Source organism: Dipteris shenzhenensis, chromosome 29 (genome assembly GCF_047967505.1).
Source record: "Dipteris shenzhenensis isolate YYH24624 ecotype China chromosome 29, Dip_SZ_1.0, whole genome shotgun sequence".
Taxonomy (NCBI): domain Eukaryota; kingdom Viridiplantae; phylum Streptophyta; class Polypodiopsida; order Gleicheniales; family Dipteridaceae; genus Dipteris; species Dipteris shenzhenensis.
This window is the reverse complement of record NC_141624.1, coordinates 8,322,070-8,394,158: the sequence shown is the minus strand read 5'-3', so window position 1 is coordinate 8,394,158 and position 72,089 is coordinate 8,322,070. Positions and strand designations below refer to the sequence as shown.

Here is a 72,089-nt window from a genome sequence, read left to right as displayed (position 1 = left end):
CAGGGAGTGGCAAAACTTGGCTGAAGGCATCCAAGTGCCTTTGCAAGCCACTTCCTCTCTTGTAAATAAAACCAAGTCATCCACTTACACTAGCAAAGTAGGCAGTATACATTCCATTCTCATGTGTAAAAAAATTCTTTGTAGATAAAGAGCATACTCACCCTTATTGAGCATGCATCTTCTTTGCATAGTGACATCCAATCTTGCACTCTCCTTGGTATGTTGCTAATACAAAAGCCTTCAGGTGGGGTTCTCCACCTTGATCCCTCAACCTTGTGTCATGTAATTCCTTTTGCATTGTAAGTGAAAAACAAATCAAGTATCCTAAAATCCCTAAGAAATCTTTAAGCTGATTCACAACAAGACAAAGCATCTATAGATGCGCACACAGATGCGCTTTCTTAACTAAAAAAACTTACGAGTGTGTCTATTTGCACGTCTATCGGCGCATCTATAGACCCGTGTCTATATAATAGACAGACGCGCCTATAGACGTGCAAATAGATGCTCTGCTAGAAATTTTAAAGAAACAGATAGACGCGTATATAGACGCATCTATAGACATGCAAATAGATATTGTGCTAGAAATTTTAGAGATGCGTATATAAACGCATTTATAGACGCGCTTATAGATGCTCTATAGAATTTTTAAAAAAAATAAAGCACAATTTTGTGTGGTTGAATAGGATGTTGTGTATGTTGTGTATGCTATGTAGTTACAAGAATCCCATTTCCACATTGTGCAATTCAATTCTTACAGCCAACCACATTTTAACTAGCACGATTGTAAGCACGTCTATAGTTGACTATTACAATTCCGAATAAAACATTACAGCTCTAAAATATTTAGTTCACAAGCATTCATTGATAGAATGTTGCACAAGGAAATTGAAAGCCAAAAAAATAAAAGGAGTGAATATTAATTCATAGCTTAAAAAGTGCTTATATGTATATATGGCACGAAGCTAAGCCACGTCCTATGGCTTCAAGTACAAAAATTAAGACGAGTGTATATACAAGAGAGGCACGAAGCCAATCTAGTGGCTTCAAGTACAAAAAAGAGTAGCTAGCACTACTATGACTAACCTAAGTTCTCCGCGTCCTCGCTCCCTTCTTCACCCCCTTCTTCACTCCCTTCTTCCTCATCTTCTCTCTCCTGATCAGCTGCAAGGTCCTGTAAACGAGGAACAACATGTATCAATGTATGAAAAATCAAATCTTTACTTACAATATTGACATTATTTAATTACTTTCAAATACTTGGGAGGGTGCTCCAATAGCTCAGATATACTGCTCCTCAGTAATCAACCTGTCATCATAGAAGTGCCTCCATGTATCTCCTCTGTGATGGTGGCAGTGGTAGGTTATCTCGACAGGAGTAGGGTACCTGCCCACGATATCAAGCTACAAGATGACACAATTTGCGGCGGGGGCATTAGTACAAAGAAACAACCTCCTAATAAACTACATAGACAATATATTTTGAGATCGATACTTACAAATTGAGCCTCCCATGATTCAACACCCCCTGCTCCAAAATGCACGCTTCCATATTGCTCCATTTGGATTCTTCATGCTTCCACGTGCTGCAGACTAGGGTCTGCCTTTGCTACCTTCATTGCTTTCTCCCACTTGCGCTTGTGAGTGGTGTGGGGCTGGCCTCTTGGTGGTTGACCTCCCTCGATCTTGGCAATCTTGGCTAGTGCCTGCCTCTTAAGCGAAAATCTTTTATTGCTAAGTATCGTAACACTTGGCCCATTTATCTGTGAACTGAACATTAGGGGGGTTGGGATACCTAGAGTAAACAGCAACGAGGGTCTCATCAGCCAACTTTTTTGGATGGTCTTCGTAGTGAATAAATCAATCTCTGTAGTTGTTAGCAATTACAGAGCGCATGAAGGCCATGATGTCCTTCCCCCGTGCATCCATCAAGATGCCTCCTATCTGAGTGATGTCATAGTAAATCGTACCATCACACTCTGGCACGTCTACTACATTTGAATCATCCCCATACCCACTGCTACTCCCCCAAAGTAGCTGCCATGCATCCCCCACTGCTCTCCCTACTACTACGCCTGCTACCCTGTTGTGTCGAGCTAGTATGATGGCTGCTCATAGCTGGAGAAGCGACTCTCGACTACACGAGAGTACCCTAGCCACTCATAGTTGGAGAAGCGACTCTCGATGGCACGAGAGTACGCCGATGGCTCTGCGAGGTAGAAGGACCTTCTGACCACAGGGGGGGAGAAGGCTCGACTCTATAGCCAGCTGGGTTGTCTCGACTCTGTTGGGGTAATCTCAGCTGGTGTGGGATTGGGGTGGTTTGGAGTCTGTACTGTCGACTCATAGGGGTGTTTGCAGTACCCGTCATGTATGTGTATAACTCCGTGGGAGTGGGAGGGTGCCCCAAATTGTTATATAACTCCCCAAAGATGGCATCGCGAAGATCAAGTAAGGCTGAAGATCCTGGCCACATGATGAACTAAAGAAAAGAAAAGAAGAAGATTACCATCGAGCATGCCTTTGTCATGAGATGCAAAAGAAAAAATAGAGTGACAACCTGACATTGAGCAAGCATTTATAAACTCCTACATTCTTTGAATTAGAGTGACAGAATTCTATATTTGCTTGCTCAATGTCAGGCTATTGAAGCTTCACATGAGAAAAGAGAGGAAAAGAGAGGAAGGAAAGAGGAAAAGAGAGGAAAAGAGAGGAGAAAAAAGAAAGGAGATAACAGAGAAAAGAGAGGAGGGACAGAGAGAAAAAGAGAGAGGAAAGAGATGAGAAAAGAGACGAAAAGAGAGAGATAAGAGAGGAAAATTACCATGAAAAGAGAAGGAAAGAGAGGATAAAAGAGAGAAGGAAAAAGAGAGACAAGGTGAAGGAAAGAGGGGATAAAAGAGAGGAAAATAGAGAGAAGGAAAGAGAGGAGAAAAGAGAGGAAAAGAGAGGAAAAGAGAGGAGAAAAAAAGAGAGCAAAAGAGAGGAGATAAGAGAGGAAAATTACCACAAAAAGAGAAGGAAAGAGAGGATAAAAGAGAGAAGGAAAAAGAGAGACAAGGTGAAGGAAAGAGGGGATAAAAGAGAGGAAAATAGAGAGAAGGAAAGAGAGGAGAAAAGAGAGAAAAATAGAGGTTTCCATCATTCAATATGCAATCCTTTTCTTGGAAGTGGAAGTGGAGGGGGAAGGGGAAAGGGAAGGAAAAGAGAAGGAAAAGAAAGGGGAAAAAGAAGGAAAGCACAACAAAGACTGTCGGAGCGCGTCTATAGGTGCGTCTAACAGTGCATCTATAGGCGCATCTGTAGACGCGGCTATCTATTTTTCCAAAAGATAGACGCATCTATAGACACGCTGTTAGATGCGCTCTGACATACGCCTTTTTCTAAGAACTTGAAAAGGACATGTGCTTGACCACACTAGTACAAAAAACATCCGTTCAACTTGCATATGATAAAGGATGAATCCAAAGAGAGCAACTTCCTAAAAAGATCAACCGTCAAGAGACTTACCTTGGATAGAGGTATGGAAGCTTCTTGTCCTTCTTCAAAGTTGCTTCTCTTTCTTCTCTTCCTTGTTCATCCTCTGCTTCTCTTTCTTCTTCCCATTGTTCACCCTCTTCCCTTGTGTACTTGGGGATGATTGTGTAATCCTAGAGATGAGTGTGGGTGCTTGGAAATAAGTGTGCATGCTTGGAGCTGTGTCTATTTTTAATAGGAAAGCAAGCCACGCGACATTAAAAGTGTGTGAAGAAAAGCAAGCACGCCAAAAGTAGGTTCAAAAATCAGCTCACAGTTTGCATGTCTAAAAGCGCATTTATCTACGTGTCTATTTGTGCATCTAAAAGCGCATCTAACTGTGCATATAAAGTACGTTTTAGGCACACCTATAGATGTGCTCCACAGTATAGATGTGCTTTTAGATGCTCCACAATGTTTTGACATTTACAACTCATCCAAGAACAAATTTTTTGGATTGTTTATATGTAGGATGTCTTCATCTTCAAAAGTAGCTCCAGTGAGGATGAATCCCTCTGTATCCACCATTGCAAAATGTGGTTGGAGCAAAAAATCAAATGTATGTGTGATCGATGTCAAGGAAACATGTATCATGCATGCAAAATTACACTCAATCACATCTCAAAGTATGGAGAATGGAATGCAACTGTAAACATGGTAAGTGTTCAACAGTTAAGGTTGATTGAGATACATATGGGTGTTCATGTGTTTGAGTTATGATACTGCTTTAATTTGATATAGGATGCAGTGCCACACCCGCATATGTTGCCCTATGCTTGTCGTGAGGAGGCGAAGCATCGCAAGGAGGAGGTGTTTGATGATATGGTGCGGGATTTATATGTCCATCAATCCTCAGGTAGGGATGATAGCATGGAGCAGGATGATCTTTTTACTGCCGTAGCATTGACTCCACTATTTGAGGGGTGCACATTCTTTGTTCTACGTGCCTCCCTTGAGTTACTAAATACATTTTTTACTTAGTCTTATAGTTATGATTATCTAACGTTCTAGCTGGCATACTATTTTTTTGATATAGTCTCTCTTTATAGACTAGGTTGACTTACGCATTAGCTGTTTATTGCGGCAAAAGCGTAGTCCACACCCTCCCATATGCTCCTTCTTACTTGCATGTACCTTCTTCTGCCATGTGACACCCACAAACTCCTCCGGTCACCTCGTCTACCTGCCCATGTCATGTACATGCACAGAGGCTAGCTGCACTACTCTTGGTGATCAGTGTCCCAAATGTGGGACCATCAAGCTTTCTCTTGTCTCTATCCTTCTCAAACATGGGCACCTTACCTACCGTGTGTAGTCTTGAAAGTTTTTGATGGTAGCTTCGCATTCGTGCATGATGCCTCCTGCCTGCTCAACGGAGGTTTTGGACCTTGGTCCTCTGAATTCCTTTGACCCCGCCTACACAGTTGCTTGTGCAAATTTATGCACATGCTCCTCTCTCCCTTCGCTATGTATTATACTACGTCTTATCTTTTATATGGTGTTACATATATTGTTATATTTTTTACTTTGTCTTATAGTTATGATTATCCAACATTCTAGGTAGCGTACGGTTTTTTTGTTATAGTCTTTCTTTATAGACTAGGTTGACTTACACATTAGCCTGTTTATTGTGGCAAGAGCTTAGTAATTAAGTCAATTAGTTAATAACACCATCTTATTTCCTTCGTGGTAATTAATTGCTCATGCCCCCCAAATTTCAATTAATTTATGATATTTTGCAATTAAGTCTAACTTTTTTTCACCCATAAGTTATGTATGTATTGGGTCGATTAGAGACGTATTATGTCCTTAATTGGTTAACTAGAGATGTCTTTGTATGCATTTTTCAAGACATCCTTGTGATAATTTAGTTACATGTGTTTAGAGCTTGTAGTCCTATGATTATGTGTACTTACAAACCTTCTTTTGTTGGTTACCACTTTTTCACATACTTTTGCTTAAACACTATAACTTTTTACAATGCTACAGTGGCAAGTTTTCCCTATATAGATAATGGATAGCTTTTTGTGGGGTTATAATTTTCCGAATAGTGGTATAATGGACACTTTATAGATAATGGTGTTGAGATATGGTGCCATGAGCAAATATTAGAGGCTAAGGTATTGTATAGGAAAGAATTAAAGTAGCCACCCAAGGATGTGGACTGCATGATGTGGAAATGTGGATCAAGGATATCCATAAGGAGAAATGTGGATGAGAGGATCCCACATGTGTTGACTATTCTAAAGGCTCTCTCTATATAAGAAGCCTATCATGTATTGTTGATTACACATTGCAAGAGATATCTCCTCTCATGTCTTATTCAGTGTGCTTTCAGCCTCCATAGTTCTTATGCTCATCTAGTCACACTAGGCTTAGTCATCAATTTGCTTTGCTCTCAACTCGACACATGTGTCTCTAGGGGTTCTCTCAACCTAGCTTCGATGACCACTGAGGAGCTCCAAGGGTCTAGCAAAGGCTCCACCTCAGCGTTTCTCCAAAGAACCTGCTCCTCTAACCAGCAGCTCACAACGTGTAGCGCCTAAGCAACCTGCCACACAACTCTAGTAATAGAAGCAAGCAATAAACAATGACCTCTAGTCCCCTCCATGACCTCTGCGCAATAAAATCTCATAGGAAAAACAAATTGCACGCACATGACACGAAATGGAAGCATCGCCATAGCAAAACCTCATTTGTAAGGTTTCCTACGATTGACACATGGCAACCGATGGCAAAGACATGTGGTAAGATAAGGTTTAGTTAGGTGAAGAGTTGACCATAGGTTGGTCCACCTGGTCAGGTTTGCCATGTGGCAGATAAGATTTGCTGACTCTAGTAAGGTCAAACATAGCCATGGTTAGGTTATGGGGTTAGTTAAAAGTGCCACATCACCAAGTGCCACCTAAGCACATAGCTTCTTGTTGCTAAGCATAGAGTGTCAGTGCATAATCCCTTTGCCACATCATCAAAGGCTTCGACAAGCCGTAACTTCCAATCCAGGAAGAATTTGCACGTGCTCCAAAAAGGAAAATTAATTGTCTTTTCAAGATCTACGCATCTGTCAAGTTAAAAAAACATTGTTAGCAATTAGAAACTACCATTGAAGCAAAAATATCATGGTAAGACCTTTGCAACAAATGGAAAAGCAGGTATGAATGCAAAAAGCATGCCAAAAGCACAAATGTATGAGATGACCATAGCACAAAGCATGGCATCCACACATAAAGCATTAAGGCACAAAGCATCATGCATCAAGCTACATCAAGCAAAGAAGAGAATGCCATTGACATGAAGCAACAACCTTTCCACCTTTAGCCTATATTCTTGTAAATAAAACTTGACCACCTACAAGTAGCCATGCAAGCACGTAGGGGAGGTATTGACATATAAAAACTACACTTGACCACCTTAAGTAGCAATGTATGCACTAAGGGGAGGTGATGGATTTGTAACTCACATCTGACCACCTTGTGGTAGCCAAAGGATCATGGCACCAAGGGGAGGTGTTGAGATATGGTGCCATGAGCATATATTAGAGGCTAAGGTATGGTATAGGAAAGAATTAAAGTAGCCACCCTAGGATGTGGACTACATAATGTGGAGATGTGGATAAAGGATACCCATAAGGAGAAACGTGGATGAGAGGATCCCACATGTGCTGACTATTCTAAAGGCTCTCTATGTAAGAAGCCTATCATGTATTGTTGATTACACATTGCAAGAGAATCAAGATATAGATTTGCTATCTCCCTCTCATGTCTTATTCAATGTGCTTTGAGCCTCCATAGTTCTTATGCTCATATAGTCACATTAGGCTTAGTGGCGATCACATGTCTCTCTTTTACAAATGGATAGTTTTTTAATGCTTACTTACCCTATATACTAACGAATGCATGTCTCCTTTTTAGGACACATCTGGTACTTGTGCCCCTCGCAAGATGGCCCATATGTCCGTTAAAACGGCGGATCCTGCCTTTATTGCCTTCGTCAATTAAAAAATGAAGAAAGCTAGAAAATAAGGATTGATATTGCATCATGCTTACACAATTACTAAAGCACGACCCCATCTTACTCGAAAAACCAAGAAAATGTTAAACTGAGATTCCACTAGTCGTGACCTAACTTGAGGTTGTCTTTCCCATGATCTATTGGCCTACCTTGTTTGAAGCATCCCTTGTTGCAACATGCACTTGCCATAAACATTTTTTTCACTCTAATTTATTCCCCACTTCGTATGGGTCGAGTCACAAGTGTTTCCAGCTACTTGTTATTTGATACTTTATTATGAATTCCTAATGCAATGACAGAGATAATCTTTTCATGCCTCCTCTTTGGAAGGCTAGATGATTTTGTTTCAATATAATTGTCCCTTCTATTGCAAACCTAATTATGCCTCCTCTATGGAAGGCTAGGAATTTTTTTTCAATACAATTGTCCCTCCTATTTGCAAACCTAATTATGCCTCCTCTATGGAAGGCTAGGTCATTGCCTTCTTTTACGTTCTAATGCCTCCTACATGGAAGGCTTAAAAATTTATCATGCCTCCTCTATGGAAGGCTAGGAAATACTTTTCAAAATAATTATCCTTATTCATGCCTCCTACATGGAAGGTGAGCACATCCTATGCCTAAACAATTCATTATAGCCACTAAGCTATGACAATGTAATGGCACTTGTATGTTTGGATGGGTCTCTTACCTTTTACTTTTGGAAAGCTGACCTTTTTTATGCCTCTTCCATGAAATACTAGGTAGTTGTCTAGTGTTACAAATGTCCTTTCTAGTGCCGCTCTTTGCCTCCTATATGGAAGGCTAGGTAATTGAGTTTCAAATTTATTGTCCTTCCTAATGCCTTCTATATGGTAGGCTAGCACTTCTGTCTCCAACATTTCATGATGTCCCCCTAGCCTTTTTACTATGTAATATGCAATTATGAATCTGGATGGGTCTCTTTCTCCTAACGTCCAATAGTGGACCCCAACAGTGGAGTATTGGACACCTGAAAGATTCAACCTTGATTTATTTATGTACTTGCAAGTTATATGTACTATTGGAATATAATACAATGATTACTTGTTATAATCTTTTAAGAGCTTTGAGTGCCATGTTCTTGGGGTATTTTTGTCTACACACACACACACACGTGTGTGCGTGCATGCATGCACGTGCTTGCGCTCTCTCTCTCTCTCTCTCTCTCTCTCTCTCTCTCTCTCTCTCTCTCCTCCCCTCTCTCTCTCTTTGTCTCTTCAAATGCCATTATTTGAACCCTCTAGATCATAAATATGTGTGGTCAAGATTGCTATTCTTTTTAAAATTGAGACCTTACCAAGCATCTCAAAACTATCTGTAAGACAAAAAAAATAACTCACTTAATAAGATAGAGTAAATTCACACAGTCAACTTTTATTCATTGTCATGCAAATATGTTTCGTAAAAATGCTCAAATTTGGAATAAATGAACAATTATTAGGATAACCCAAAGATAGATTCTTGTCCTACAAGAAATTAAGGACATTAATAGATAGATTTCAATGGGAGAAAGAGTAAAACAATGTGCAAGGGTGTGGTATGCAGAGTGTCTCTAAGAAGACTCATGGCAGATGTTTTAAACATACGCCTATGCATATATCATACCATTCCCTAGCCATATCAAGAGAGATAATAGAGACACAAAGACCAAATTCTAATAGTAAAAGCAAGGCAACAAGTCACTACTATCCCTACAACTTGAGTAGGTGGATTGTAGCACATCACTAAAGCACTTGGAATAATGAAACATCACCAAAGTGCATTTATTAAATGCTTTGAACATAGAATGTTACAAGGAACTCCATAAGAGCTCTTCTAGAACTTCACAAGAGTCCTTCTAAGAAATTCAGAAGAGTAGAGAACATCAACATTTAAAAAACATCTACTTTTGGAAAGAAATTTGATGAGAGCATGTTTGAGTCTCATCATTTGCATTTAAGTTGGCACTATGTGAGAAAATCTTGCTGAGCTTCATTCTTTTGGTTTCAAACGTCAAAGGAAGGGTATTGTGTTTTGGTACTTGCGTGAAGTCTCATCATCTTGAGTTCCTTAAGTCTCTCTTCTAGGAATTCATGTTGTCTCTCCACTTTTGAATGCAAAATCATGTTTTCTTTATTCTTTCTTTGAGTATGCATTCACTTGGAGAGCCAACAAGTCAGAGCACTAGAACTTCATTGTGAAGTCACAATACTACCTTAAAAATGTAATGGTAGAATTGGGTGATAAGAGTTTCCAGTGACTAATGTTGAACCATTTCATAATTGAGGAAGATAGATAACATACTAATGTTGCGGATGATTTGATTGTTGAAAGCTGTGAAGACCAATTGCACACCAAATTCAAGAACTTGGACACATCAAATCAATAGCCTAAAAAGACAAGCATCATCCCCATTGCTCCTATATCCTGTTTCATGCAACCCATATTTCTACATAGGTATCATCTACCTTGTATAGCAAAACATGCCCCAACCTATAGACCATAGTCTCTAATGTGATGACTTAGGGAACATGACTAGTGTGTAGCAAGATTAATCTTACGTCTCTTCTTTCACGATTGGTTTCTCTAAGTTTTTATCATTCCCTAGCATTTTGTTAGTGGTCTCTTGATCTATCAATAGTATGTTTGGCTATGCATTCTTCATGCATTTTATTAATTAGATGAATCATTGCTTTTTGTGGATTTTTTTTTTGAGAAAAAGAAGATTTATATTATAAATAGCTCATATGATATACATTGATGGTTCACAACAAAACTGCATTTCTACGTACCTCATAACAACTAAGAAGAAAGCATGAAGCTACTTCAGTCTGTTCAATCTCATAGTAAATAGAACCCTTGAAGTGGCACTCTTGATTAAAATTTTGGCGATGCTCTAGCTCGTGTTCTTGATTTCAACAAAGAACTACGCAAGGTCGTTGTCATACATCTTCAAGGCCTACTAATCATTCAGCAAAGAGAAATTATGCGTCAATAATCTTATCATTAAATTGAAAATCATTCCTGGCAATCCACACAAACCATAATGCATGCGCTCGCACTAAAGCCCAGCATGAGTGTTTGACTTTAGATGCATCTCCCAGCAAAATTGCTTTCCAGTTGACTGGCTCTCTTAGTTGCATTTGGACTCTCTTCTAGAATTTCCTAGCTGAAGGGCAGGCTACAAAAAGGTGGAATACGTCTTCCTGTGTGTCCTGGCATCATTGGCATTTTTCGTCCCCTTTTTCGATCCTCAAGCCTCTTGCATTTGTCCAGACAGCTTTCAGCATCACCAACCAAAGTAGTGTCGACATCTTCTCCGAGATTGCCTTGGCCCAAATATAGTGAAATCTTTGCTTCCAGTACAACGTAGAATTAGAGGTGTTCCAACGGGAATTTAGAACTGGAATCATCTCTTCAATAGAGTCAAATGGAGTGGGAACAAGGAGAAGATGTGGGACGAGGATCCAACTAAATTCTAATGCATAAATCAGGACTAAGCCACCCTTCGACTGAGTGTCTCCTTCCCAAAGTGCTATTCTATTGGTGACAAAGATAGTGTCTTGGTTCGTCAGCCTGAATTCTCTCCAAATTTCAAGCAGGGTCTTCCATCTGATCTGATCCCTATGCCACAGCTGCCCCCAAGATTGAATGCCCTTGTTGGACAAGATGTAGGCTCTAGTAAAGTCAGTGTTGTTGAGTAGAGCTTTTCTATAAATCATAGATGCCCAAATAGAGTCAAGCTTCATGAAAGAACCTTTGCCCGAGAAGAGTAGTTGCATTTTACTAGATTCAAGTGCTCTCCATAACGACCTCCATTAATCGCTGCCTTTAGTGGAGTTCGGTTCAGAAGATAGTAGAAAGAACTAGGTAGTTCTTCCATCGATTCGACTTGACAGGACAAATGTCTTTGAAGTTACGAGCGAGGAGCTTGGCCCAATCCATTTTCGGGTTCAGAAGGACCTTGAGAATCTAGGTCGCTGCTGCTAATTTTGCTGCCACTTGCTTTATGTTGATCACTCCCAGCCCCCCTTCACTCTCTGGACACATGCATAGATCGGACATAAATCCCATCTTACCTTGGATATTCGGTTGTAGCCTCCCCACAGAAAAGACCTGCATTTAGCAAACGATGAGATTATCAAGACCCGCTTGACTAGGATGCCAGCAGGACAAGTAGAAGATGGTTATGGGGTAAAGGCAATGATTGAGTACCATCCTTCTTCCTGCTAGGTTGGATTGAAATCCTCTCTAGTTATCCATTTTTTAGCTAAACCTGTTAAGTACCCATTCCCATCTCTCCTTCATTGACAGATCAAAACCCATGGGTATGCCTAATAGTATGAAAATAGTACCTTTTTGAATCAACTGACAACCCAGATGCTCCAACTCATCTTGAGTTTTCTTGCTACCCGTGCAATACCCTATTTTACTATGGTTGATGAGTGAGCTAGAGGATATACAATAGATGTTCAGGCATTCCATGACTTCGCTCACGTCATGAATAGTGTTCCTAGGCATTAGGTTGGTGTCATCTACAAACTGCTGTATCACCATCTGTTTACCATTGGGCAACTCAATTCCTTTTAAGGATCCCTCATCAGTCTTTTCTATCAGTAGCCAACCCAACGAGTCAGCAGCAATAGCGTACAGTAGTGGGGCAATGGGACAACATTGCCTAATTGATCGTCTCAGCTGAAAGGTTGAGGAGATCTTGCCATTAATGCAGACCCTGGCCGTTCCGTTGGACAGCAATAGCTTAATCGTAGTGGCAATGAAATTAGGTCCTAGACCCATGCCTGTCAAGGATTGCAGAAGGAAGGTCCAATCAAGCCTATCATATGCTTTATCAAAGTCTCTTTTAATGAAGAAGAAGTCTTGTTTTGATTTATTGGCGTGCTCACATGCTTCCCAAACATTGACAATAGCCTCAAGGAGGTGACTTCAATTTATGAATCCCTTCTATTCTTGAAGGATCGATCTGTCCATCTTGTTTTGAATCCTGATTGCTAAAGCCTTGGTAAAAAGCTACAATTAAGCATTGTCAGAGGTCTCCAGTTCTTTATAAGATCTTTTCTTCCATCTTTTGGGATAAGTTTAACTATCTCACTGTTTAAGTGTTCAGGGAGAGAGGAAGTGGAGATACTTTCCTGCCAAACTTCAAGTAGTTTGGGGCCTATCCAATCCCAAAGACCTTGTAGAATTCTATAGGTAAGCTATCCTCTCTGGGGGTTTTGCCATCTTTCATTGATAGCATTGTGAATTCTTCCAAGGTAAGAGGCGCTTCCAAGCTCTGATGATCGAGCCCAGTGAGGCTTGGCATCTAGCTCTTGCCTGCATAACACTATTATCTACCTACATCATTTGTGAAAGAATATTCTTAAAGTGATAAGAAATGTACTCTCTGTTCTCGGTCTCCGATTGAGCCTAAACGTTTTCTCTGATTTCTAGGAGTGGGATTTCCTCTGCCATTCTCTTCCTGCGTATAATCTTGAAAGTCTCCTTTGTTGGCCTATCCAGCTTGCCAGCCCACCACCTTCTGGTGTATAATTTGGCTGATGAGTATCTTAAGCTTTCAAATCTGGCTAGATCACTCTGCGCGAGATAGGGTTTGACCTACGCTTGTGTGTCATAGTCACATGCCTTGGCTTCAAAAGCATCAAACCTTTTCTAAAAATTGAGGATCCTCTGACGCCGGACTTTATTTCTGAGCTTTCTCGCCTGATTAAGTTTTGATGATATTCTTGATCCAAAAGTTAGCCGCAGACTCACCAATGAGTCTAGGAGCATTCCATAGCTCCTTCACTTTATTTTGAATAGTCCCTAGCTGGAATAGTCTAGGATCCGCCTTAAACCAAGAAGGAGCACTTTTTTCTGACCCAAAACCACACTGAAGGAGGAGTGGTTTGTGATCAGAAAATGCAAAAGTGGAGAAAACTATGCATTTCAGATTAGAAGTGTCTTGGAGGAGCCCTTGGGAGAGAGAAACTCTATCTAAGCGAGCCTCTCTTCTTGTGTCCCCAATTTGCCAGTTGGACCACGTGAATTCGCCTGATCCTATAGTGTCCACCAAATGAAGAGAATCCTTGAGATCACTCCAAGAGCACCATTCATATCCTCTTAAAGTGTTCCCTTTCCCCAGCCATTGCTTGATTCAACCATATTGAAGTCTCCTAAGAGCATCCTCATTCACTGACTCCTCTTTGGGTTCCTTCTTGGGAGCCAGCAGGATAGGTCCAGGTATCTCTGTATCCATCTCTGACATTCGTCTGGGAGAGCATAGTCAAGTTGTCTACTAGCAGCAGAAATGCAACAAGGTCTATGAAGTCAGGGTCGAAGTAGTCTCTTCCAAAAGAGGGAATAAGGGGCATAGCCACTGTCACATCTTGCATTCAGAACGAGGGATTCTCAATGAGTGTCATATTTGGCAAAGTGTGAGTTGAGTGAGACAAGAATGACGCAGGGAAGGCACCATACACAGGTTTGAGAGGGAGTGGAGGGAGCCTAGATTGCGAGGGACATCGCCGTCATCGTCACCGTCCTCCATCCAACTTTGATTGTTCTTTTTTTTTGTGTGGGATTATTGATACCGATGAAATATGCATGGCTATGATGTGTATATCTTGTTAGATAATAGATGACTTCCAAGGGGAAAAGTGAGGAGTTTGGGAAAATATACTTTGTGAGAGCTTTTGATTCAACATGGCATGCCATGCATGGCACATCCTCTTTATCCCCAGTCTATTCCTATTTTATGACATGTTTTGTCCCCCCATTCACATGATACTTCAATTTTAGATCTTACTAAGGTATTCATGACTTTGGTTGAAGTTGATGATTTGAAGACCAAAGTTACTAGAGATATGTAAGATTTTAAAAAAGGGCATCGCCGCGCAAAGTGCCCTAATTGCCCACATGTGCAACTCTTGGAGAAATCTAACGCTAAGATGGAAGGATCAGATGTTGAGATGTTATTATTAAAGACTCCTCACTTGGGAAAGAATGTTAGAAGATATGGCTGTCCTCACTTAAAAGAATCAAATGTTGAGATGTAATTATTAACAACTCCTCACTTGGAAAAGCTAGAAGAAAGAATGTTGAAAGATATGGCTGTCCTCCCCCTATACAACCCGATATATCTTCAAACTAAAGGGAGTCATTTGATGACTTTTATGGTCCATCACTACCCTACACAAATAAGGTTGTCTAGGTGCCCTTTCGTCTGCTTTGAAAAGTGTAGATGCATATGCTTTGAAAGAGTTGATTTTTACTAAAGAAAGTGTTGATGGAATGGAAGTTTTGATGGCTTATCTCTTAATTATGTGGGTGATACTTTTTATTTTGAAGTCGATAGTGATACCGCCTACCCGCAGATTGATGTAGGAGATGATGCAATAATGCATGGTGATGATGATCTTCACAATATGCTTGTTGCTTGATGTGTTTGTAAAAGATACATGTTCAAGTGACTAGAAAAGAAGAAGCTAGCTGCGACATAGCAAGTTGCAAAGGGTAAGATGAAACGGTTGATGAGCTTGTCAAGAAGCGTGAGGCAATCGATAACATAGAAAAGGCAGTAGGCAACACTGTAGCAACGAGCGGTAGGGAGAAACATCTTGCAAAAAGACAAAATGCAAGTCACGACATTGAAAATAACTAACCTAACTCAAGGAAGCCCTAACATGACATTAGACCTAAACCCAACCAAGCCTAAAACGACATCCCCTTTCCTAAGATGCGCATCCCATTTCCTAAGACTCGATCAAAAAGTTGGCAAAAGGGGATAATCAACTAACTAAAACCGTTCAACAATGCTAATCTATACTATACATAATTGATGTTGTTCTCTCTTTAGAACTTGACTCTCTCCCTATACATGCGTTACATTCAGAAAGCTCCTAGAAAATGAGGTTTTTAAAAAATCGAAGAAATTGCAAGTTGCTTGGCAAGTGGGCAGAGATGCGTGATTGCCATGTGGCAATTTAGTTGTGCACAAGGACCAGAGTAGAGAAGTTGGTCGTGCGCACTGCTACATGACTGCATGCCGTCCACCAAAATTTGAATCGTTGCGAGCCCTTTCACGAATCATCACACTCAAGAGCCTTGACCACTAGGCTAACAAGCCAAGGCTGTTCGAATCTAAGACTATTCCTTCATTTTGTACAACCATTCACCACTTGGGAGGAACTCCACTTGCCTGATACAATGAGAGAATTGGCTGAAATTTTGAACCCGTTTCGAAAAAAATAAAGTCAACCTCCCCCCCCCCCCATACTCACCTACGCGTGGTCTTAACGAGCCCTAGACCGGTGGGCACAGGGTGCAGAGCCGTGGTCGTTGGATGGACTCCACGTGGAATAATTTGAAAGTAGCAATGGTCGGTCTGCTTTTAAATATAATTATTCGAAAAAGACGATGTTCAGTTTGAACCAAAGAGGTCGTGGAAACGAAGAGCTTCAAAGCTGAAGACGAGAATTTGTCCATGGAGTTGGAGTACAAGTTCTCTTTCCCAATCTGGATAGCTTTCAGACGCAAGCTCCCTCCTGATAGCCCTTTCTTTACCCCTGGCAACGTGGAGCGAGAGCTGCTTGCTAAACAGGTCCACGTTTGTATTGGGTTTTTCCTATGCTGCTCAGACGTGCATCACAGCTTCTTCATATATGCGTGTTCATGTCTGATTGTCGGAGCTGCTGACGAAGTTTGAAGGGTGCTTTGTTGATTGTAGGTTGCTTTGGAGATAAGCGAGGAGGAAAAGCTTGAGATCAGTCGTCTGGAGGAGGAGCAGTCCTGGTAATGCACTGCTGTGGGACAGGCGACGATCACTTGATGATTGTTGGTTGGACACAGACAAAAAACAAGCATACACTGCCATGTTTTCATTTGTTAAATCAAAGTGATAATTATTGCAGAAAAAGGCTAACATATTGCAAACAAGCTCCAAAGTAATATCTTCAATAATGCCTACTGTGAAATATCACACTCGCCTCAAGTAAACGTCCTGCCCATTGCCTTTCTTTTGGATAGGCAACATCAAAAGCATGTTGGAGCTAGGTTGGTGATAACGTGTGCCTTGTTGAGAGTCGGAAGTTTCTTTTTGACATTCGTTGTTAATGAAAACAGTTATAGCGGACATGTATATTGCAGCTAGTCTTTTTTGATAGAATTAGAGGCATCGAACAGCATTTGTCATGGAGCAAGACTCTGCATGGCGTCTCAAATAGTTAAGCCAGCAAGATTTTATGCTTATCAGATTACCAAGTCAGTACATGACAAGGGATGGCTGCTACATAAAAGTTTGTCACAGTACAAACGAGCTAGTGGTCTGGTGTGATGCAATAGATGTGGTTTTATGTGACGCTACAATTCTCCTTGAACCTCAGGTACATTGTTTCTATTTTGCTCCCTATGTACAGAGGCTTTTGTAAACTGTCTGCAGCTTTTGATCTTGCCATCAAATGCTTGCTTTGTATCACTTCTACTTGGATGGCTTGCATCTCCATCTGCCAAATGCTTGCTTTGTATCACTTATATCCATATATTGGATTGCTTTCCTCTCCCATGCCATTACTGCTCTCTCTTTTTAAATCTGATTTTTTCCCTATATTCTCTATTTTAAAATCTGATTTTCTTCTTACATTCGGATATATCCCTTATCTTGTTTGCTAGGTTAGTTGCACTTGCTACTGGCCTAGCATTTTATCAGTGGTAGAGTAAAATTTCCCTGGATCTGAGTGTTTCTAGGAGATCTTGGCAACCTTAAACTTTTATTTCAGCTTTCTTTTGCGGCAAAGTCCTTGATCTGCAAGCCCAGATGGAAAAGAGACAGTTAAAGCAGTATATGGCCCTGATGACAGTCATAAGAAGCAGGACAGAGGTCAAGATGGACGCTTCAAGCTTTGAGATGCTTAAACACCTTTGTGGACTTTCATTTTTTATTATTCATAATAACATATTTCTAGTACGATGTTTGAAATTCGAGACTTCTCAGTTTTACAATCCAGCATGTTTCATTGTAGAGCAAGACAGTTTGGCTCTTGAGGAGGCAACATGTGAAGATGACACCCACCATCTAGTGTTGAGGACGTCTGTAGGGATGTTACTTTTTTTTTTTGCCGAAAAAACAGTGCTAGTTATATTACTTCGAGAACAAGATACAAGAGGTCAGCATTGTAGCTGACGGGCTGTGTTCACAAATCGGACGCAGCCCAAAAAGGTAACAAAAAGTAAAGCTCTCTCTCACGGAGGGATAAGGCGAGTGTGAATGAACAGCCATAGAGGTGGTGAGTAGCACCACCGAAGGCCCTGCGAAGTCTGCTCGAAGAAGAGGCCCTGTGTGTCCCAAACCCGGAGGAAGCGTCTCCGCTTCTCCCGACCGGCCCGGGAGTCCCCCTGTATCTGGTCCCACTGGCCTCTGAGGGTATGAATAATCTCGCTCCAAATATCAGTCATGATCTGGGCAGTCGATAAGGATGTGCCACCGAGGATCTGCGCGCAGCGCGAGATTCAAATGTGCCATCCTGCGATGCTGCTAATAATCTCCCAGACTGGCTGCCTCTCCTGAGCTCCTGTATCAGCCTCTGCTAGGTGCTGCGGGATACTCTCGAGCGGCCCCCATGTCCCCTGTGTGATAAGGAATGTGGGGTCTTGCTGACATGCCTCGAATAAGTGATGAAAACCAGGTGCGGTGCTGCACCAACAGAACGCGCCCCAAGTGATCAATCCTAGCTCCGGTGCTGCGCGAGTAAGAATCCCGAAAGTCCACCTCCACACTTCCTGGGCGCGAGTGCAACTCCACAGGCAGTGTTTTGGTGACTCCTCCTCCTCATGACAGATCTGACAACGTCCGTCCTGGCCTATTTGCCGCAACTAGCTCCCCACTGGAAGACCTTTGTGGGCAAGAAGCCACAGGAAGTAGGAGATCTTCCGCGGCCGCCAACTCTCCCACAAGGCCTTCCAGAAGGCCTGCAAAAAGAACCTGGAAATACCCTGTGCATACTAGCTGGGCCGCTGGGTGGGGGGCGGCTCTGCATCCTCCCAAGAACTCGCCTGCCCAATGTCGTGCTGTAGGCAAAGAAAGAGGTCGGCCCCTGACCTGTCACAATCTCTGGCCATCTCCACTCTCCTGGGTCCCAATCAAGCTCTGACAAGGCCCGCCCCTCCCAGAGCCAGAGCCGCCAAAGCTGCAGCTGATCCTGCTCTATGCTAGGATCGGTCCGCCAGACCTTCCCCATGAGGCCTACGACCCGAACCCTCTGCCATGGGAGTAGGGGGTCGATGAGCGCATCCTCTCTCCTGAGTCGTCCATCCCCCATAACCGCGAAGAAGGAAACAGAGGAGTCGTCCATCCGTCCTGCGACCACCAGTGGGATGCCACGGGGGTGAACTGCCCCAGCCAACGGTCATCACCATGCATAAGGATCTGAAGCTCAGGTGGAACCAACCAATCAGCTGGGATCGCGCCGTCGATCTCCGTACGTCTCGCCTGGGCTCCACGGGCACCTCCAGCTGCGTCTGCAAGATCAGCCGTCTCCAAATGTCTGTACGTGTCCCTCCAGACTCGAAGGGACCGGGCTGGCCCCCGCATCCAGCCATCCCACCTGATGTGTGATCTCTCCCCCAACTGAAGGCCCTCGGCATCTCTGACCTGATCATTCCAGATAAGCGGCTGGCGATCGATCTCCTCCTGACAGCTAGGAGGGGACTGAATGAGACTGAGGCGGAGCCGCCTCCAAACCATGAGGAGGCTATGAACGAGTGGGGAGCGGGGCTGAGTGAGCGGGACGGAAGTGAAGATCCGCCTGAGGGACCGAAGCCACTCTCCACCTCGGCGCGGGACACAAGAACCGACCCCCTGCTGAAGTAGCATCTTCCACGTCTGCCCCCCCGGGGTCAAACCGCGGATGACTAGCTTGCCTAACAGGGCCTGACTCTGAAGCTCTGGATCGATGACCCCCAGGCCACCCTCAGCCTGTGGAAGAATGACTGTCTGCCAAGCAACCTTGGCTCTGGTATCTCTGAGGCCATCCTCCCCGGACCAAAGGAAGTTCCGAACCAACCTCCTAAGCTGTGCCACGCTGGATCTCGAGAAACACCAACAGGAAGCCACATACCAAGCCGTGGCTAGGAGAACCTGGTTGACTACCAGGGCACGACCTGCAAGGGAGAGCTTAGCAGTGCTCCAGAAAGCCAGCTTCCGTCGGATGGAATCTAGCACCGGGAGAAACTGCTGAGCTGGCGTGATATCCAGGCCGACCTGAAAACCAAGATATCTAGCTGTCTGTCCTCGCGGAATCCACCTGAAACCCAAAAACCTCCCCCACTGAGAGCTCGCCCCGGGGTCAGTGAGAAAACCAACTGATTTGTTCCAGTTGATTTTCGCACCGGCAGCCGAACAGAAGATCTCTAGGGCCAACCTCACCCTCTCCAGCATCATCTCATCATCCTGGACATACAGTGCTGTGTCATCTGCATACTCCGAGTCCAGGAGCTCCGTGTCCTCCCGGAGAGGGAGGCGAACACCCCTGAGCCCAGTAGATCTCGCCCGAAGGTAGTAAGTCATAGCCTCAGCGAAGAAGAGAAACAGGTAAGGAGCCAGGGGGCAGCCCTGACGCACTGATCTCTCCAGACGAAAACGCTCACCCATCCTGCCGCCAATGATGACCCTGCTAGAAGTTGTCCTGTACAACGCTGAAATACCCTGAATCCATCCTGCTGGGAAACCTAGTCGCTCCAGAGTCCCCTCCAGAAAGGACCAGTCCACTCGATCGTAGGCCTTCTCAAAGTCGAGAAGTAGGATGGCTAGGTGTGACCCACTGTGCTGAGCCCACTCCGCTCTGCCTTTGAGAAGGTGAAGACATTATCCAGGATACTGCGATCCTGGACAAAGCCTGCCTGAGTGTCATGAATGAGGTCTGGAAGTAGAGGCCGAACTCTGGCGCTGATCATCTTGGCAAGGATTTTGTAAGCAGTGGTAAGTAGGGTGATCGGGCGCCACTGACGGATCTCCTGTCTATCTCCTCCCTTCGGGATGAGGCAAATTAGTCCCGAGGAGAGGCTCTCTGGCATATGACCGCTGCTGAAAATCCTCTGAAGAGCTGCTAGGAGGGGCTGATGGATCTGATCCCAGAAGGAGGTGAAGAATGCCCGGGATAGCCCATCCTCGCCCGAGCATTTCTGCCCGTCGATGGCCATCAAGGCCTCCAACATCTCGTCCGTAGTGAACGGTGCCAACAACGTCGCTTGCATGCTGGGCTGGACCAGGGATGGAATGTGCCTCCACACCTCCTCCCGGGAGCGTCGAGTGCGAGGGGCAAGCGGCTCTTGCTGGAAAAGAGTCCTATAGAAGTCGGTAGCCAACCCCAAGACCTCACCTGGATCCGTAACAATGTGCCCCTCTGCTGTCCTGAGACTCCGGAGCTGATCACTTGCTGCTCTCTGGCCATGCGTCCTGAAGAACTCCCTGCTCATCCGGTCACCCTTCCGAGCCTAGAAGGAGAGGGAGGTGTGATAGGAAAACTCTGACCGGTGCTGGAGGGTCTCCTCAAGAAGGGCTCTGGCTCGAAGGGCCTGGATCCGAAGCTCCTCCGAGCTCGGGGCTGCCTGCTGGAGTCGCTGAATGGAGGCGAGGTCCCTCCGAAGAGCTCTCTCTGTGCCCCACCACTCCTGTCGAACGTGTAGGGCTGCGAGCTGGCAAATCTGGCTGGACTCCTGCAAAGCCTGCGCCACCGAATCAACCAGGGCCACGCACTCGCCCCAATCTCTATCCCATAGACTGTAGATACTGCTGCGCACGTCCACCCTCGAGAAAATGGAGTCGGGAATCCGGCAGGAACGGGGGGGAAGGGCCTGGGCTGCCGAGTCTAATGATAGGAGCACAGGCGCATGGTCGGAAAGTGTCGTCCCTGGAACTATACCCGCCTGACCGCCTCTGCTAATGGCCCAATCACTAACATAAAATCTATCCAGCCTCTCCAGGAGTCTGCCTCCTTCCCTGCGGAAGCCCCACGAGAAGTCCAGGCTCCCGTGCCAATGCCGGAAGGACGGGTCTCTCCAACTGTCCCTACCTCCTGTCGCGAAGATGAAAGAGTCCCAAGCAGACTGCTCTGCCTGAGCCATACCTGTAAACTCCGGACCTCTGCCCTGCTGGTCCTCCAAGGTCTCCAGATTGTTGAAGTCGCCTCCAACAATCCAGGAATCCATGTCTGGAAGAATCCCTGTAAGTGTCCTCCAGAAGGTGGCTCTGCACCGGAGGTCTGTGGGAGCATAAATGTTGAGGATTCCTATTTTGGAACCCTCCAGTTCCAGGCCTATCCAAAGGGCCCGGCCTGGGATCAACGTGCCATGACCGAAAACTCCTTGGGCTAACTGCTCGCACACGGAAGTACAGACACCTCCACTCCTCCCCTGTGCGCCGATCGAGGGCTCCCAATAAGTGTGGGAACGTCCAGGGAGAACCTTCCCGCAGCTACGAGAATGAGCCGCAGAAAGCTTGTGCTCCTGGAGCAGAAGTACATCCAAACGACCAATCACTGCTGGCTGAAGTTCCTGTCGCAAAATGAGCTTCCTGGGACCACAGGTGCCAGAAGAGTGAAACCTGTTCACATTCCAGGAGACGAGGTGTAGGCTCATGGTGAGGAATGGGAGGCCGCGAACAACGCGGTCGAAGTCGATGAAGAAGCTGACATTTCGGAGTGGAGGCGCTGTCGCTTATGAGAAGGTTTGGAGGGGGAGGCGGGGTCGTCCTGCCCGTTCTTCAATACCTTCAACAAAGGCGAGAGGCCTTTGGTGCCATGAGCAAATGCTTTCTCGAGCCAACTCGAGATCTCTGAAGTAGTCATCCCGTAGAAGGCTCGGAGTTTCTGAGGGGACCAGGCTCTGACATCCTGGGGGAGGGGCCATGACAGGGGAGGCCTGAGGATCACAATCAGTCGGAAGCGTTTGGCGGCGCAACGCCACCGCAGGCGTACATCGCCCTCGGACCACTGAGTCTCGAGAAGCTGCCCATCGGACGGGCCTATCCAAGAGCAAACCTGAGCGTGCGTTTGCTCTCTGAGAGCCTCCCAGACCGAGTCGTCTGTCCAGGTCTCGGTGCCGTCGCTGAGGAACGTGAAAGCAAAGCTAGGAGCATCCCTAGGGGCCAAGGCGGCAATCTTCCCATCCGCCCCTTTGCGGAGCAGGAAGATACTGATGTCGAGACAAGCCGTAAGGTCCCGAGGTCGGCCACATCCAAGTAGTCCCAGGGGCCAGATCTGTAAAAGTCTCGAGGAAGCTCTCTCTCCTGAAGCTGAGACCCATCAGAGTCTGCCACTGAGGGGCTAGCAGACAGGGAAGCCTGCTCCAGTGGTGGTGTAGACTCAGGGTGTCCTGCCAGTGGAGGGGGGGGGGGAGGAGGCTAGGGGGTAGGCGACTCAGACTCCACGGAGGCGACTAGCGGAGGAGGTGGAGGGGAAACGGGGGCTGCCCTCGGCTGGGAAGCCGTCGGTGCAGCTAACTCTGCAGGAGAGTGGAGAGAGACGGGGGGAGGGGGATGGGGATGCATCTGGAACTGGGGCTGAGGAGGAGGAGGAGACTGAGGAGGAAGAGGCGGGGGCTGAAGCTGCGGGTCGGGAGAAGGGGGGTGAAACTGGGGACGGGGTTGGGACTGAGTGGAAAGGGGCGGGGGAGCGGAAGAGAGGGGGATCTGAGGCTGTGAAGGGCGGGCTACCGTCGAAGAAGAAGCTCTCCCAGGTCCCTGGGGCGGCTGCCTGTCAGGTCTCTGAGGTGTTGCTACAGGAAGGGTAGCCTCTGCCTCCTTGCCTTTATCCGAAATCTTCTTGTTCTTTCCTCTTTTCCTTCTAACCTCAGTCCAACCGCCCACTAACTCTTGGCCGGACTCCGGCTGCCTCGGCTCCTCCTGACGTGGCTGTCCGGAGGGGGGGGCGGGGGCGGAGGGGGCGGGGGCGGGGGAGGCCGAGAAGAGCTGGCGAAACGTGGACAAACAGCCGCCAAGTGCCCAAAGCCGTGGCACCTCAGGCACTGGCCTGGTTGTCTGGTGACTACCATGCTTTGGGTGATGCTGCCGGCATCTGTCACGATCTCGATCACTGCAGGGAGAGTCGCAGGATCCGCCACAGCCACACGGACTCGGGGGGCTCCTGCCGTAGTCACCGCGTCAGCGAAAGTGTCATGCATAACCCAGCCAAAATGGGAGCCCAGGTCCCTGACAATCGGCTGCAGCTCAGCAGCAAGACTTGGAAAAACTAGCGTCACTAGATGGCGAGGTATACGGAACCGAACATCAAAATCCGCTGCGCTGAATCCACGGTACCACGAGACTATCATGATAATCTTTCCATCTACCGACGTGGGGGAACCAGCAATCAGGTTGCTCGCAGCTTTCTCATTGGAGAGTTTGAGCCAGAAGATGCCCCTTCCCATAAGGGCCACCTCCTCAATATGGCCATCCTCTAGCATGAGAGTGGACTGGAGCCAGTCCCTAATGGTTGATCTGGAGGGAGAGTGTCCAATGACTCTGCCGTAAACAGAGGTATGGGCAAAGTCATTGGCAACCTCCTGAACCCGAGATGATTGTTGCTCTGTCAAGATAACGCGGTAGGCATCTGGAGAGGGAGGGGCCGACTGGGCCTCCGGTTCCGGGCAGGGAGCCGCCATACCGCCAAGACAAACTGCGAGCTTCCGATGAAGAAAGGCTGCCACCCAAAAAAGGGGGGGATAGAAGCGGGAGGGTGGAGCCTGGGTGTGAAGAGGACGGTTGCGGAGGCGGAAGGCGGGGAGAATGGAGGGCGGAGGACGGAGGAGGCGAAGTGGAAGGCCGGGAGGCGGAGGTGACGCGGGGTGGGGGAGTGGGGACGGAGAGCGAGTGAAGTGAGGAGGAGGCGGGAGCGGGGGGAAGGCGGGGCGGGGCGGGAGGTGGTGGGGTGGAGGGCGGGGCGGAAGGGCGGGGCGGAGCGGAGTGAGGGGGCGGGAGGTTCGGGGGCGGGAGGGCGGGGTGAAGGGTGCGGGGAGGAGCGGAGGGCGGAAGGGAGCGGGGGGTGGTGTGGCGAGGGGCGGGGAGGTGAAGCGGGGGGCGGGGGAGGAGCGGAATGGGGGCGAGGGGGCGGGTGAAGCGAGGGGGCGGGGAGGGTGAGGCGGAGCGACGAGGGGGGGGGGTGAGGTGAAGCGAGGGGGGGGGGCGGCGTGAGTCGAGGTGAGGCGGAGGGGGGGCGAGGGGGAAGGGAGCGGAGAGGTGAGATGAGGTGGAGAGGCGAGGGGGGGGCGGAGGGGGCGAGGGGGGGTGAGAGAGGAGGCGAGGGGCGTGGCGAGGCGAGGTGAGGCGGCGGGTGAGGGGGGGGTGAGGGCGGAGAGGCAGGGGTGGGGGTGGTCGAGGCGAGGAGGAGGAGGAGCTAGGGGGGGGAGGTAGAGCTAGCGGGGGGGGGAGGGGAGGCTCGCAGGAGCGTCGCTTACAAATCGTAGGGATGTTACTGAAACACCCCCAACCAGGTCTGACCTCGATAGGGTGTAGCCCTTTAAGCAAGAATTATATACTAATCAAACATACAGGAAGAAACCTCTTAGGGTTGATGTTGGAAAGGTCACCTCCCCATCTGTAAGCCCCCAAATGAGGACAGCATGGGGGAGGGAGACCTAGGGCAAGATCTGCCCAGAGAAAAGGGAAAGTGGGGCCTGCCACATGGGCAGCACCTCACAGCAAACAGGGCGGGGCTAGCCCAGGGCAAAGGCACACTTGTGGCGAGCGTTGTCGGCAGGCTAATGGCCTGCAACAGGCGCATGAACAGGGCGGGGAGAACAGCAACAGGGTTGGCCAGAAAGGAGGGCTGGTTGGGCTGGTTGGAACCAGCCAACCAGGCCCGGGATGGAGCAGACCAAGGGACTGGGCCCCTGCATGGAATGGAGGGCCAAAGGCCCAGCTTTATAGAGCCCCACAGGTCGGTGGGGGGCACAGAGGAAGTCGGCCAGCAGGTTGGCCACATTGAAGGGCCCAAAAAAGGGCCTGGAATAGAGCCCTCATAGGGGGGGCTGCTGGGTCGGCCAGTAAACCCTCATGGGTCGGTTTTTGGGGCAGGGAGTCAGCCAGCAAGGCAGGGCCTGGAGCCCTATATAAGGGGGCATTTGCAGCCCCATATCACATCCACCAGGGCAGCCTTCATGGAGCTAGTTTGGAGCAGAAGAGCAGCACACTTTGGGCCTACATCAAAGAGGACCAAGGCTGGCTGTGTACTACAGACAGCTTGAAGAAGGGCAGCACAAACCTAGGCTGACACTCAGGGCAGCAAGGTGCAGGGGATCAGACACGGAGACTAAGGTCTACATATGCTCATCAGGGAGCATGTGGACTCAGGGATCTAGGAGTGTCTCAGAGCTAGTAAGACAGCATCTTTTGGTGAGGATAAAGGACCATGGTTTGGTGGGACTTTAGACCTTTGTTGTATTGTGTCCATTGGACGGAAATATTTTGTTGGTCCTATATCTCTTTTGAGCATGGAAGCACATTAAGTAATGAAGTTTGTGATTCCACCCACACCACCACTGTGTGAGCTCCCCCTCTGTTGGTTGATTTCTAACAGTTGAGCTAGCAGCTCACCGCCCAGCTGTAGGGCTGGTATTTCGAGCCACCTAAGGTGTAGACCACCGCAGAGCTTGCCAGCATCAGGGTCAAATCATGTGTCCCATACCACACGACCCTTCCCCTAGCTACAGATCTCTGGCCAACAGGTCTAACATCCACATGAGACATCCAACTCCATATGTTCCAGCACAATCTAATACAAAGTCTAGGGCTTGCATTCATAAGCCTAGCCTAGCTATCTTTAGCAGCTAGCCCTAAATTTGGGCTTCATGCGTAAAGTAGCTTTACTTCCACAAAGGGCTTAAACCCTCAGTTTGATCTTCTAACCCCAAATCAAATCCTAGATCTTAGGTTAGCCTACCCTTGACCCTAGACGGTCTAGTCTTAGCTAGCCGCTAGGTAATTCCATTATGGATATAACAGTTACAGTAGTTTGTTTGAGCTATGCATGATGGAATTTATTGTTTTCAGCCTTATGTGTAAGTACCACTAGATTGAAACTGCAGGGTTTGTTTTGTTCTATTGATTTTGAGCCATCTAGATTTGTGTTTTTTGCCATATTAGTGGAGATAAGAATTTAGTCATGTGAAACTTCTATCCAAAGTTGCAGCCTGTTGATATTGTGATAATTTCTCTATTACTGGCAGTCATATTTGTAGAAGCTCTTGTTTCCAAGATTTTTACTAGATTTGGTCCTTTTAGAGAGACTGATTTATTGACCAAGTGACAGAAATTGTGGAGGTCAATCCAATAATATCAATTACAGAAAAGTGAATGCTTGGTTTCCATGTCCAAGGCTGGAATAGGGCAGCATGAGGCCATAGTTGGGCTGGAAAAAAGGTCGAGTGGGGGCTCAAATAGCCCAAGTATTGGCTGGCTATTACACAGACTGGTCTGCCAGTTTGTAGGGTTTGATTAGATCTCGACTGCTATCTGGTTGGCCAGATCAAGGTAGGTCGACCTGCCTTCTATGTCTGAGTCAGCTAGTTTATGAGACGGGGGTGTTGAAATTGAGGAAGCGAGAGGGGAGTGCACAACCACAATGAGCCAAGCGTACACTCGATTGTTGCAAATCAAGGGAAAAGGGGTATATATATACATGAGTGAAAAAGGGTTGCTCTCTTTGGTCGACAGTCTAGTCCACTTGTGATCCAGCTATGACACTTGTGGGATGAAGTGCACTGTACATGCTTTAACACACAGTCTTAGATTGTACTGCATAAGCAGTAGGTATATTTTTGCATTTTACAACTTGTGATCCTTCTCTTTATGAAGTCTGAATGGAATAGCTGAAGAAACCTGTATAATGTACCTTGGTTGAGAATGGATGATGCTAGACCACAAGAGATGCGGTCCTAAAACTATCTGATTATTGTCCTTTTGGAGAAAATGACTTTGCATGGATTTTACAGCTTATTAAGCAGTAGGTTTACCCAAGAGATTCGGAACCCAGATGACAGCTTATGCCTGGATGTTCATGAGAACATAAGCGCAGCTTTTCTTACAAAGTTATTTTTACTTGTGTTTTCTTATTTGCTCTTAATTTTGTTGAATTTCTTTACAAACTCCCTTCTTCCCTTTGTTATTTTGCTTGTTTGATAAATATGTCAATTTGTAAGATTGAATATATTATAGTCTTATGAAGATACATATTGACGCCTAATGCAGTGAAGTTGTATTGTCTCTGGGGCTTGAGTTTGAAATAAATGGATATTCTGCTAAAATGGTGTCACATTGGACTGCTGTCTTGGGAGACCTAACTATGGTTAATTGATGATCGGATTGTGTGGCATTTGAGACGAGTTGCTGCAAGGCATGCAGACGTGGCAAATAGTATTATCCTGCCATGTGTCAACTATGTGGCTGTCTATCTTGCCATGTGTCAACGGTGTGCCTGAGGTGATATTGTGGCAGGATTGTGCTTGGAGATTTTGTTGCCATGTGTTCTAATTAAGGGATTTCTTTTTTTTTGTAGGAAGAGATAAGCTTCGTTGATGGCCATGTGTCACGACTTCCTCATCGTGTTTTTACTTGTGATGGCACCGTTTGGAATTATTCAGGCTGTTGTTTGCTGCTCCTGTGCCTTCGTCGAAGGCATGGATCTCAATATTTGTGTGCGGTGTGTGCACTTCTTTGCAGCTGGTTGGCTGTAGCAAGCTATCTTTTTCTCTAACATGGTATTGGTCTAGTGTCTTGGAGATCAACAACAAGACGGCCGACTCCAAATTGAAGCATGCTGACCTTGCCGAGGAGCAAGGAGTAGCGAATTAAGGGGTGTGTTGACTTGCTTGAATGCAATAATGGGGCAAAAGACTTCATATCATCTACACCCTGCCATGGGATGCAGTTCCCTCTTTTTGACCTATGATGAGTCTGGGAAGTTGGACGGAACCAACTATACCATATGGAAAGTGAAGATCTGAGTTACAATTCCACATAGTGTGAAGGAGTGGAACCCGAAAGATGCAGTTGCTCTCTCCATGATGGGACAAATGTGGATGTTGTGATACCTCATATCGAGTTGGCAGATGCGGCACACGAAGCATGGAAGAATTTATAGGATCTTTATGAAAGCAAAAACACTGGGAGAATCATCGTACTCCAGAACCAATTGCTCACAATAATAATGGGGCAAGGAAAGTCAGCCCATGACTTCCTTGTGAAGGTGAAGATTCTTCCCAATTCAGCCAATATTTATGAGAGCGATTGAAGAGTGGAGCACACAATTAGACTTTGTGGTGGAGCCTGGAAGGTGTTGCTCAGCCTTGGGGTTTGAGGACTAGTCCAGTACCACCTGTAGAGATGGAGGAGCTCACTCAGCTGAGGGAAGCATAAATACAGACTTATACAAAGGCACTGAAGAAGTGGGTACTTCTGTGAGGTACCAGACTGAGTTTTGAGGTTGTAATTCATTGGAGATTTCAGTGGTTTGCTTTGGGATGGTTTTTTGTACAAGAATTCTCAGTTAAATGGAGAATGGAGGATAAAAGCTTTCCGTACAAACAAAGGGGGATTTCTCATTGCAGAGGCTTTCAATGCCATCTGCAAGACTACTCTTTAGATTAGTGGCAAAGACTTCGACAAGCTGAAGTTGCTGATCATTGGATCTGATCATGAGGCTTCTCCAGAGTCCAAGACAAACTTGTTGTGTGATGGTGGAAAGTTCGGGTAATGATCCTGTCAAAGCCTCACAGGTGGAGATGTGGGATCTGAGAGATCAAAAGAGGACACAAGCGTGCAAGGAGAGAAACAGTGGGTGAACTATAATTTTCCAGAGAGAGCTAGAGAGATTCCTACCAAGTGGGGATCAATTTGGAGCAATGACAAGGTCTCACTATGAAGGAAGTCAAGGACCATGACACAGACGGTTCTGGATTGATGTTGGGCTCAAGCAGACCCACAATCCATGATACTTTGCAGTTTCTATCTTTTGGCGGGGTCACTAGATGGAATCTGTTGGTGCCTTGGGATTCTGAACACTCCGGAGTGTTTGCGACTTGGAATTGTAATTGTTCCAGTGTTGCAGATTGGACTTTGTTGTTCATGATGATGAACGATGCGGAGAAGGATCTAGAGATACAGCAGGTGTGGGATACAGGACCAGACGATGAAGAGTTCTTCAACAAGCTTCTGCAAGGGAGTTGATGGAGCATTTCTTCGCAGAGTGCTTATGGGACCATGGTGTGTCATCAGGAGGAGTGTTGGATAACTAGGGATGTCCCACTTGTTAACTCCCATATGAAGGAGTGCAACAGGGCTTGACACTTGTAGCAATATGGGTGAGAGCACTGTCATGTGGGCAGCAAACAGGCTGCCTCATATCACGTCAAAGTAAAAAGCAAGTTTTCTCTTTGGAATCTTTTATGGGAGACAGGAAACAAGAGAAGCATCCTTCATATGCTGTAACAGTAGCTTCACCTTTGCCTAACACTAGGAAAAATGAGGTCATTCTTCTTCTACAACATTAAGTTCTCCTTCTAAAAAAGGAGAACAATGAGCTGAAGCACAAGTTCCAAGAGCTTGAAGAGAGAGTAAAGTGGCTGAGAGTAAACTAGAAAAGGCAAGTCCCATTGCAGCTCTAAATGATGAAGCTGCCGTTAGTCAAATGGAAGAGATGCATGAGAAGCTCAAAGGAGAAGTAAAGAGCTCCTTAGATACACAAATGTCTACTCGACTACAGAAGGAAGTTAAAGAGCAAGCTGATAGACTGTGCAACTCAAGAATGCAGAGGATCGGAGGTTTACCAAACAACTGGTAGAAAAGTAGGAGCACATGCAATCCTTACCTTCGAGTCAAAAGCTGAGAGAACTGAGGTTGTCAGACAATCGAATAAGCTAAAAGGATTAAGAGTGTGGGTGGTAGAGGAACTCACAAAAGCTTAGCTTGAGACTAAGACCTTGGAGTTTGCAAAGGTAAAGGAGGCCAGAAAAGAAAGAAAATGGGTGGTCTTTCGGGATGGCAAGGCTTTGATCAGAGACTTCAAAGCCAAGTCCATAAACTCTCAGCCTTCTGTCTTAGTGCCTTTTGTTCATCTTTTTTAGTTGAACAAGTTGTATATGTTGGAAGTAATATAATTCAATCATCTTTCTTTTGAAAAAAAAAAAACAGTCATTAGCACTAAGTGGGTCTACAGATTGAAGTAGAAAGCTGATGATAGTGTTGACTGCTACAAAGACCACCTTGTTGTTGCAAAAGGCTATGTCCCCCAACATGACATTGCTCCCGCTTCATGCATTACGACCATTATGCCACCATTGTAAAGCCTATTTGGCTATCTCACGGCATCGTGCACATTATTTCAGCCTTGTAAAGCCTCTTGGCTATTCCCGACATCATTGCCACAAGCCTTGTAATACAGATCAGATTTTATATACTACAGTTCTATCTTCACCGACGGTTCAGAGATTTCACTTGGCATAGTCAGTGTATTTGCAGTTGATTCATATAGAGATCTTCACCACACTTTTGAGTATATTTCTTGCACCATGTCGACTAGCAATCTCAATCTGGAGGCATTTGCTAAGTTAGACAACTTCAATTACAGTACATGGAAATACCGAATGGAGATCATTCTTGTACTTCAGGACAAATGGGAGTATGTCGATGGGTCTACACCTAGACCATTGGCCGATCCTGTCACAAGTAGCTCTACTCCATCTGTTGTCACAGCACCAGCAACGGGATCTACAACGGGATCTACATCTACACAAACAGTGTCCGAATCAGTAGTAGATCCTGCCATTGGTTGAGCTCAAGTAGAATGGGATAAGAAAGACAAGTATGCCCATCACCTGATCAAGCAGAATGTGCAAGATGTCATGCTAGGACAGCTCAACACAATCAAAACATCAAAAGAAGCATGGGATATGTTCGCAGCTCTCTACGAGTCCAAGAACACATCCATGATTCTCACCCTGAGAAACCAGATCAACCAGAGTTTCCGCAACAGCAGTGAAACCGGTCATGCTTATGTACTTCGCATAAAAGACTACAACAATCAACTTGCAGCAGCAGGAACCTCGTTGAAATGGTTCAAGTAATCCTGATGGACTAGGAGAGGGATACGAGAATCTAGTCCAGAGTATTGCCATCCAACGGCAAATTTCGACACTGGAAGAACTTCAGTCAGTCCTACTTAGTGAAGAATTCAGAACTCAGGCCATTCAAGCACGTAAAGGTCATTCTAATGATCATGCATTCACAGCTTCAGATAGAAGCAAAGGCAAAGGGAGAGGTAGATCATATCAGAAAAGTGGTCATCATCAACAATAAAATCAAAGTCAGCATCAGCATCAGCATGAGCATCATTCTTAACAGCATCAGAATCAGCAAAGAGGAAATCATTCCAACCAAGGAAGATTTCAAGGATGAGGGAATGCATCCACTAATGTGTCAAACATTCAGTGCAACTACTGTCACAAGTTTGGACACTATGAAAGAGATTGCCGTAAGAAGCAGTACGACCAAGGCGGTCAATCCAGCAGTAATCGAGGGAATTCTCGAGGCAGAGGAAATCATCGTGGTGGACATTCTAGTCATAGTCATTTTGCAAATGAACATGGAAATATGTTTCTTGCAAGCGAGAAATTGCATCAGATTGATACAGTGTACCTAGACACTGATTTCAATCCCAAAGAGAATTACAGCTATCAAGTCGACCAAGTGAAACAGGATCCTTGGTATATCGACAGCGGTGCATCATCTCATATGACAAATCATCAGGAATGATTCACGGAAATGAAGCCATTAGAAGGATAGAAAAATGTCATCTACACAGCAGACAATACACCAAATCCAGTTCAAGGGACATGTGTTATCCCTATGAACAATTTCACTGGTACAAAAGGATTAGTCAAAGATGTGCTCTATGTTTCGAAGCTCAACAAGAACCTTTTATCAGTAGGTCAAGTGACCGAACACAATTACAAAGTCATCTTCGATGGTGATGAATGTACTATCAGAGATAAATCCAAAAGATGTCAGTTAGTAGCAAAAGGTGTCAAGGAAGGACGCTTATACAGAATGCTAGCTACAGTACTAGATAAGCATGCCATATTAGCTCAACCGCAACAGATGCCACTATGTGCAAAATGGCATAAGAGAGATGGTCATGTCAATTTCAAGTACTTGTTAGATCTCAGGAATCAGAATATGGCAATTGGGATTCTGAAGCTACAGTTTCTTGGAAAAGTTTGTGAAGCATGCTGCTTCGGCAAACAAAAGCGAACCAACTTTGTCAGAAGTACCTCCCGTGCACAAGGTATTCTTGATTTGATACATACAGATATATGGGGTTATGCGGAGACCCGCAGCATCAATGGTTCACTTTACTACTTGACCTTCATCGACGACTATAACAGATATTGTTCGGTCTACTTTCTGAAAGAGAAACCTGAAGTGTTTTTCAGATTTCAAGAATTCAAAGCCATGGTAGAAAACCAAACAAGTAGAAAGATCAAGGTCATGAGATCAGACAGAGGAGGTGAATACATGTCTTTAGCATTCATGAGCTTTTACAAAAATCACGGCATTCGAAGACAATTCACATGTGCAGATACTTCTCAGCAGAATGCAAGAGCTGAAAGGAAGAATGGGACTTTAGTTGACAGTGCTAGAGCAATGCTTGTGAAAAGCATCTTCCAAATCAGTATTGGGCAGAAGCAATAGCTACAGCAAACTACTTGCTTAATCGGCTTCCTACCAAATCGATACAGGGTATGACTCCTTATGAAGCATTCACTGGACACAAGCCACATATTGGGCATCTCCGCATATTTGGTTACATAGCATATGCCCACATACATGATGTCATCGTAGGAAATTGGATGCAAAGTCACGCAAATGTATCATGGTTGGCTACAGTGAAGAAAGCAAAGCATACAAATTGTATGATCCCATCAATCGCAAAGTCATCAAAGATATAATCTTTGATGAGGAATCAGAATGAAAAACCTCACCTACACAGGAGATAGAAGCATCGACTTCATAGTCATCTACAGAACAGGTTGATAAAGAAGAGTAAGAATTGCCAGCAATACCTCAAGCAGAGCCACAATAGCTCAGACGGTCTACTAGGGAAAGCAGACCTCCAGCCAGATTGACCTATGCTCAGAAAGGAAAAACAATTCAGGTGGAAATCACCAACTATGCTCTTATGACTACCATCATGGCTACAGAAGAGCTAGTGTACTTCGAAGACGCAGTAGACAAGCCAGAATGACAAATTGCTATGAATGAAGAAATGGATGCTTTGTATAAAAATAACACTTGGGAATTATGCATCCTTCCACCAGGAAAGAAGGCCATAGCAAATAAATGGGTATACAAAGTGAAGTACAATCCAGATGAAAGTATTCAAAGATACAAAGCCAGACTAGTTGCAAAAGGATTTGCACAACAATATGGTCAGGACTATGATGAGACTTATGCTCCAGTAGTAAAGATGGATTCCATACGGTTCTTGATATCACTAGCGACACTTAGCAAATGGAATGTGTATCAGCTTGATGTCAAGAATGCATTTCTCAATGTTATCTATATGAGGAAGTCTACATGCAACAACCAGCAGGTTATGTTGAACCAGGAAAGGAGAAAAAGGTTTGCCATCTCAAGAAAAGTCTCTACGGCTTAAAGCAAGCATTCAGAAGTTGGTACAGCATAATTGATAAGTATTTTGCTGATCTGGGATACATGAAATCCAATGTAGATCATACTCTCTACTACAAAGTTCAAGGGGAAGACATTACTATTGCACTTTTATACGTAGATGATCTGATTGTGACAGAAGCAAGGATAGCTTCATCAGAAAATTAAAACAAGACTTATCTGCAGAGTTCGACATGAAAGATTTTGGACTTATGTACTATTGTCTTGGAATTGAGTTCTGGAGAGATTCAGATAGCACATTCATGAGTCAGCTTAAGTATGTTGACAGTCTCCTGAAGAAGTTTCATATGGCAGATTGCAAGATTGCAGCCACTCCCATGGAACAGAGTTTGAAACTTACTAAAGATTCAGAAAAGCCTACAGTCAATGACAAATACTACAGGCAGCTCATTGGATCTCTTATATATCTGACAATCACACGGCCAGATATTTGTTATGTAGTAAGCTCACTAGCACAGTTTATGGCAAATCCAAAACAGTCTCACTGGAATGCAGCCAAAAGAGTCTTGAGATACATAAGAGGTACAAGACAATTTGGGATAGAATACAGAGGAAGTCATCCACGGTTGCATGGGATACTGTGACAGTGACTATGCCGGAGATCATGAGACTAGGAGATCGACACAGGGATATGCATTTTTCCTTGGTTAAGGTGCTATATCATGGTTGTCAAACAAACAGCCAACTGTTTCTTTGTCTTCGACTGAAGTAGGATATAGAGTACTCACTACATGTGCATGTGAGGCTATATGGCTCAGAAGACTATTGTCAGAAATAGATTACTTTGAGGAGTCAAAGCCAACAATAATATACTGTGATAATCAATTGGCTCAAGCATTGGCAAAAAATCCAGTATATCACTCTAGTACAAAGCATATTGATGTCAGAGAGCACTTCATCAGAGAAAGAGTGTTACTTGGTGACATCACACTGTAGCATTGTGATAGCAAAGAAAATGTTGCAGACATCTTTACCAAACCACTCGGTAAAGAGCTATTCGAGAAACACCGACTAGCTCTTGGTTTGACGCAGAGGAAGGACATTCCCATTAAAGGGGTGTGATGGAATGTAATGAATGCTCAGTCCTTCTTCGATTCCCCAGAATCATCATCTTGAGGGAAGGCCTACTTCATGATGTTGATCTTCAGGGAAGGTGTTGAGAGTTCACGCTCAATATCATGTGATCATGTGTACATAGCACCATCACGTGATCATATGTGCATAGCACTAACCTTATAGAGTGCTATAAAGGAAAGGGTTAGATTCCCTAACCCTAAAAGGGTTGTATATATTCTATTTTTTCAACTAAATCTAGTGTACAGTTAGTCATTTGTGGTGTGCTCTCTAGCTGTGCCCTCTCTCCTCATCTTCTCTCTTCTCCTCTCCCCTCTTCATATTTTGTCAGTATGACCTTGTAGGCCAGCTAGGACTTCAGTCGACCCTCAGGTTGACTTCATTGATCAACCCTTTGGATGAATTTGGGGCTTCTATAGGCCACCACATGTACTTTCTTCATTATCCATTTGCAAGTACTTGGAGTTTCCTCAGCTTTTGTTTGCTCCCTTGCATTCCATCTCCATCCATTGCTCCTCACAACCTATAAATTTAAGCTTTTTTGAAAGGGGAGGAGGCGACACAACATGACAGATGGGATACTTAAAGAGAAACTAGGCGAACCACCATGACGGGCGTTCAAACACTCTTCCTCTACCCACCTCTAATGATTTTTTGGCATGGCAGGGACGTACTGGGCTTGTAAATGAAACCTCGCACTGAGGTCTGCTAAGGTTGCATACACACTAATCAAATTGAGTGGTTTGGACATGTTTTGTAATAACAAGCTGTAGCAATCAGCTACATACCAGAAGGAGAATCTAATAAAATGGAAAGGCCAATGTTTCAGAAGCCAGCTTCTCTCTTTTGATACACAACCCTTTCGGCTTGCTGAGATGTTAAGGAACCCAATGGTGGCCTTGAACTGTGGGAAAGAGAAGGGGGTCAGGGGACAAATATTTGTAAAAGATTTTATCAACGTCATCTGACTTGCCATTTTGGTAAGTCAAGCCTAGGCTACTGTCTTGCCAAGTCTTTAATGGTGAGACTGAAGACAGAAGACTTTCAATTTTTGTTAGATGAATGATTATTGGCATCGGAACGAAATCCATACAAAAACTGTCTGCAAACCTACATGTAAAGTAGACTGAGCCTTGTTGACAGGAGTCTGATTGATAATTCTCTATACTCTTGGTATAAAAGAGCACAGAAGCAGGACAATATATGCATGTTTGAGCGAGCCTCCCCTCCCCTCCCGCAACCTCTACCTCCCCCTAGCTCCTCCTCGCCTCGACCACCCCCACCCCCCTGCCTCTCCGCCCTCACCCCCCCTCACCCGCCGCCTCACCTTCGCCGCTGCCGCCGCGTCCCCTCGCCCTCCGCTCTCACCCCCTCGCCCCCCTCCGCTCTCACCCCTCGCCTCTCCGCCTCACCCCTCGCCTCTCCGCTCCCTCACCCCCTCGCCCCTCCGCCTCACCCCGTCTCACCCCGCCCCCCCCTCGCTACGCCTCACCCCACCCCCTCGCCGCTCCGCCTCACCCCCCCGCCCCCTCGCTTCACCCGCCCCCGCCACCCCACTCCGCTCCCCCCGCCCCCCCCTTCACCCCCCCGTCCCCTCACTACACCGCCCCCCGCCCCTCCTGCCCTTCCGCTCCGCCCCGCCCCTTACACCCCGCCCCCTCCCGCCCCGCCCCGCCCCTCCCCCGCTCCCGCCTCACCTCACCCGCTCTCCGTCCTCACCCCCCACCCCGCGTCACCTCCGCCCCTCGGCCTCCCGCCCTCGTTTCCACCGCCCTCCGCCCTCCATCCTTCCCGCTCTCCGCCTCCGCTCTCGACTGCGCCTCCGCTTCCCCCGCCCGACTCACGTCACCCCGGTTCGCCTCACCTGTCTTCTTCACACCCAGGCTCCACCCTCCCGCATCTATCCCCCCTTTTTTGGGTGGCAGCCTCTTCTTCATCGGAAGCCTCGCAGTTTGTCTTGGCGGTATGGCGGCTCCCTGCCCGGAACCGGAGGCCCAGTTGGACCCTCCCTCTCCAGATGCCTACCGTGTCATCCTGACAAAGCAACAATCGTCTCGGGTTCAGGAGGTTGCCAATGACTTTGCCCTTACCTCTGTTTATGGCAGAGTCATTGGACATTCCCCCTCCAGATCAGCCATCAGGGACTGGCTCCAGTCCACCACTCTCATGCTAGAGGACGGCCATATTGAGGAGGTGGCCCTTATGGGAAGGGGCATCTTTTGGCTCAAACTCTCCAATGCGAAAGCTGCGAGCAACCTGATTGCTGGTTCCCCCACGTCGGTGGATGGAAAGATTATTATGATAGTCCCGTGGTACCGTGGATTCAGCGCAGCGAATTTTGATGCTCGGTTCCGTATACCTCGCCATCCAGTGACGCTAGTTTTTCCAGGTCTTGCTGCTGAGCTGCGGTCGATTGTCAGGGACCTGGGCTCCCACTTTGGCTGGGTTATGCACGACACTTTCGCCGACGTGGTGACTACGGCAGGAGCCTCCCGAGTTCGTGTGGCTGTGGCGGATCTTGCGACTCTCCCTACAGTGATCGAGATTGTGACAGATGCCGGCAGCATCACCTAGAGCATGGTAGTCACCGGACAGCCAGGCCAGTGCCTGAGGTGTCACGGCTTTGGGCACTTGGCGGTTGTTTGTCCACGATTCGCCAGCTCTTCTCGGCCTCCCCCGCCCCCTCCCCCTCCGCCTCCTCCCCCCCCCTCCGGGCAGCCACGTCAAGAGGAGTAGAGGCAGCCGGAGTCCGGTCCAGAGTTAGCTAGCGGTTGGACTGAGGTTAGAAGGAAAAGAGGAAAGAACAAGAAGATTTTTGATAAAGGCAAGGAGGCAGAGGTTACCCAATCTGCAGCAGCACCTCAGAGACCTGACAGGCAGCCACCCCAGGGTCCTGGGAGAGCTTCTTCTTCGACGGTAGCCCGCCCTTCACAGCCTCAGGTCCCCCTCTCTTCCGCTCCCCATCCCCTTTCCACTCAATCCCAGCCCCTTCCCCAGTTGCACCCCCCTTCTCCCGACCCGCAGCTTCAGCCCCCGCCTCTTCCTCCTCAGTCTCCTCCTACTCCTTCTCAGTCTCAGTTCCAGATGCATCCCCATCCCCCTCCCCCCGCCTCTCTCAGCTCTCCTGCAGAGTTAGTTGCACCGACGGCTCCTCAGCCGAGGGCAGCCCCCGCTCCCCCTCCTCCACCTTCCCCGCTAGTCGCCTCCGTGGAGTCTGAGTCGCCTACCCCCCAGCCTTCCCCCCCTTCCCCTCCACTGACAAGACACCCTGAGTCTACACCACCACTGGAGCAGGCTTCCCTGTCCGCTAGCCCCTCAGTGGCAGACTCTGGTGGGCCTCAGCTTAAGGAGAGAGAGCTTCCTCGCGACTTTTACAGATCTGGCCCCTGGGACTACTTGGATGTGGCCGACCTCCGAACCTTCCCTGCTTGTCTCGACATCAGTATCTTCCTGCTCCGCAAAGGGGCGGATGGGAAGATAGCCGCCTTGGCCCCGAGGGATGGCCCTAGCTTTGCTTTCACGTTCCTCAGCGACGGCACCGAGACTTGGACAGACGACTCGGTCTGGGAGGCTCTCAGAGAGCAGACGCATGCTCAGGTTTGCTCCTGGATAGGCCCGTCCGGTGGGCAGCTTCTCGAGACTCAGTGGTCCGAGGGTGACGTGCGCCTGCGGTGGCGTTGCGCCGCCAAACGCTTCAGACTGATTGTGATCCTCAGGCCTCCCCTGTCATGGCCCCTCCCCCAGGATGTCAGAGCCTGGACCCCTCAGAAACTCCGAGCCTTCTACGGGATGACTACTTCAGAGATCTCGAGCTGGCTCGAGAAAGCATTTGCTCATGGCACCAAAGGCCTCTCGCCTTTGCTGAAGGTGTTGAAGAACGGGCAGGACGACCCCGCCTCCCCCTCCAAACCTTCTCATAAGCGTCAGGGCCTCCACTCCGAAATGTCAGCTTCTTCATCGACATCGACTGCGAGCAGACAGTTGTTCGCGGCCTCCCATTCCTCACCATGAGCCTACACCTTGTATCCTGGATTGTGAACGGGTTTCATTCTTCTGGCACCCGTGGTCCTAGGAAGCTCATTTTGAGACAGGAACTTCAGCCAGTAGTGATTGGTCGTTTGGATGTACTTCTGCTCCAGGAGCACAAGCTTTCTACGGCTCACTCCCATAGCTGCGGGAAGATTCTCCCTGGACATTCTCACACTTATTGGGAGCCCTCGATCGGCGCACAGGGGAGGAGTGGAGGTGTCTGTACTTCCGTGTGCGAGCAGTTAGCCCAGGGAGTTTTCGGTCATGGCACGTTGATCCCAGGCCGTGCCCTTTGGGTAGGCCTGGAATTGGAGGGTTCCAGAATAGGAATCCTCAACATTTATGCTCCCACAGACCTCCGTTGCAGAGCCACCTTCTGGAGGACACTCACAGGGATTCTCCTAGACATGGATTCCTGGATTGTTGGAGGTGACTTCAACAATCTGGAGACCTTGGAGGACCAGCAAGGCAGAGGACCGGAGTTTACAGGTATGTCTCAGGCAGAGCAGTCCGCTTGGGACTCATTTATCTTCGCGACAGGAGGTAGGGACAGCTGGAGAGACCCGTCCTTCCGTCGTTGGCACGGGAGCTTGGACTTCTCGTGGGGCTTCCGCAGGGAAGGAGGCAGACTCCTGGAGAGGCTCGATAGATTTTATGTCAGTGATTGGGCCATCAGCAGAGGCGGTCAGGCGGGTATAGTTCCAGGGACGACACTTTTCGACCATGCGCCTGTGCTCTCATCATTAGACTCGGCAGTTCAGGCCCTTCCCCCCCGTTCATGCCGGATTCCCGACTCCATTTTCTCGAGGGAGGACGTGCGCAGCAGTATCGGCAGTCTATGGGACAGAGATTGGGGCGAGTGCGTGGATCTGGTTGATTCGGTGGCGTAGGCTTTGCAGGAGTCCAGCCAGATTTGCCAGCTCGCAGCCCTACAGGTGCGACAGGAGTGGTGGGGCAGAGAGAGAGCTCTTCGGAGGGACCTCGCTTCCATTCAGCGACTCCAGCAGGCAGCCTCGGGCTCGGAGGAGCTTCGGATCCAGGCCCTTCGAGCCAGAGCCCTTCTTGAGGAGACCCTCCGGCGCCGTTCAGAGTTTTCCTATCACGCCTCTCTCTCTTTCTGGGCTCGGAAGGGCGACCGGATGTGCAGGGAGTTCTTCAGGGCGCATGGCCAGAGAGCAGCAGGTGATCAGCTTCGGAGTCTCAGGACAGCGGAGGGGCATATCGTTACGGATCTGGGTGAGGTCTTGGGGTTGGCTACCGACTTCTACAAGACTCTTTTCCAACAGGAGCCGCTTGCCCCTCGTACTCGACGCTCCCGTGAGGAGGTGTGGAGGCACATTCCCTCCCTGGTCCAGCCCAGCATGTAGGCGACGTTGTTGGCACCGTTCACTACGGACGAGATGTTGGAGGCCTTGATGGGCCATCGACAGGCAGAAATGCCCGGGCGAGGATGGGCTATCCCGGGCATTCTTCACCTCCTTCTGGGATCAAATCCATCAGCCCCTCCTAGCAGCTCTTCAGAGGATTTTCAGCAGCGGTTATATCCCAGAGAGCCTCTCCTCGGGACTGATTTGCCTCATCCCGAAGGGAGGAGATAGACAGGAGATCCGTCAGTGGCGCCCGATCACCCTCCTCACCACTGCCTACAAAATCCTTGCCAAGATGATCAGCGCTAGAGTTTGGCCTCTACTTCCAGACCTCATTCATGACACTCAGACAGGCTTTGTCCAGGATCGCAGTATCCTGGATAATGTCTTCACCTTCTCAGAGGCGGCGGAGTGGGCTCAGCACAGTGGGTCACACCTAGCCATCCTACTTCTCGACTTTGAGAAGGCCTACGATCGAGTGGACTGGTCCTTTCTGGAGGGGACTCTGGAGCGACTAGGTTTCCCAGCAGGATGGATTCAGGGTATTTCAGCGTTATACAGGACAGCTTCTAGCAGGGTCATCATTGGCGGCAGGATGGGTGAGCGTTTTCGTTTGGAGAGATCAGTGTGTCAGGGCTGCCCCCTTGGTCCTTACCTGTTTCTCTTCTTCGCTGAGGCTATGACATACTACCTTCGGACGAGGTCTACTGGGATCAAGGGTGTTCGCCTTCCACTCCGGGAGGACATGGAGCTCCTGGACTCGGAGTACGCGGATGACACAGCACTGTATGTCCAGGATGATGAGATGATGTTGGAGAGGGTGAGGATGGCCCTAGAGGTCTTCTCTTCGGTTGCCGGTGCGAAAATCAACTGGAACAAATCAGTTGGTTTTCTCACAGACCCCGAGGCGTGCTCTCAGTGGGGGAGGTTTTTGGGTTTCAGGTGGATCCCGTGGGGACAGACAGCTAGATATCTCGGTTTTCAGATCGGCCTGGATATCACGCCAGCTCAGCAGTTTCTCCCGGTGCTAGATTCCATTCGACGGAAGCTGGCTTTCTGGAGCACTGCTAAGCTCTCCCTTGCAGGTCGTGCCCTGGTAGTCAACCAGGTCCTCCTAGCCACGGCTTGGTATGTGGCTTCCTGTTGGTGTTTCTCGAGATCCAGCGTGGCACAGCTTAGGAGGTTGGTTCGGAACTTCCTATGGTCCGGGGAGGATGGCCTCAGAGATACCAGAGCCAGGGTTGCTTGGCAGAGAGTCATTCTTCCGCAGGCTGAGGGTGGCTTGGGGGTCATCGATCCAGAGCTTCAGAGTCAGGCCCTGTTAGGCAAGCTAGTTATCCGCGGTTTGACCCCGGGGGGGCAAACGTGGAAGATGTTACTTCAGCAGGGGGTCGGTTCTTGTGTCCCGCGCCGAGGTGGAGAGTGGCTACCGTCCCTCAGGTGGATCTTCACTTCCGCCCCGCTCACTCAGCCCTGCTTCCCACTCGTTCGTAGCCTCCTCATGGTTTGGAGGCGGTTCCGCCTCAGTCTTATTCAATCCCCTCCTAGCTGTCAGGAGGAGATCGATCGCCAGCCGCTTATCTGGAACGATCAGGTAAGAGATGCTGAGGGCCTTCAGTTGGGGGAGAGATCACACATCAGGTGGGACGGCTGGATGCGGGGGCCAGCCCGGTCCCTTCGAGTTTGGAGGGACACGTACAGACATTTGGAGATGGCTGATCTTGCAGACGCAGCTGGAGGTGCCCGTGGAGCCCAGGCGAGACGTACGGAGATCGACGGCGCGATTCCAGCTGATTGGTTGGTTCCACCCGAGATTCAGATCCTCATGCCTAGTGATGACCGTTGGCTGGGACAATTCACCCCCCGTGTCATCCCATTGGTGGTCGCAGGGCGGATGGACGACTCTTGTGTTTCCTTCTTCGCGGTTATGGGGGATGGACGACTCAAGAGAGAGGATGTGCTTATCGACCCCCTACTCCCATGGCAGAGGGTTCGGGTCGTAGGCCTCGTGGGGAGGTTTGGCGGACCGATCCTAGCATAGAGCAGGATCAGCTGCAGCTTTGGCGACTCTGGCTATGGGAGGGGCGGGCCTTGTCAGAGCTTGATTGGGACCCAGGAGAGTGGAGATGGCCAGAGATTGTGACAGGTCAGGGGCCGATCTCTTTCTTTGCCTACAGCACGACATTGGGCAGGCGAGTTCTCGGGAGGATGCAGAGCCGCCCTCCCACCTAGCGGCCCAGTTGGTATGCACAAGGTATTTCCAGGTTCTTTTTGCAGGCTTTAGAGCTGGCGGCCGCGGAAGATCTCCTACTTCCTGTGGCTTCTTGCCCACAAAGGTCTTCCAGTGGGGAGCTGGTTGCGGCAGATAGGCCAGGACGGACGTTGTCAGATCTGTCATGAGGACGAGGAGTCACCAAAACACTGCCTATGGAGTTGCACTCGTGCTCAGGAAGTGTGGAGGTGGACTTTCGGGATCCTTACTCGTGCAGCACCGGAGCTAGGATTGATCACTTGGGGCGCGTTCTGTTGGTGCAGCACCGCACCTGGTTTTCATCACTTATTCGAGGCATGTCAGCAGGACCCCACATTCCTTATCACACAGGGGACGTGGGGGCCGCTCGAGAGTATCCTGCCGCACCTGGCAGAGGCTGGCACAGGAGCCCAGGAGAGGCAGCCAGTCTGGGAGATTATTAGCAGCATCGCAGGATGGCACATTTGGACCTCGCGCTGCGCGCAGATCCTCGGTGGCACCTCCTTATTGACTACCCAGATCATGACTGACATCTGGAGTGAGATTATACACACCCTCAGAGGCCAGTGGGACCAGATACAGGGGGACTCCCGGGCCGGTCGGGAGAAGCGGAGACGTTTCCTCCAGGTTTGGGACACACAGGGCCTCTTCTTCGAGCAGGCTTCGCAGGGCCTTCAGTGGCGCTACTCACCACCTCTCTGGCTGTTGATTCACACTCGCCTGATCCCTCCGTGAGAGAGAGCTTTACTTTTTGTTACCTTTTGGGCTGCGTCCGATTTGTGAACGCAGCCCGTCAGCTGCAATGCTGACCTCTTGTATCTTGTTTTCGAAGTAATATAATTAGCACTGTTTTTTCGGCAAAAAAAAAATATATGCATGTTTGAGACTGGGACAAAATAGCACCTAGATATCTGTGAAAAGGAATTGGTTGGTGCATTACTCCACATTATATCATTAAACTCTTCTAAATTTCCTTGCTATCTTATGTCTGTCCTGCTCCTGTTACCCGCCAAAATCCACTGAGATCTGGGATTCCAGTGAACATCTCATCACCAGATTGGGTTGAAGCGTACTTGCACATTTCGTATGCTACCAACATGTCTTGCGAGCACAATCCACTTGAGGGCCCGGTCATATGAATGTTGGGGATAGGGGCTGAAGACTTATTGATAAGGATATAAGAAATGAGATATCACTGGCAAATTATGTTTGACTGTGGTTAATCTTCACACATTGGGTGGGAGAGTTGGAAGACAGCTAACATAGATGCCATTCTGGGCATGGCTGAGTGAACTTCAAATGAGAAGAAGTGCAATGGTATGATTTCACTAATGATAGTGGTCACAATTTGCGGGGAAAGATGGAAGGCAGTAACATAGAGGCCAACTTCTAAAGCCTAACAGTGGTTCTCACTACTATGAGAACTAAACTAGTATCTTTATAGCCTCCCCATAAGAACACATTTACAAGTATTTAAACTATTGGTTCAAAGTCTCAAGATAGAGTCTGAAGATTTCGAAACCTAGATGGCAGCTTATGCTTCGATATTGATGAGAACATAAGTGTAACTTTGGATACTAAGTTATTTGCATTTTTTATTTTTCTTATTCATCCATAATTTTGTTTAAAGTCTCTTACAAACACCCTTTCCTTTGTCCTTTCACCTGTTTTATAAAAAAAATATTTTCTAAGATTGAGTATATCCTAGTCTTATAAAGGTGTGTGCACACACACACACGCACACACACATGCACATGCATGCACACGCGCACGAGCGCGCGTGCGCACACGCACACACACACACACACACGTGCACGTGCACACAGATGCATATATGTATGTATATGAAGCTTGACTGAGCTTGCCTTGATACTTCTATTCTATGGTGTAGCAGGGAAACAGAATGCTCTGTTATGGGTTGCAAGGTGAAGTTGAATTGCTTGCAAGACTTAGAAGCTCATTATATCTCCCGGCACACCGCCATCTGCTCTGTCTGCTCTCGTGTCTTTCCAACAACTCGACTTCTTGACCTGCATGTTTCCGAAACACACGATTCATTTTTCAAGGCTAAAGCAGCACGTGGTCATCTTATGGTAATGGCCAGCCTTTGTCTTTCATTTTTCTGTTGCCATTTCATTTGAAGGACAAAACTCCCTTCAGAATCTGTGTTCCTCAGCTTCTAAGGCTGATTTTTGTTTGCCATGTTGCAGCCTTCTCATTTTTGTGGTGGTTTTGTGGTGGTGTTTGTATCTGAAACACAGTACAAATGCTTGGTGGAGGGGTGTGGCGTCCGATTTCAGAATGACACTTGTAGGCACCAACATCTAGTAGATAAGCACAAATTTCCTCGGTCATTTCAATTTCATAAGAGAAGGCATCCCTCACAGAAGCAGCGGCAGCGTGGACGTGCACGTCAGACATTAAAGTTGGAAAAGGATGGACAGTCAACAAAACCTGCTGCCAAAAAGACTGGAATACTGGATACAATTGCTTGTCAACGAGAAATGGAAAATTCAAGTTTGGGGATGGAAATTGATGTGTTGACATCTGCAGTATCAAAGTTAACCACAGCAGATCAGATACCATCCAAAGTCAGCTTTGGACACAAGCACAGAAGGGCCTTTGCTTTTGTGCCCCGCAATCAAAGAGGGACAGGAGGAAGAACAATTGGAACATGTAATCCAAAGGCAGATCAGGGACACGTACAGAGTGCTCATGAGAAGCAAGCGTCTACAGAATGAATGTGACATTTCTTCTGCTTGATATTGACCTGTGAAGGTCCAGCTAAAGGGGACAGTGGTAGAAGCTAGAAGCTAGCACCGTGCACCTTGTCATCTCCAAAACCATCAACAGGGGGCTAGCATGCTCAGTGATGCTGTGGGTGTGCTTTCTATGCCCCTTAGCATCAATAATGAAGCAAATCGTGTGTCCCCTGTCTCTGCAACTAAAAATTGACTTCTTGAATTTAACAATTTATGGGTCCAGAAGTAATGCTTGAAGCTTTGAGGATTCTGGCAGACCAGCATAATTAGCCAACTTACGGGTTTATCACCAGCCTAATAGAGAGAATTGTTTCTGGGAGTGGTTCAGACAGACTTACATAGATGCCTTATGGACCATGGAAAGTTAGCTAAATTTAGTAGCCCTTTGTTGTGCTAATAAAAGGTTTGCATATTTTGTTGAATTGGACTGACTTTTCACGGCATTATTGTGTATCAAATGTCATCGAGAAACAAATTGCATAGTTGTAGCTCTTCAAATTAGAAGAGTCAATATCACATTGAAAGTGAAATTGAAAGCAGTTGCTTTGGAACAAAGAGAAGCTTCTCTGGTTTGTAGTTTTCAAAATGTTACTCCCCTTTTCTCAAAGGCTAAAGCTTCTGTTGTAAAACTGTGATTTATTGTGTAGAAATAAGTTCTTCAAACTTCTATTGTTTGCTTAGAAATATATTCTTAGGCTTGCGAAATTAGTCAAGTTGAGCGGTTCATAGGTAATGGCCGTAGTAGTGAATCCTATCCATCTCTTCAAGCTTTGAGGATAGTCGTTGGTGTCGACATTCTGTGTGTCGTCCACATGGCTACCTCTGTGGCCTGTTTCTCCTTCCTCCCTGCGTATTTCCTCCTCCTACTATTGAATATTGACTTCAAACTTCGTTAAGTGATTCCCCCAGGGCTTGTTCATCGCTGAAGGCCGCCTCCAACTACTCTCTTCATCACTCTCTCTCACCCTCTCCCTCCCTTGATCGCTTTCTCACCCTCTCCCTCCCTTGCCTCTCTCGCTCTTCACGCTCGGCCACACCCCCTGCCTCCTGTTAGATTGAACCTTCTAAAACGCGCCACCTGCCTCTCCAATCGCTTGCTTATAGTAGACCGTCGATTGCCCTTTGAACGTTACCTTAAATTTTATTTTTGCAACGCTGCCTCCCATGACGGATTAATTAATAGGCATTTTTCCGTTGGGGGCCCTATTTGCATGCGTTTGTTCGTGGTTTTCTAGTTCTGTGCACTAAACATTTTTATGTTTCTTTTCAAGTACACAGTGTCCCGAACGACGTGTTGCTCCTACATTTTCATTTTGTCTACATTTGAAATTTTAGTTGGGCATGACAGTTTCTGTTGTTAAGGGCCAATAAATATGTTGCAGAGTCTTTTACAATATAATATCACAGATGTGCAAGGTTAAAGTCCCAAAGTGTGTAAAAGTACATTTTTGAGCACCCTCATGTGCATTCCTTGTAGTTGATGGAGTTCGGGGTTAAAGTGCCCGTTTCTTAAGCACATTTCCCACATGTGCACGATTTTATGTATAAGGACGTACCTTCATTTCATGGATAAAATTTCGGTCAAAATTTCAACTTAAATGCAAGCTACTTCACATTTGGAGTATTCGCTATGTTACAACGTTAAGGGCTTGAAACATTCAGGAGTTTTGGGATCATCCACCATTAGGACTTTGCCTAGCCATTGTATATTTGGAATTTGCCAAAATATTCTCCCTTAATTTTTTCCTTGCTTAAGGTAATATTGACATCAATTTGGTATATACCTAAATACCTTTCAAGGCTAAAGAATGGGGGTTTGAAAGCTTGTTGAATAATCTTGAACAAAGCGAAGATATCATTAGAAACCATTTGAGCAGAGACCCACTTGTGGGCCTTAAAGGAGGCGGTCCCCACAGCTTCAGAGCTCGAATTTCTTCCTAGTATTCTCTTTCTTGCTATTACAAGCACTGTCACAATTAACATCCTCGAAATATACAAAATTTTGCTATCTCTCGTTTTCTCTCTCAAGATCTCCTCTCTGTTCACCAAGCTCTTCGCTCCCACCATTGCGAAATTCTTGCCATTGTTTCGATTTCATAACAATTTCTCAAAAAATGTGCCCTCATCTCTCTGTTCACCAAGCTTTCCTCTCCCATTATGAATACAGGAAGAGAGTGCATTAAGGTTCTCTCTTCCTGCTATCAAGATGTCTTTGTTTACTAATCTCGCCTCTCCTATACAGGAAGATAGTGTGTCAAGATTCTCTCTTTCATTTTCTCTCAAGATCTCTTCTTCACCATGCTCGCATCTCCCATTTCGAATACGACATTGTTTCATTTGTACTCCTAAACTGTTAAAATAGTCTCCTCTCTTTTTTGACTAACAAACCTTATTGACTCAACAAGAGCGCAGTGTGAAGCTACAGGACACAATCTCTCAAATAAAGTGCACCCCCTTAGGAGCAAGAGAGCGAAAAATGCCAACCAGTAACATTCAATGGTGGTGCTCGCAAACGAAGAGTCCATGCAACAAGGTTTGCTTGTAAAAAGTTATGGTATATTTTGATTAAATTGTTATTGATTGTTGTAAATAATCTTCATTTTTTGTGATAGGAACCTTTTGAGAGAAGCATGTGGCGATAATCTAGGTCCTCAAGATGTTGGGGAGTTATTGCGTACTTGTGTGAGGAAGCGTGACATTCTTTCCATCATTCGAGACCCACATTGCAAGAAAATATGACATGTACTCATAGATGAGATACTATATGACATTACTAATCTTCTAAGCATTGAGGAGGTTCATAATAAAGATTAAAAAGAATGAGTATCACACTCATGAATGAGGCAATGGTATATGCAAAGAGTTCACTTCCAAAGTCTGAGATAAAATTTCCCTCTTTTAGTATTCAGTCTGAAAGGGAGATATGGTGGCTTGAGGCATTTGACATACCAAAGTAGACATATGAGGTGCTAGCTTAGGTGTCTGATAGGATACCATGGATTACCAATGTCATGAAAGCACAGATTGCGGGACAAAAATTAGAACTAGAGGGTAAGGGCTCTTATATAGTTGGCTGGCATTTAGGAGATGACTTAAAGACAATAAAATACATGCTTGGCTGTCTACAGGGTGCTAACAGTCTAAATCCTTGTCCATTTTGCATCAGAACGTTTTGGATAAAAATTAACCATGGAAAGGGCTCGTACGAGCAATTTAGCAAGGGCGGCAAGAAAGGAGGGAAAAAAGAGAAGGCCAACAAAATGGAAAGTTGGCACAGGACCAGCACGTCATGCAGCATGGAGATCCTCACGAAGGCGTAAGAAAGAATTTGGAATTAGTTTTGTACTAAATTCTGTTTATGAACATAAATCTGTTGGAAATAAATTTTGAAACATAATGAAATACTTTGCAAATCTTGTCATTACAAAAAAGTTACAAACTTGTGTTTATAAAGAAAGAGCTAATCGCTCTTGATTCTCTTCTGTACTTCAAAATCCTCCTCTTCAACATTTAATTTCCCTCTATAGCGCAAGAACTTCTTGCGATTATAACCTTTCAAGGAGTCTACATTATTGAGTCCTACCCCTAATGCGTAATTTGCATAACAAAGGAAGTAGCCAGCTCTAGATCCAAAAACTTGGCCCGTATCCAAAAATACAAACAGTTTCACATTTTTCTATCAACATGATCTTGGAAGCATTAAAATGAATAAAGGAATATCCCATATATCTAGAGAGAGCCTTAAGCGTCAAAATTGGAAGTTAGAGCACTTGCTGTAATAAACATCAAAAATCTCTTTATCAATAGAGCCAATATAAAGTGCAAGAGCAACATCCATGCCAACTCTTGTAGGACCAACACCTCCATGTGCAAGAAACCCATCAGGGTCAACAATCTCTATTTGCATTGATAGAAATACATATAAGTAACGTGAGTAATATTAACATTCAAAAATTGAAACAAAAGAAATTTTGTTATGAGAAATTCTACCTTTTGGTTCTCATCACCCTCCAGCTTCACCACATCATAGAGATTGATGGACCCCAGGTCTTTCGCCTAATCAAGGGGGGCCAAGGGCTCTCTACCCATTTTAGTAATTCCCAACAACTGTTCTTGGATATATTGAAATTCTTCTTCTGTGGGAATACTTGCCTCAGCTTCTTTCGCTTTCTCAAAACACATCTCCAAGGCCTTAGGAGCTTCAACAAAATTCTCTGTTGATTCAGTGTCTAGAACCAAAATCTCTTCTTTGTGCTCATTCTCGACATCCAAAAAATTAATTGAAGAGATGCAAGCGTCTGCTATAATTGCTAAACAATAATCTTCTCTTAGATTACAAAGCTTTTGTATGTGAGATAGTATAATATAATTCTTGCCGTTGATAAAAAAGGTAGGCAACAAAGCAGGGATGATATAATCTGATAATACTTGCTATCCACCAATGGATGAGGAGCCCTCATCAATAATAGTCGATGCTTTGAATTTTACAATATCTAGGTTCTCCGTGAGTCTTTCTTCCTCTTCGACTAAGATTGGCTCTTGGACTTCCTCCTCCACATCATCAATATTAATTATTGGAGCAGTACTTTTTCTAGCTTTAGAATGATCTACAGTTCGGTCCCTCCATCAGGAAAGACATCCTCACCTTTTAGCCATACTGGACTTCTCAGATGCAGTTGTAACAAAACTTGCAATGTGCACAAAATCTGAGGTACCATGAACAAGGATCTCCCGTTCTATAAGCTTATTTGTAAGCCGCCCACTCTTCATGTCACAATGTTTCTTGTCAAGTTCATAATAGTATCTTTCAAATTGAAAGGTACATTGAAAATAGGCTCCACTAAAGGAACATATTTATCTATTCCATCCTTCCTCAAAAGATCAAACAAACTCTCATTAGGTGTTGGCTCATCTTTGACTTCCTCGATAGTATCATTATCATCCTCTGGATTGTAACACTTTGTACTGTGCACCTATTTCTCCATTTTCCAATAGCAGTCTGCAAAATCACAATATAAAATGAGGTGATGAATTATAAAAGCAACTAGAGAACCACTGGTGGCTACAGTCAACAGAGCTGCACCGACCACTTTGGAGCCAATACCCCTAGCTTCAGCCCCTGTGAAGGCACCTGAACCACCTAGCGATCCTACCATTCCCCCAACTCCACTACTTCCTAATCCTCCTTTGCTCCAAGCTCCTACTCCCAGTCAGATTGGGGCTCCATACTTCTATCCTCCACCCTACTATGCATAGTATCAACCACCTATATTAGGGGGTGGATATGGATCCCCTTATGAACGGTCAATGGGGTAGGTTCCGAGGTGGACGTGGAGGTGGAGGCAGAGGTACCAACTTCCACAAGCCCATCATGTGCTAGAGATGTGGCGAGTGCGGCCACTACCAAGATGACTGTACATAACCGTTCGGGGGACCTTCTTGTACACAATGCAAAACAAATGACCACTACACCAAAGTTGTCCCAGTGGCAGAGGGGAATCAACATTGCAAGTCAACATGGTTGATGTAGTAGTGGCGGGGGAGAGTGAAAACCCCATTTGATTGGTGTAGTGTTGGGAGCTGTGATAAGGTCACAAACGAAGGGTGACAGTAGTAAGGATGACTCAACATCAATATTGAAGGCCTCATCACCAACTAGTACCAACTCAGTCACTAGAGGAGCATCCCCACCTTCTTCCTCCAAGGTGGACAGTCGGTACAGGAATGTATCACTCTCTTCCTCTCTTGTAAGTGGATTAGAAAGAACTCGAAGGGCTTCACAGCCATCAAGACCTATCAATAGTTCTAAAACTATCTCAACTCCAAGTGAGCAATCTATGCCTTCAAGGTACCATGAGGTGGTCAGGAGTGTCACCAAAGATCTTCAATCTAGTTTTGAAAATGAAGGCATCACACCTCAGTTCCTCTCCTGCAAGTCCAGAATAGTGAGGTTTGCAATGGAAGTGACAACTTAAGGGCAAAAACGTGAGGAGTCACAGGTAGGCCCATCTACTTCCCACTCAGGAAGCACAATGAATAAAGAGAAGGAGAAGGGGGTGAAGCCCAGTAGTGCCCAAGAAAAGGGGAAATGGGTGATGGAAGAGTCTCCACAGGAAACATTGATTGAGAATCCAGAGGCACCTTCTCTCCCTCACGTGAGCTTCGACCCTCGACTAGAAGCTCGTAGGATGAAGGCATAAAAGGCTACTGCTATTGTCTAGCCTTATTCTTTGATGGAAGACTTGATGGATTTTAGGCCCAACATCACCCTACGACAACTATGTCAATTGTATCCACATATCAAGCATCAAACTATTGCATTCTTGAATCGCATGCCAAGAGGTCGCCAAAGGGGATCTGTTTAGGGCAGGCCCTGAAAGATCATAGTAGTAGGGAGAGAAGAAAGCTAACACTAGGAATGGAAAGGAAAGATAACAAGCATAATGGAAATGAAATGGAAAGAAATGAAAGCAATGGACAAGTACTCACATGATACCAAAGAGCTTAATGTTGAGTGATGTGTGAAGACTCAAGACAAGTACAACACTATATAGTGTGACACTAGACTCTAGAAAGCCATAGTGTATATGGGATAACTCCCAATATGACACATGACATGTTTAGGACTCACTAGACTATAAAACACAACTAGACCACCTAGAACACTCATTTTAGACTCACTTTGGCTTCATATTCCAACACCCCCCCATGAAGGCAAGGTGAGAGATGACTAGAATGGAACCAAGAATAGAACATGACAATGATAGTCATCAAATTGTGCACCCTATGTAACTCAGAGGCTAATGTCTGAGGTGTTTAGAGGTTGATCCAAGCACTCTCATGGCTTGAGACTCAACATGATCAGAGGCTCACGTTATAGCATGGCTACATGACCAGCTCGTAGGTCTAGGAATACACCATCCTGGAACTCGGCCAGAGGCCTGATAACGAGACCTATCAAAGCCAATACATATGGCTCCCATAGTACATCCCCCCTTGGTTTCATAATAGGATATGTTAGAAAGCCACACACCAAAATAAAAAAACCAATCCATCTTTTTAGGTGGACTATCCAAGGCAAAGGACCTTTAGACTCAATGAAAACCAAACACTCAATACATATCATTTTAGGGGGACTACCCAAGGCAGAAAACCCCAAAATACATCAAGCTGTAGGAAAAAATGAAAATATCTCTTTGTGAAAGAGATGTCCTCCAAGTAGCTAATGCACATGTGTGCATATCCTTGTGAGTTGATGACGATGTCGATGAAGCGCTAGGCATGAATGCCCCAAAATATGTGTCAGTGAAGTCCATGGGTAGCTACATGGAGCAATTACATGATGACTCTCAAAATGTAGGAAGGAGAGTCACCAATGTCAAAGAAGAAGTCTCAAGTACCACGACCAATCGGAAAGTCAATCAATGCACCAATCGGAAAGTCAATCAATGCAAAGTACCTCAGGCACCAATCGAATAAGCAATGTTGAAGAAGTCACTTGTTGATGTAGAGTGGTCTACATCAAGCTCGATGTAATGCACTAATCAGAGAGATCACTATAGTGGAGTGTGTCGGAGTAGTATCAGAGAACTCACATTTAGCTCGGGAAGTCTTCACCAAAGTTTGGAGTAGTCACATGAAGGAGTGACCGCAATGTAATGTCAAGAGCTCATAATTGTTTGGGTAGCAGAGCTACATAAAGCAGAATGGCGGGCACCAACTTGCGAGCATTAACTCTAAGAGAATGTCAGGCAGAAGGAGCAAATGGCGGCTTGGAGCAAAGGTCAATAATGAAGAGGATGGACAACTCCACGTTGAGTTGGCTGCATCATGCTTGGGCTATGAAATCATTGAGCTCCAGAACAAAATTCGCGTGCAGAAACAAATTTTGTCACTTTTTGCAAGGCCTGTAACTTTTCACAAAAAACTCGGATGGCAATGATGTAAAAACAAAATTCGTAGTACTCAAGGTCCTCTACAACTTTGCTAAAGACACAAAGCTGTGATTGTGCTTTTAGATCTAGATAGAAGCATCACATTGTCCGCAGGTCACAGAAAGATGTAGCTGAAGTAAGGAGAAGAGAGGTGGCAGATCATGGTGTGGAGAAGAGAGCTCAAGGAAGGAGAGAAGAGGGTAGCCTTCCTAGGAGGAGGAGGTAGAGTAGCTTCATTGGCCTCCCTCACCTCAACCTCTTGGAAGGATTGGCCTATGTGGAGGACTCACCCTTCCAAGATGAAACTTATGCAACATCAGCACGAGATGATGGTAAGATCTTGATGTACTTGTTGGAACATGCTGGACCAGATGAGGAAGAAGCTGTCATCTTGAATTGGATGGGGGCCCTAGGATCCTTAGCCATCAACATGGTGGAGTTGTGCCCAGAGGAGGATCCTGAATCCCATCTTGGTAGTTCACGGAATGTGCAAGAGGTGAATAAGGAAGCCTCTACACCACCTAGTTTGGATGACCTAATGTATGAACGGATGCCTTTTGGTCTCTGTAATAATCCCCACATGTATCAACGGATGATGACACAAGTACTAGACAAAGTGGTGGAGAGGTCAATAGGGTGACTCAAAGATGAGACCATGAAGTAGCAATGGAGGCACACAACATGGATGCCGCATACCATGAAAAAGACCATGGGGTCACAACAAAGGAAGAGGATGCTATAAGAAGATGAGGAGCTGGCTGAGCACAGTGATGGTACTAAAGAGGACACTCATGAATCTGCAGAAGAAGATGATGACCACATAGATGATGTACTGCTGAGCACAAAGATGGTACTGGAGAAGACACTCATGGATTTATAGAAGAAGAGGATGACAACCTACTTATACTCATGTCACTCAAAGGCAGGTGGTGCCGAAAATGACTCTTGGAAGGTTATTGAATCCATTGTGCATCCTGACCAACCTAGGAGGGGCCAAGAGACTGGACAACTTGAAGGAACCGTCCACATTTGCACTAGAGTCTGGAACTTTAGACTTGGAAGGCAAGCCCACAACATACAGGGAGAAGAAGATGTCGCAGACCTTGCTCTACTCGTCTCATACTTGTCAAAAGCTGAGCTCCCAATGACATAGGAGGTTCCTAAAACTACATACGAGGTGGATGGACTACCATACAGAGGAATGCTCAAGCAAGTACAAAAAGGCAAAAAGAGAATGGACCCAAGTGCTTCCTCTACATCTCAACCATTTCAAGAGAACAACCAGCCGTCCTTTCCGAGGTCTTGGATGGAAGAAGTAGTGGAGGATTTTTCTCTGGATGATACTCCTGCGCACCCAACGGTGGGAGAAGAAGAAATGAACAACTCCACATCAAAAAGCATACCTCATGCCAGGGATTGGAGGTATCTTAACATTGGGATAGAGGACCAACCACCACATCTCAAGGTAGCCAATTGGTTCTGGGAGCATGATTATCTCCTTGCTACATTGAATTTTTTTCAAGAGTATGTCAATGTCTTTGCCTAGTCATATAAGGATTTAAAGAGAGTATGCATCGCTGAGTTCATGGAACATCACATCGATTTGTATCTGAAAGCAGACCCGGTGATCAAGGGACCATATCGCATGATTCCTAACTATGGCAAGGCTGTCCATGCTTATATTCAAAAGATGGAGCAAGCAGGGTTGATATACCCTATTGACTACTCCGAATGGCTTAGTGGCATTGTAGTGGTGCCCAAAAGAGAGATTGACAAACTCCGTGTTTGTGTCGACTGTTTGTGTCGACTATAGGAGTTTGAATACTGCCACACGTCGGGATAGGTTTCCTCTCCTTTTCACTGATAGGGTGCTAGAAACCATAGCTGGTCATGCTCTCTACTCCTTCATGGATGGATATAGTGGGTATAACTAGGTTTAAGTGCAAGAGCAAGACTACCTTCATCACCCAATGGAAAATTTATGCTTACTGGATGATGCCTTTTGGTCTGTGTAATGTACTAGCAACGTTTCAATGTCTCGTCACACCAAACTCTTCTAGGAGAACATCGGAAAGTTTCTTGAGGTATTCTTGGATGACTTCTCTGTGTTCAACAGTAAGAATGCGTCTCACCTCGAACTTGCTATTAAAACTAATCACATGAGTAAGTTGAGGTGGGTTTTTGATAAGTGCAGAGAAGCTAGGTTGTGCTTGAATCTTGACAAATGCTTCTTCCTCGCCTTGCGAGGGGTTCTCCTTGGACAAATTGTCTCGGCTGAGGAATGACCACAGACCCAGCAAAGGTGGAAGTGATATTGACCTTACCTATTCCTTGCACAACCAGAGAAGTCAAGTCCTTTTTGGGACATGTGGGCTATTATAGAATGTTCATCTAGTTCTATGCCGACTAGCGGTGGCATTGATGGAACTCCTTTTCCAAGAGCAATCCTTCAATTGTCAGCACCTCAACAACTAGCGTTTGACAACCTCAAGGACCATTTAGTAAAGGCAACCATCTTGCGACAACCTCAATGGGATGTCATGTTCCATGTGCATGTAGATGCAAGTGGGTTGGCGATTGGTGCGATATTGGCCCAACCAAATGAGGAATACAAACTTGACCTACCTGTATACTTCACGAGTAGACAACTCAATGGAGCAGAAAGAAACTATAGCACCATTGAATGTGAGGGCTTGGGCATGGTCTATGCCATGACAAAGTATCGGCACTATCTCTTGGGTAGTAAGTTTATCATCATTACTGACCATTAAGAACAAACCAATGCTTGGAGGGAGACTGAGTAGGTGGATACTTCTATTTCAATAGTTTGACTTTGACATCCTAGTGATAGCAGGACGATTGCATCAACTTGCAGACCACTTGTCAAGGATCTCTTCAGGTGAAGCAACCATAGGAGTTGATGATGACCTTCTAGATGCGGGCCTCTTTCGTGTCAATGTCACAGTACCAAAAGATGATTGCCTGTTTGCTGTGGACTGCTTTCCCCCATGGTATGCAAACATTGTACACTTGTTGTCTATAGGTGATTTCCCCAAAGGGTTAACTCTAGCACAAAAGCAGAGGCAGATTGTTCGGGCTCCTCCTTTTAAACTGATCGCGGGTTAGCTATACAATCTAGGGAAGGACCACATTGTAAGGAGGTGCATGCTCCCTCATGAAACACAAGCCATCCTTCAGGAGGCTCACTCAGGAATGGGGGGAGGTCATATGGCACCAGAGGACACTGCTAGAAAGATAATGTGCTCTAGGTTGTGGTGGACAAAGCTATTCCAAGACTGCTATGCTCATGTGCGCCATTGCGACTCATGTCAAAGAGGGGGGCCAAAGCCTACCCAATGGGAGTACCTTCCCCTTCAGCCATCCAGCCCTATACCACCCTTCTATAGATGGGGATTGGATTTTGTTGGACCCATCTCTCCTGCAACTTGAAGAGGGAACAAGTATGCTCTGATTGCTATTGATTATGGCACTAAATGGGTGGAGGCAAAGGCCGCGAAAACCTGCACTGCTCAAGTTGTGGTCTCATTCTTGTATGATCAAATCATTTCTAGTTTTGGATGTCTTGTGGAATTGATGAGTGACAAAGGTACCCACTTTCTCAATGATGTCATTACTGACCTCATCACCCAACTGCAAATTGTTCACAAGACCTCTAGTTCATGCTACCCTCGAGCCAATGGTTTGGTCGAGAGCTCCAATCAAACCATGTCTCATATTGTGGCTCAGTTATGCCTTCATTCCTTGGCAGATTGGGATGTTCTACTTCCAACTGCTCTTTTTGCTTACAGAATAGCATACAAGGCTAGCCCTGGATATTCACCATTCCAGCTAGTTTACGGCATGGAAGCAGTTATACCCTATGAGTTCCACATGAAGACTACTAGGGTCATGGCAAAGATGGATGATATGTTGGAGGCATGCACACTTGAGAGATTATGGGATCTTGAAGCCTTGGATCAACATCATCGTCGTGAAGCAAGCCTTGCTCAGGAAGTATGGCAAAGGAGGCAGAAAGCATGGCATGACAGAAATCTCAAGAAGAGGGAATTCCAAGTTGGAAACTTGGTCTTGTTATATTCCAGTAAGTTCCCGAAGCATAAACCCAAATTTGTCAGTGGCTGGACAGGGCCCTTCTTTATCAACACAAGGATTGTTCCCAATGGAGGGGTTTATTTGGCCACCTTGGAGGGCAAGAAGTTACCAGCACCCATAAATGGCTCATGGGTAAAGAAGTATCATCCTCATTGACTCTCTCTCTTTGGATAAGGATTTCCATTCCTATTATTTAACTTTTTATTCATTAAAAAAAAAAAAAGTATTCCTTTTCCTAACCCTATCAAGGTTCTACTCTCTACCAAGTTGTGCTCTTTTGGTGGAGATCAATAAATACTGAGCTTTTTTTCTCCTTCTCTGGCAAGATGGAAATATCCCTTGCCTTCTTTGGAACACACTTCTCCTTAATCCCTCTTCACCCCTCTGTCACCCAGGTTCACCCTCGGCTCATCACCCATATCCACCTCATGTTTACCTCTAGTTCACCCATTTTCATCCCTACCATGTTCACCTCTAGGTCACCCATGTTCACCCCTATTCACCCATGTTCACCTCATGTTCACCTCTAGTTCACCCATGTTCATTCCTACCATGTTCCACTCTAGGTCACCCATGTTCACCCCTGTTCACCCCTGTTCACCTCATGTTCACCTCTAGTTCACCCATGTTCATCCCTACCATGTTTGCCCACCTTCCCATGTTCACCTCTCTATCAGCCATGTTCACCTCTAGGTCACCCCTATTCACCCTAGTTCATCTATGTTCACTCCTATGTCCACCTTCCTAGGTTCACCTCACTGTCCACCTTCCCATGTTCACCTCTCTGTCACCCATGTTCACCTCTAGGTCACCCCTGCTCACCCCTAGTTCACGTATGTTCACTCCTATGTCACCTTCCCATGTTCACCTCTCTATCACCCATGTTCACCTCTAGATCATTCTTGTTCACCCCTAGTTCACCTGTGTTCACTCCTATGTCACCTTCCCATGTTCACCTCTAGGTCACCCCTGTTTACCCCTTGTTCACCCATGTTCACCTCATGTTCACCTCTAATGCCATTGATGTGCAAGTCTAAGAGCCAGTTTCTCCATAGAAATGGCCAAACTGCATCTTTCCATGAGGAACCCACCTCTGTGAGATCGCAGCATTGGTTGGTGCAGTTACTAGACACCTCACCTTGAGGCAAGAAGCTATTATCAAAAGCGCCACAATTGTAGATGTTCTTGGATGATTCTTATGAAGGTAGATGCATACACGCATTCAAATAAACCTATTGACAAGAAAAGGAGTTTCTTTCCAATGGGGTTTGCAACAACAGGAGTCTTTTCAAAAACTTAACAAGGCCATGAGTAAGGGCCCAATATTGAAGCCCCCTAATTGGTCCCAAGACATTTATGTAAATCCAAGTGTATCTTTGCATTCAGTTGGTGTTGTATTGCTACAAAATCCCTCTCTATCACCCCTGTTCACCCCTAGTTCACCTATGCTCACTCTTATGTCACCTTCCCATGTTTGCCCCTCTATCACCCATGTTCACCTCTCTGTCACCCTTGTTCATCACCTATGTTCACTCCTATGTCACCTTCCCATGTTCACCTCTCTGTCACCCATGTTCACCTCTAGGTCACCCTTGTTCACCCCTAGTTTACCTATGTTCACTCCTATGTCCACCTTCCCATGTTCACCTCTCTGTCACCCATGTTCACCTCTAGGTCACCCCTATTCTCACCCCTAGTTCATTTGTGTTCACTCCTATGTCACCTTCCCATGTTCACCTCTCTATCACCCATGTTCACCTCTCTATCACCCCTATTCACCCCTACTTCACCCATGTTCACTCACCTCCCCATGTTCACCTTTGTGTCACCCATGTTCGCCTCTCTGTCACCCATGTTCACCCCTAGTTCACCTATGTTCACTCCTATGTCACCTTCCCATGTTCACCTCTTTGTCACCCATGTTCACATTTAGGTCACCCTTGTTCACCCCTAGTTCACCTATGTTCACTGTCCACCTTCCCATGTTCACCTCTCTGTCACCCATGTTCACCTCTAGGTCACCCCTGTTCACCCCTAATTCACCAAGGTTCACTCCTATGTAACCCCTCACATGTTCACCTCTGTGTTACCCCCCCTTTGTCCCCCATTGTTCACACCTTGGCCACCCCTTTGTCACCCAAGTTCACCCCTCTGTCACCGAAGCTCACCCCTTGTTCACACCTATGTCACTCCTTGGTCACCCCTTTGTCACCCTCTATCACCCATTGTTCACCACATGTCACCCCATGTTCACCCCATGTTCACCCCTTGTTCACCCCATGTTCACCCTAGGTCACTCCTTGTTCACCTCTCTGTCACCCATGTGCACACCAATGTCACCCCTTGTTCACCCTTGGTTCATCCCTCATTCACCCTTATTCATCCGTATGTCACACTTGTCCACCTCTGTCACTCCTTTGTCAACCAGTGTAACCTTTTTCCACCATGGGACCACTTCTAGAACAAGTCATCCTTCTCTCTCTCATGTGGCCTATACAGGAGGTATATAATTCAAATTCAAATTTTGCCACCTTTTCCATTCAAATATTGCCACTTGCCCACATCGCTTTTTCTCTCACCTCCCATTAGTGCTATATTTAGTGTTGGCCAAGCATAGGTACTTGGTGATCAAATCAACCATTGGGATCCTCAGTTTTGGCGTGCATCTTGCAACCCTCCCACCTCCTATGCTATTTGTGGCACCTGCTAAATTAAGCACACTTTTGACGCCTCTCTTCCTTGCAACCCTCTCCAACGAGATCACTTGGCAACAACTAGTCCCTCTTGTAGTGCCTAGAAGCTCCCTACACCTCCGTCTCTTTGATCACATCTTCTTCTGGCAGCTCCCTCCATCAATGAATTCTCCTAGCATCTCCCTCTCCAATGAGCCCGTGGCAATACCCTCTTCTTGGATTCAGGTGTAGTGCACCTCTCCTTACAGCCCATCTCGCCCCTCTCCTTGGGTCGCACCTCTCCCGGCAGAACCCTCTTCTGGTTGCACATCTTTTCTCTGGGTAGCTTGTGCAACTAGCATCTCCCTTAGCCTTGCCACTTACTTCCTTGAGCCCTCTACTGCACATCCTGCCATATGGAAATGCCTCAGCCCTCTACACATCTTCTCATTGCACATACGTCTCAGCTCTATGCCCCCTTTCCCTCTGTTGCTAATTGGCCTTCCTAGGCTTGCACCTCAACTGGAATCTTTGGACCCCATAGCACATACTCTTCTCTTCTTTTGCTATTCTACCTTGCCCTCCACCCTATGTTCTCCTCTCCACCCTCTTGCACCGAGCTTTTTCTCTTTCTCTTGACTAGCCTTCCTCTGCGCAATCTTGCTCTCTCCTCCCTACTTTGTCATCTAGGTCTCCTTGCTTTGCCATCAGCTCCCCCTCTACCTCAACACCACCTCGCTAGCACCTCGCCAGCCCCTCTTGCTTCACCATCAGCTGTAAAGAATAAGGGAGAGAGATAGGAGACTCAAGTTCAGCTTTCTTCACAACACACAAAAGAGAGAGGACACAAGGTTGGAGGGTGAAGCCTTTCTTCACTTTTGCACACAACAACAATACAATAGAAGAGGGAAATACCCTATATGTCAAACCCTAGAATACGTGGTTCATATGTGAACCCAAACCAAAAACATACGTGGTAGTCTAACTACACCACGAGTACAACTAACATAGGCGGTGACATAAATGATAGTCATCCAGGAGATATATCGGGGGTAGAGCTTGATATCTCAACACTCCCCCTCAAGCTCAAATCCATCTCACGTACACCAAGCAAGCTCCTAAATCTGCGAAGCTTCTCGGTACCCAATGCCTTCGTAAAAATATCAGCCACCTGCTCCTCAGTGCTGACATAGACATGCTGACATAGACAAGATCAATCTCACCAGCTAGAACCTTCTCTCTCACAAAGTGATAATGCACCTCAATGTGCTTCGTTCTAGCATGATAAACTGGGTTATTAGCAAGCATAGTGCTGCTAATGTTGTCACAACGAATGACAACTGCTGCATGAATTGACTGTCCCATATCTGCAAGTAGCTTCCGTAACCAAGCTACCTCACATGCAGCCATTGCTGCACCCTTGTACTCAGCCTCTGTGCTCGACAAGGCAACTGTTGGCTGCTTCTTGCTGCTCCAACTGATGGCACCACTCCCAAGGGAAAACATAAAACCACTAGTAGATCTCCTGTCTGAGACACTACCAGCCCAGTCAGCATCTGTGTATCCATGTACCTGTAATGCACACCCAGCTTCATAAAACAGTCCATAATGCAATGTGGACTTCACATACCGCAGTATGCGCCTAGCCGCATCCAAATGTGGCTTCCTCGGTGCCTGCATAAACTGACTCACCAGCCCCACAGCATAGCTCAAATCTAGTCTGGTTATAGTCATGTAAATCAAGCTACCTACTATGCGCCTGTACATAGTAATATCTTCAAGAAGCTCACCTGTCTCTGCATTGAGCTTCACATTCTGCTCCAATGGAACAGAAATAGGCTTACAGCCTGTCATCCCATATTTGGACAGCATGTCCAAACCGTATTGCCTTTGCAACAGCCATATCCCACTCGGGGATCTAATAACCTCAATGCCCAAGAAGTAACGCAGCTCTCCCAAATCCTTCATCTCAAATTTCTGCTTCAACAGCAGCTTCACTTCATTAATGTCTGCATCACTATCACCTGTAATAATCAAGTCATCAACATAGATGACTACAAGCACAATCCCTCTGTTTGTCCATTTCACATAAAGTGAAAAATCTGAATTGGAAATCTGAAATCCAATAGTGACAAGATATTGCCCTATCTTGTCTGACCATGCCCTCGGCGCCTGTTTTAAGCCATACAAGGCTTTGCGCAACCTGCATACAAAATTGGGGTGTGAATTATCCTCATAACCTTCTGGCTGCATCATATAAACCTCTTCCTGCAAATCACCATGCAAGAAGGCATTTTTCACATCCATCTGGTGTAAAGACCATCCCTTTGCAGCAGCCATAGCAATTACTGCTCTCACGGTTGCCATCCTTGCAACTGGGCTGAAAGTTTCCTCATAATCAATTCCATATGTCTGCGCAAAACCTTTGGCAACCAATCTTGCCTTGTACCTGCTAACAGACCCATCAGCATTGTGCTTTACTTTGTAAACCCACTTGCAGCCAATAGCCTTCTTATCATGAGGCAAAGGCATCAAATCCCAAGTGTGGTTTGCATCCAAGGCAGCCATCTCTTCATCCATAGCTGCTTCCCAATTTTTATGCCCTGCTGCATCCTCAAAACATGTGGGCTCTGGCTCCTCTAGAACCTTGACCATATAAGCATAGTGATGTGCTGTATACCCATCATATCTCAGCCTGTCAACTGGATACTTAATACGAGTGGACCTCCGTACAACTGGATCAGTTGCAGGAGTCTTTAAATCATGCCTGCTTTTCCCTGCACCAGGTGTAACAACAGACGGAATCCCAAGTTCCTCATCAAGGCTCATTTCAGAGCCACTTGACTCTCCATCAACATGAGAGCTACCAGCAGACACATCAAACACTGGAGCATGGTCTACTTTTTCTTTTCCCTTATGTGATACCTGCACAACACTATCAGGGCTGCCATGTGACGATTCACTAGATCTCAATCTCCCTGTCCATGCATTAGATCCACTAGTAGAGGACTCTCTGGGTCCACTCAAGGCTTGAGATTGCTGCTCTGCATTTATTGCAGCATTCCCATTTCCTGCATCTGCATCTCCTACCATAACAGTTGGTGCATACCAGCTGCTCATTTCATCAAAAACAACATCTCTGCTCACTTGCATTTTGCGGGTGGAAGGGTTATAACAGCGATACCCTTTCTGGTGCTGAGCATATCCAATAAAGATGCATTTTTCTGCCTTTGGATCCAGCTTTGTTCTCTTCTCATCAGGAAGATGAACATAAGCTATGCAACCAAATACCTTCAAGTGAGAAATATCTGGTTTTTGGCCTGTATACATTTCTTCAGGCGTCATGCCATGGACAGCTGCAGTGGGGGTTCTGTTCATAATATAAACAGTAGTTGCTACTGCTTCAGCCCAAAAATAATCAGGCATGTTTTTCTCATTTAGGATCGCCCGTCCTACTTCTGCAATATGCCTGTTCTTCCTTTCTGCAACCCCATTCTGCTGAGGGGTAGACCTGCATGAGTACTTCCTTTGAATTCCCTGTTCTTTCAGATATTCACAAAATTCTTCTGAAAAGTACTCTCCCCCTCCATCAGATCTTAGCACTTTAATATGCACACCTTTCTCTTTTTCAACCATGGCCTTAAAAGCCTTGAAATGGCTGAACACTTCACTTTTGTGCTTCATAAAATAAATCCACACCTTCCTAGTGTAGTCATCAATAAACGTCACATAATAATGGCATCCACCAATCGAAGCAGCTTTGGTTGTCCAAACATCTGAATGGATCACTTCCAAAGGTCTTCTACTCACCTTAGCATTTTTGGGAAATGCATGTCTGGCCTGCTTACCCATTTGGCATGCTTCACATACCTTTTGCATTCCCTCAACTCTGAATTTAGGCAAACCTGCAACAATGTTTTTCGTTTGCATAGATTTCAGCCTTTGTATATTCACGTGCCCAATGCGCTTGTGCCATATCTCAATATCTGCAATGACACCTCTTCCATGTGCAAACATAGCAGCTTTCACCTCAGGCATATCAACATCCAAGGTGAACATTCTGCCATTTTTGTTGCCTTTTGCAACCAAGCGGCACTTATTTTTCAAGTCCTCAACAAAGCATCCATCAGGATTAAATCTAACCTGCAGACCTTGCTCAACCATCTGACCAACTGAAACCAGGTTCTTAGTGATTTTTGGGACATGAAGTACATCTGCCAAGTACTTCGTTTTGCCATCCTGCATAGCCAATGGCACTTTACCAACCTGCGTAATTGGGTGCGCAGTATCATCACCTGTTTCAACATAACCTGGCTTATCCAAATTTCTAACATCATGAAACCACTCACCATGACTGGTCATGTGGTTAGAGGCACCTGAATCAACATACCAAACATCATTGCAAGCTGCAGCATCTCCTGACATGGAGTTAAACATATGCTGCATCACAAAAAGGTGCTCATTTCTGTCGTCACCATGCCCACTTGATGATGCATAGTTGCTTTGCTGCAACTTCCCACTTTTGATGTCATTCTGCTTTTTATAGCATGTATTCTCCTTGTGTCCAGGCTTTCCACAATAATAGCATTCTGTGCTGCTATTTACTTGCTGGTTCCTTTGCCATGAACCACGGCCTCTTTGGCTCCCCCTGCCTCTAGAACTACCACGTTCTCCTCCATAGGACTGGTTTTCCTGTTGTTGCTGTTGGTTCTGATTTCCTGCATGGCCACCAAAGCGGCCTCTTCCTCTACCCCTGCCTCTACCTGTATTCGAGTAGAAAGCAGTCTCTTGAGAAGTTGAGGTGGCTGAACCACCATTCCTTTGCTCTTCACTCAGCAAGAGAGCAATAAGTTCCTGAAAATCAGGAAATGTTTCACGGACTCCAATGGATGTCCGAAACTGTGCATAATCTTTCCCAAGACCATTCAAGGTCACGGACACTAAGTCCTCATCATCAACAGGTGCTCCAATGGAGGCAAGAGAATCTGCAAGGCCTTTCACCTTCAAGGAATACTCATTTATATTCAGATTTTTCCTTTGCACATTGTGCAACTCCTGCTTTAGCTGCATCTTTCGTGCTTTGGTATTTGTGCTATACAGCTTCACCAATGTATCCCATGCCTCCTTAGGCGTCTCTACATCCTGTATATGCACAATCATAGAATCTGAAATGCTAACAGACAGCCAATACAGGCATTTTCTGGCTTTTTCATGCCATTCTTTAAAGGCCTTCAATTCAACAGGAGTGGGAGCAGTACCCAAAACTCGTTCTGCAGTTTCACCACTGATGTAATCCCAAACTCCCTTTCCCATAAGGAAGTTTGTCATCCTGAACTTCCATGCTTGGAAGTTGTTCTTGTCAAGCTTCTCACTGACAATGGTAGACAGATTCTCAGACATTTTACAAATCACGAATTGCAATAGCAACCTGTAAACACAGCAAATGCCTCACAAGGGCAAATAGCAAAACTTCTGCAAAAAGCCTCACAGGGGCAGATCTGCAACACTGACGAAAGTGGTATTTCACCACACAGTCACTTCCTAGTGACGATTTTGCATCAACAGGCAACAGGCATGAATCTGCAACTCCCAATATCTCTGCACACAGGCATACGATGCAATTTCTGTGGCACCTTTCCACCGACTAGCCGCGCAGTGGTCGCACAGCGAAAAACAGGGCCTTTTTCTAAGTGCCTGTGAAGAACTTGCGCCTTCAAAACGGGCCCCGAAACGGCCTCAAATCAAAAAAATAAAGTCACCAAGGGCTTTGCCCTTACCCGCAGCATATACTGCGCTCTCGCCACACCGCGAAGGGCCTCTCAATCTGAAACAGTGCACTTCTGCACTTCTGGCTGTGCTACCTGCAGAGTTTTGCTCCCAAACTCGAAATAGGAAAGCAACACTGGTTCTCTTACCAGGACACCACAAACTTGGCTTGCTTTCTTGAGCTCCTCACCACGAACAAGGCTCTGATACCATGTAAAGAATAAGGGAGAGAGATAGGAGACTCAAGTTCAGCTTTCTTCACAACACACAAAAGAGAGAGGACACAAGGTTGGAGGGTGAAGCCTTTCTTCACTTTTGCACACAACAACAATACAATAGAAGAGGGAAATACCCTATATGTCAAACCCTAGAATACGTGGTTCATATGTGAACCCAAACCAAAAACATACATGGTAGTCTAACTACACCACGAGTACAACTAACATAGGCGGTGACATAAATGATAGTCATCCAGGAGATATATCGGGGGTAGAGCTTGATATCTCAACATCAGCTCCCCTCCTTGCCATCATCTGGTAGCTCCCTTCTTGCTGCATCAGCTCCCTCTTGGCTATCACCTCACCACCAGTAGCTTCCCTTCTTGCTTCATCATCAGCTTAGCTCACCTTCCTGCTTTGTCATCAACTTCCCTTTCTTGCTTCGTCATCAGCTCACCTTACTACTTGTTCATGAGCTCACCTTCCTGCTACATCATTAGCTCCCTTTCCTTTCCTGTTTCCCTTCCTGCTTTGTTTGTCAACTCACCTTCTTGCTTCGTCTTCATCATCAGCTCACCTTCCTACTTCGTCATCAGCTTCTACTTCACATCTTGTCCATTCATGCTACTCGAGAAGAAGCGCAAGTATAAGCCACGGTTTCCCAGAGATAAGCTCTTCACCCCTTTCTATACTGCCATGACGTCCCAGGTAGCCTATGTAGTGCAGATGACTTCATCCATGCCTACAGCCTCTACAGTACAGATGACTTCATCATCAGGGCCCACTTCATCAGCAGGTACCACTTCATTAGCAGTGCCGACTTCATCAGCAAGGCTGACTTCATTCAGCAGGGCTCACTTCATCACAACACTGCCCACTCCATCATTAGTGCCGACTTCATCAGTGATGCCTTCAAAAACTCATCCCCATCTTAGTTTGGACATCACTATCATCTCGGATGGAGTGCCACCACAATCAAGATAGCAACGAGAGGTTATTTCCCACTCTCATAGATCTAGGGCCTCTTCTTCCAACCATGGGGGCTCAACTTACACCCCTTTGCATAGAGGCCACATTTAGAGGGGTCAAGTGGGCCAACAGAGATACAAAGGCCTTCAAAAACCACCCCTCCTCTCTCAAACATTTCGGTTATGTTTAAACCTCTTCTGGATCCAAACCTCAAACTATCCTTAGTGTTAACATCTTCAGAGATCCAAACCCTCGGTCTAACAGAGTTCGACAAGGTCATCTTCCCTCCTATGGATGTGGAACTGTGTACATACTTCATCAAGTCTTATGACTCCATCACCAACACTTTTGGGTTCATGGGTTCAAGGAAGCTTCTCACACCCAATTTGGTCTCAGTACATGGGGCTCCATGCTCTCCCTATTCAGCCTCCTTTCGATGATTCACCACATCTCCTTTCATTCCTTTCATAGTGCAACCCTAATTGGAGGGGATATGATTGCAAAAGGGTTTTGGAAGGTGGAAGTAGAGAAGCAGTGATCACTCGCTACTTCTTCACTCGCTTCTATTCAGCATTAGGGAATTACTACATCATGAAAGGTATCCATCCTACTCTGAATGCTCTCTTCACTATCACTCAGTATGATTTTGCATCCCTCTTTTATTCAACATTCCAGGCCACTATACGAAATCACACACGTAGAGGCACACACACATGTACTTGTGGACCTCACCTCACCTACCTCTTGCACTAGTGGCGGGCTGCAACACTTGCACTTTTCCCTCCACCTTTACACCCTTCCTCTTCTCCTCACCATCCACCTTTCGCCCCTATGGTTCCCCACTTGAGATCAGCTTTACTGGCTCTTACTTCAGCCCCCGCATCTTTGGTCTTTGTTGCATCAGTCTCTGTCACCTCTCCCTCTCCCATCTCCACTCCCACTCTTGCTACACCCACATTTGCAGGACTTGTTTCTGAGCCATCCCCTCTTGGACCAGCCTCTAGAGCTTTGTCATCCATTGCTCATGTGGGAGTTGCCTCTCCATCCATTCCCTTCGAGGTAGATTTTGATTTCCTTGATGATGTTCTTTCGGTCACTCCTCTACCCTCCTCAGGTCTCACCCACCATGGCATGACATTACCACTTACCTCCATCACAGTCATGACCATCCCTGCTCCGATCATCACATTAGTGTTAATAGGGTGCACAGATATAAACATTGCCCCCACAGCTCAGGATGGTCCATTGATAGTAGTTATGGTAGCTGGGACCTCTGCCTTGGGATCTCATGGTGGAGAGTCATTAGAGTGACACAGGTTATTGAACTTAAATCTTACTCTGGGAGCCATTGGTGAGGCAAAGATACCACCCCGAGTGTCTCATCGACTAACCCCTGATCCGAGTATGGAGGCTACTGAACAGGACCCGTTGGAAACTCAACCTGGTGAGGTTATTTTTGTTGGGGGTAAGATACCATTTCAAGATGATTGTCCTCCACTGCCTCAGAATGATATGTTGGATATATACTTTGCATCCTACTCAAGAGGTCTATTCACCCATGAGGCCCAGATAGAGGAATAGATAAACGGCTTTTGTATACACTAAAGTAGAAGCGGCGGTCTCTTGCTTGCATGGAGGAGGAGAACCTGGACCAAATTTTCACACTTCGCTTGCAAGAGACACTTCCAACAAGAAATCATCCCAAGCTTCGAGTTGCTACCTAGACATCGACACACTCACCCCGATGGCAGTTTTCGAGGACCCAGAACAGGAAGGGATGAAAGCAGCCTTCGAGGAATATGGTGAACTCATTGACATCGCTGACTAAATGACCTATCGGGATAGGTATACATGGGCTAAAAGATCGCTTCATATGGCTCAGCACATTATAGATAACAGCTTCATTCAGATGGGTGCCTCCCTCTTTAATACTATGGGTTGGGTTTGCAAGCTTCTATCATAGAAGCAACACCTCCACTTGGAAACATGCATAAAGAATGGGATACAACATTACAGGTGAAAGAAGTGGAGTGGGGAACAACTCTACAGGTAAGGGAGGCTACGTGGAAAGCTCAGCAGGAAGAGCTTCAGCAGAGTCTTGGAGCGAAGGAGGCAGAGTGGGCAGCCAACAAGAAAGTTTTGGAGAACAGCCATTCAGCCTAGCAGGCTAAGATCCAGAGGGAGCTTGCAGCCCTATAGCTAGATACACCTCACCAGTAGAGGACAAGCATATTGTGGATCAATAGGTGGAGGTGGTGCAAAGTCAGATGAAGCAAATTCTCAAGGAGAAGGACCATCTCCAAGTTTCACATTCCAAGTTGCAGGACAACTTCCATGGGCTGCAAACTAAAAATTTTGCACTCAAATCTAAATGTGATCATTACAAGTTTGGGTATCATAGATATAAATCCAAGTACGAGGACATCCACAACCTCATGGACACAGTTGAGGAGGCAAAGACCACCCCTAGAACATCAAAAAACCCACCACACCCTCCCCCTCCCCCTCCCCTTCCCCCTCCTTGACCTTCATCCAGCAAGCAGTAGCTCCTGGATATTTCATTTCGTCATTTCCTTTTTTGAGCTCTGTGCATTTGGATTCTATAGTTCTCATGTAAATAAAGGAATTTTGGAGTTGTATGATCATGAGCCAAATTTATTTCTGTTTCAGAGTTGTATGGCCATGAGCCAATTTTATTTCAGTTTTGTAGTTGTATGGCCATGAGCCAGTTGTATTCCAGTTTTGGAGTTGTAAGGCCATGAGCCAGTTGTATTCTAGTTTTGGAGTTGTAAGGCCATGAGCCAGTTGTAATCCAGTTTTGGAGTTGTAAGGCCATGAGCACTTTCTTTTTTAGTTTTGGGGATGTCAGACTTAAGGTCACTTTCTTATTTGCAATTTATACTTAAAATTTTCTCACACAGAACCTCAATCATCCACTAGGACAGTGAATGATAGTGGCGGGGGATCTATTGTACTCTGAGTCTCCGGTCAGGGACTCCTACCAAGAGTCACACCTGGGTTACATCATGGTCACCTCAGCAACATGCCAAGGTTGTTAGACCTTGGTCATACCTTGTCGCATTGTGTTCACAACTTGGTCACACTCTGGAGCAAACAGTACATGACGACTTGACATGACTTGGACATGACTTGACATGGACATGACATGACTTGACATGGACATGACATGACTTGACATGGACATGACGTGACTTGACTTGGACATGACTTGACATGACTTGGACATGACTTGACATGACTTGGATATGACGGGAGCAATACATGATTGAAGAGTACCAAACCTCAACCTCGACTGACCATGGTCAAAGTTGATCAGAGGGAACTGCTGGTGCAATGGTGCATAGGGGTACACCTATTGGTGCACATGGGAAGCAGTCTAGCAGAGTGCATAGGTGCACAGACGGTACCTATTGGTGCACATGGGAAGCAGACCCAACAATTAAGAGGTATAGGTGGTGCACCAACCCTCGCAACCAACTAGTGTTAGGAGCACATGGAATAGATAGGAGTACACATGGAGCATGGGATTCACTGACTCAGAACAGGCTGTAGTGTTGCAGAAGCCATCAAGGATGCAGTGGCCGCCGACAAACGGTGGAATGGCTAAGGATGCAGGAAGACATCCAATAGGAAGGAGGAAAGGAGATTTCCAGCATGGGGGGGCTGATGAGGAGAAGGTGAATAAGGGGAAATGGAGAAAAGGGGGGACATTCTAGCAGAGGAAAAAGGCATGAGTGAGGGAGTGAGAGGCTAGAGTCAAGAGCTCACTTCATGTGTATCTTCTCCTGGTGTATCAGTCATCTCTCCCTTCACTTGGTACAATGGACCATGTGTCCTATGGTTGGAGTTCTGCTCTGTTCATGTCGAGGGTTGGCTTTTATGATGTTGTTCCGCTTTAGTCTTCTTCTCGCTCATATGACTTCTGCACTTGTAATGCTTGCACATAGTTGACACCATCGACTAGCACTCGCCTACGCACCATCAGTGACACCTACAGCATGTCTTACTTGCTTCTCACACCAGTGGCCCTAGGCCTCCAATAATACTTTTGGAATTGTTAGGAACCCCCCCTCAGATAGATGCTATTTTAAAAATTGAAGAAGTCACAACTCTAGGTCAAAAATTCACAAGATTGGTAAAAAAAGGAAAGACTATTGTTGAAGATGAAGGGGAGAATGACAAATGGTTTTAGCTCAAGAAAGAGAATGATGAGAGGGTGTCCAAGATTCCTGGATAGCTAATCTGCAATGTATCCACTATGAAAGAGGCATATTTCTTGTCTATCTCTCCTGAAGACATCCCAATGCTAGTTTGGAAGGACAACGAAATTAGTGACAATGTAGTGTACATGTGATCCTATCATATCCTTATCATTGGTTAATCTTTCAATCAAGACATCACAGCTTGAACATTGCTTTTTTATAAGAATGAGCAACAATTGTTGCTTTGTTATTTTGCCTATGTGGAGAAGAAACTGCTATACAAATTCTTGCTATTTATTATTATTTTTGTTGATCTTTGTAATTCTATTGGTCATTTTTTGATTTTCCTCTCTCATTTGCAAATATTTATATTTTTCTTAAAAAATTTTATAGAGGACATTGGAGTGCTGTCTCTATCAACATTCCTAAAAGGAGTGTTATTTTCATGAATAGT

General features: G+C 46.2%; 1 protein-coding gene across 6 annotated transcripts; it reads left to right on the top strand.

The window, feature by feature from the left end:
- The first annotated feature begins 15,831 nt into the window (after positions 1-15,831).
- On the top strand, positions 15,832-46,296 carry LOC147882389 (nucleic acid binding / zinc ion binding protein). Of its 6 annotated transcripts, none has more exons than XM_087400761.1 (4): positions 15,832-16,125; positions 16,252-16,316; positions 44,873-45,071; positions 45,240-46,296. In XM_087400761.1, the coding sequence occupies exons 1-4, from the start codon at positions 16,009-16,011 to the stop codon at positions 45,717-45,719; spliced, it is 861 nt and encodes a 286-aa protein (XP_087256887.1). In that variant the 5' UTR covers positions 15,832-16,008; the 3' UTR covers positions 45,720-46,296. The 6 variants fall into 6 exon arrangements, with proteins under 6 accessions (XP_087256887.1, XP_087256885.1, XP_087256886.1 ...); XM_087400759.1 differs by having other exon boundaries at positions 45,189-46,296; XM_087400760.1 differs by having other exon boundaries at positions 44,870-45,071.
- Positions 46,297-72,089: the final 25,793 nt, after the last annotated feature.

Bases quoted from the DNA above. Each gene is read 5' to 3' on its own strand.
- LOC147882389 (XM_087400758.1), top strand. From the start codon at position 16,009: ATGGAGTTGGAGTACAAGTTCTCTTTCCCAATCTGGATAGCTTTCAGA. The intron at 16,126-16,251 runs GTCCACGTTTGT...TGTTGATTGTAG, and splicing joins GAGAGCTGCTTGCTAAACAG to GTTGCTTTGGAGATAAGCGA. The intron at 16,317-44,869 runs GTAATGCACTGC...TCTATGGTGTAG, and splicing joins CTGGAGGAGGAGCAGTCCTG to CAGGGAAACAGAATGCTCTG.